The sequence below is a fragment of the Bos taurus genome, chromosome 9, assembly GCF_002263795.3.
Source record: "Bos taurus isolate L1 Dominette 01449 registration number 42190680 breed Hereford chromosome 9, ARS-UCD2.0, whole genome shotgun sequence".
Classification (NCBI taxonomy): Eukaryota; Metazoa; Chordata; class Mammalia; order Artiodactyla; family Bovidae; genus Bos; species Bos taurus.
In genome coordinates, this window is record NC_037336.1 from 54,721,172 (window position 1) to 54,793,260 (window position 72,089).

Here is a 72,089-nt window from a genome sequence, read left to right on the forward strand (position 1 = left end):
CTGATATTTAGCTGATCATTTAATTCACAATCATAGTTTTCAAAAACTAATCTTTAAGAGATTTTAAAATTTTATTTCAGGAGTGAATCAGTAGCATCATTACTTCATAAATGTATCATCAATAGTAAGATAATTTATGTTCTCACAATTAGGTGAGGTCTTATGGTCTCTGCTCAATAAAGTAGAGCATAGCAAACCACTGTTTCTCAACTTTTAAGAAATATTTCATTTGCTTTTCAGTCCACTAAAATATATAAGAGAGCTGAAAAGATGTTACTTTTCATTATAAACCAAGGTAACTTTAGGACAGTTTACAAACATCCCCATTCTTTCTTCCAGCACCTGGTAGGATGGTGCCATCTCCTTCCCTTTGAAGTTAGATATGGTTATATAACAGGCTTTGGCAGATAAATATTAATGAAGGAATGGATTTCACTTCTAGACAGAAGTCTTTGTCAGTGTGCAACCCACCATATACAGTTCTTTACCACAGTACCCAACAAAGTTCTAGATGCCTAATATATCATCAGACTGAAGAATTGAGATGAGTCCCTGGCAAGCCATGATGGACATGTGGGGGGAGGGGGTTGAGTTTTTCATTACCTCAACATGACCTAATGCATCCTAATACACAAATTGTTACATGCTGAGTAGTCTGGTGAGAGTTCTATCTTGCTTACCATCAGCAGTCCCTATTCTGAATAGTTCTCACTGCATAATTCCAGAGATCAGACATGGTGAAAAGTAGATAGTTTCGTAAAGATAGTAGGGTCACCCTTAAAATTTTTCCTTGTGGATCACAGAAAAGTGGAGCATAATTCTTATTAGTGAGGATCTTTTAGATCAGTTGCAAAGTGAAATCAGAGAAGTGATTATTTCTGCAATTAGTTAACACATGTTAGGTTAACCAAAAAGATTCAATCCAAACAGTAGTGAAACTTTTCTTATATCTCAGAATTTCTCTGGCATCAGAACAGACCTGAAGACAAGGCTGGACACATAATTGGCCATGTATTCTGCAGTGAAAATCCTCTGGTATGTTTCTCATTGTGAATTATGACATCTTCCTTATACATGCCAGACAGTGTCTTATTTCAAGATTATATATCCAAAGAAAGTCCAGAGTCACATGTCAGTCACTCTGTAAAAAACATGCTTTGAGGTTTTTTCTTTTTTTTTCTAGTTTGATGATATGTGTGCACTGACTAACCCATCTTGGACTAATTCATTTCTCTTAATCAGGTATAAAGTTGCAAGAAGAATAAGTTTTCCAAAAGGAAAAGTTATCTCACAGAAGAGACCTAAGTTCTTCACTGTTTTAAGAAGTAGTCTGTGGGTTCTTTTCTAGAAGGAAGGGAGTACAGCATTTGTTTCCTGCTTGTTTCCTGTTCATTATATCTGCTGTACTGTAATTTTAGTGCACTGACTTTTCTCAACTCTATTTTCTGTATGATTGCTTATTTCTCAGACTTTTCCCAATTTGAAATAAAAGATGTGTCCAGTAAGATGGAAAGTACTTGGTCCAATAACCCAAAGTTTTGGTTAGAAAAAAAAAATATATATATATATGTACCTGTGCATATATATACATATGTAAATGCATACTGTACATATATTGCATATATATTGTATATAAGGGATATTAAAAAGAATACATATGTTCATTTTTAATGAAATAATAAGGCTGGCAAATAACCACGTGCAATTTACCTCACAACTATCAATATCTATTAAGCAACGTAGGGAAGGAAATGGAAAATTTAGTATTATAAGTATAAATATTAGTTTGGACAGATTGATCATCTGTGTGTTTATTTTTTCTTTCTCTCTTGCCTGTCTTTTCTAACTAAGTTGTCTATCTAACTAATAAATCAGTTACCATGCAGCTCTTGGAACATCAGTTATTGCATTTGTGGAACTTTCCTTAATGCTTTACAAAAAAAATTCTGAGTGACAAAAATGGTATATTTGATAAACTTATAAGGTTTTCATTTTTTATATTTTTCTAAAGATTTCAGATAACAATAATTTTGTTCTAATTCAACTATATATTATTTCCCTAATGAATTCATGTGGATAAATTTTCTTTAAAAAAGGGAAACCTCAAATGTAGAATATTTATAGAAATGCCAGGACACTTTTCTGATGAGTGACTGAGCTTTGACAAAACAAGGTTTCCTGTACAATCCTAGAAGTGTGAACAGTTTGAGACTTGATATGTCTTTTAACAGATTCATAATATGATATATAAATATTTACCAAAATAATATTTTCAATGATAGCATCATTAGATATAAAAACCTCAAACTGTGAATTGAAGTCTAATTAATATATATACTGTGAAAAAGTGTGTATGCTCTAGAAATGATTATTAATTCTGTTCACACGGTGATTGATGGTTACCTGAACTCACAGTGAAAACATACTGTGTACATTGTTGTATTCTACTTCTGTGGAATTGATAGAGAATATTTGTTATTAATACTTGTTTATAATAATTTAACTCAGCAGAAGTTATTCAACAAGAAACTGATCAAAGTCTCCCTCCTCCTTGTTCTCTGAAGCACATATACTTGAAGTCTGAAAACAGGTGAGAGAATATTCATGGATACTCAGTTTCCACACCAGAGAAATAAAGTCCAACTATTTTTCAAGTACACACAAAGGACTGCATGTTAATAGACCTGGCAGAGAAACAAATCTTCAGATAAAGATGACTTTAATTTGCTGAACTTACTGAATTTGCTAATATTTCACAGTATAAAACCTTAATGAAGTTTAGCTAAAGATTTCTATTTTCACTGGAACTTCTCATAGTAAGAAAAGATCATTAAAATTGTTTCAGATTTTGTAAATCTTAACTGCTCTCTCAAATAGAGCTCCAATTAATTTGCTCATATTTAATTTTTTGTTATTTGACAAATTACAATGTATTTTTAAAATTTCTCTATCATTAATATTAGCAGACTTCATGAATCTTATAAACTTTATAGTATCTGTAAGATAAAGCTACAAAGGAATATCATGGCCTTTAAAAATCAATTTGCTTCTATGTTCTGCAGATAGTTACTTTATGTAATTAAATCACAGAAAATTTATTGTTAAAGGAAAGCCAATTTGTTGTTTGTTTGTAATCTGAGTCATACTTGTTGTCTTTTTATGTAATCAGATCAGTTCAGTTCACTCACTCAGTCATGTCTGACTCTTTGTGACCCCATGAGCTGCAGCATGCAAGGCCTTCCTGTCCATCACCAACTCCCGGAGCCTACCCAAACTCATGTCAATTGAGTGGTTGATGCCATCCAACCATCCCATCCTCTGTCATCCCCTTTTCCTCCTGCCCTTAATCATTCTTAGCATCAGGGTCTTATTAAATGAGTCAAATCTTCACATCAGGTGGCCAAAGTATTGGAATTTCAGCATCAACATCAGCCTTCCAATGAATATCCAGGACTGATCTCCTTTAGGATGGACTGGTTGGATCTCCTTGCAGTCCAAGGGACTCTCAAGAGTCTTCTCCAACACCACAGTTCAAAATCATCAATTCTTGGGTGCTCAGCTTTCTTTGTAGTCCAACTCTCACATCCATACATGAATACTGGAAAACCATAGCCTTGACTAGATGGACCTTTGTTGGCAAAGTAATGTCTCTGCTTTTTAATATGCTGTCTAGGTTGGTCATAACTTTCCTTCCAAGGAGTAAGCGTCTTTTAATTTCATGGCTGCAATCACCATTGTTAGTGATTTTGGAGCCCAAAAATATAAAGTTTCTCACTGTTTCCACTGGTTCCCCATCTATTTACCATGAAGTGATAGGACTGGACACCATGATCTTAGTTTTCTGAATGTTGAGCTTTAAGCCAGCTTTTTCACTCTCCTCTTTATTTTCATCAAGAGAATCTTTAGTTCTTCTTCACTTTCTGACATAAGGGTAGTGTCATCTGCATATCTGAAGTTATTGATATTTCTCCCAGCAATCTTGATTCCAGCTTGTGCTTCCTCCAGCCCAGCGTTTCTCATGATGTACTCTGCATATAAGTTAAATAAGCAGGGTGACAATATACAGCCTTGACATACTCCTTTTCCTACTTGGAACCAGTCTGTTGTTCCCTGTCCAGTTCTAACTGTTGCTTCCTGACCTGTATACAGGTTTCTCAAGAGGCAGGTCAGGTGGTCTGGTATTCCCATCTCTTTCAGAATTTCCCACAGTTTCTTGTGATCCACACAGCCAAAGGCTTTGGCATAGTCAATAAAGCAGAAATAGATGTTTTTCTGGAACTCCCTTGCTTTTTTATGATCCAGTGGATGTTAGCAATTTGAACTCTGGTTCCTCTGCCTATTCAAAAACCAGCTTGAACATGGGGAAGTTCACAGTTCACGTATTGCTAAAGCCTGGCTTGGAGAATTTTGAGCATTACTTTACTAGTATGTGAGATGAGTGCAATTGTGTGGTAGTTTGAGCATTCTTTGGCATTGCCTTTCTTTGGGATTGGAATGAAAACTGACCATTTCCAGTCCTGTGGCCACTGCTGAGTTTTCCAAATTTGCTGGCATATTGAGTGCAGCAGTTTCACAGCATCATCTTTCAGGATTTGAAATAGCTCAACTGGAATTCCATCGCCTCCACTAGCTTTTTTCCTAGTGATGTTTTCTAAGGCCCACTTGACTTCACATTCCAGGATGTCTGGCTCTAGGTGAGTGACCACACCATCATGATTAACTGGGTCGTGAAGAATTTTTTGTACAGTTCTTTTGTGTATTCTTGCCACCTCTTCTTAAATCTTCTACTTCCATTTCTATCCTTTATTGAGCTCATCTTTTAATGAAATGTTCCCTTGGTATCTCTAATTTTCTTGAAGATATCTCTAGTCTTTCACATTCTATTGTTTTCCTCTATTTCTTTGCATTGATCACTGAGAAAGGCTTTCTTATCTCTCCTTGCTATTCTTTGGAACTCTGCATTCAGATGCTTATATCTTTCCTTTTCTCCTTTGCTTTTCACTTCTTTTCTTTTCACAGCTATATGTAAGGCCTCCTCAGATAGCCATTTTGCTTTTTTGCATTTCTTTTTCCTGGGGATGGTCTTGACCCCTATAAGGATTACTCATTTATTTTTTTCTTTTCAATTTGAAACATCTTACTGTGAACAAGAATTTATCCAGGGGAACTTCCTGACCCAGGGATCCAACCACCTCTCTTTATGTCTCCTGAACTGGCAGGTGTGTTCTTTACCACTAGCACTGCCTGGGAAGCCCCCTTATTGTGTCTAACTTCCATGTATTTGGTATATCTGGATTTCTTCACACAAGAACACATTTTCACCAAAACTTAAAGGCTGATTTTTAAGGGTAAGTTTGGTTAATAAAAGGAAAAACTTATTTAGGAATTGAATATTGCTACTTATTGCTCTCACAATGGGATATGCCTTAAGAAAGATCAAACTTCAGAATACTTCATGTTTCTTAGAGAGGTTATGCTATTTCCTCTTTATAAAGAGGGAAGTTTATTATATAGTTACTTGTTGTTACTGTATATATTAATGTGGACAAATCATATTTCCTTAGTTATCATCATTCCTAAAGGATGAGAGAATGTTTTCTACTGTGATGGATAGGATTGTGGATGATGAATGGGCAGAAGGAATAAAACCGAAGGATTGGTTTGAAACCGACATCATGTAGTAGATCAACTAAACAAACCTATCAGGGTATCAACAAAAACAAATTCAGCATCAATTTATATCACTTAAGTAAGTTTAGTTCTTTGCCAGAGCATAATATAGGAAGAAAATCAAGTTTTTTAATAAATAATTGAGCATTAGTCAAAATAAGGTTGAACTTTCGGAAGTCTTAGTAACAGTAAGTTCTACAACAGCAGAAAAGATTGTAACAACTGATGCTCCAAGAGTGGGGTGACATGTAAAATACTAATGATGACGTTCACTACTTGAATTTCTTTTATGTGCCAAGCACCAGTGGGGACTTTACATGCTGTCTCTAACCTTCTTAACAACTTTGAAATGACAATTAACTCTATTTTACAGATGCTGCTGCTGCTGCTGCTAAGTTGCTTCAGTAGTGTCCGACTCTGTGTGACCCCATAGATGGCAGCCCACCAGGCTCCCCCGTCCCTGGGGTTCTCCAGGCAAGAACACTGGAGTAGGTTGCCATTGCCTTCTCCATTTACAGATGAGGGACATAAATTTAAAGATAAATAAGTGACTATGTGGCAGAGCTGTAATGATTATTAGCATTTAGGTCTATCTGACTCCAGATGAGAGCAAACTGGAGAATTACAGACACCTGCCTAGGCTGAAAACAGCAGCAGTTTGTGCACAGCAAGGAAATCAACCATTTCTTTTCTCCTACTGATGTGGATTAAATGATGCCCTCCTCCCACAAATTCCTATGTTGAAGGAACGTGATATTTGCAAATTAGGTATTTCCAAATATGATATTTGAAAAATGAGATCTTTGGGGTAGAATTAGCGTTAGATGAGGTCATGAGGGTAGGGGTCTCATGGTAAGATCATTGCTCTTATAAGAAGAGACACTAGATGACATGTTCTTTTTTTCCCTACCACATGAGAACATGGCAAGATAGTGGCCACCTACAAGCCAGGAAGTGAAACATTTTAGAAACTGATCATGCTGGAATTTTGAATTCCTTGGACATCTAGCCACCAGAACTGTAAGAAATTAACTTTGTTATGAAGCCACCTAGTCTATGATATTTTATTAAAGAAGCATAAGCAGACTAAGACAATTTTTTTGTACAAATTTTCACTGCGATATAACAACCAACCACAAATTTAGCAGTATAAAAACAATACAAATTTTCTATCTCATAGTTACAGTGGGTCAAATGTTTGCCTGTGTCCTGGTCTCAAGGTCCTACCAGGTTGAAACTAAGGTGTTGGTCAAGGTTACCAGCTCATCTGAGGCTCAGGATATTTTCCAAGTTTATACAGGTTGTAGGCAGAATTCACTACAAAAAAAGCTAGTGGAAGTGATGGAATTCCAGTTGAGCTATTTCAAATCCTGAAAGATGATGCTGTGAATGTATTGCACTCAATATACCAGCAAATTTGGAAAACTCAGCAGTGGCCACAGGACTGGAAAAGGTATGTTTTCATTCCAATGCTAAAGAAAGGCAAACCAAAGAAGATTCAAACGACTGCACAATTGTACTCATCTCACATGCTAGTAAAGTAATGCTCAAAATTCTCCAAGCCAGGCTTCAATAGTATGTGAACCGTGAACTTCCAGATGTTCAAGCTGGTTTTTGAAAAGGCAGAGAAACCAGAGATCAAATTGCCAACATCTGTTGGGTCATCAAAAAAGCTACCGAATTCCTGAAAAACATCTTCTTCTTCTTTATTGACTATGCCAAAGCCTTTGACTGTGTGGATCACAACAAACTGTGGAAAATTCTGAAAGAGATGGGAATACCAGACCACCTGACCTGCCTCTCGAGAAATCTGCATGCAGGTCAGGAAAAAACACTTAGAACTCAACATGGAACAACAGACTGGTTCCAAATTGGGAAAGGAGTACGTCAAGGCTATATATTGTCACCCTGCTTATTTAACTTATATGCAGAGTACATCATGAGAAACGCTGGGCTGGATGAAGCACAAGCTGGAATCAAGATTGCTGGGAGAAGTATCAATAACTTCAGATATGCAGATGACATCACCCTTATGGCAGAAAGTGAAGAAGAACTAAAGATTCTCTTGATGAAAGTGAAAAAGGAGAGTGAAAATGTTGGCTTAAAACTCAACATCCAAAAAATGAAGATCATGGAATCTTGTCCCATCATGTCATGGCAAATAGATGGGGAAGCAATGGAAACAGTGACAGACTGCATATTTTGGGCTCCAAAATCACTGCAGATGGTGACTGCAGCCATGAAATTAAAAGACACTTGTTTCTTGGAAGGAACGTTATGACGAACCTAGACAGCACATTAAAAAGCAGAGACGTTATTTTGCCAACCAAGGCCCATCTAGTCAAGGCTATGGTTTTTCCAGTATTCATGTATGGATGTGAGAGTTGGACTATGAAGAAAACTGAGTGCTGAAGAATTGATGCTTTTGAACTGTGGTGTTGGAGAAGACTCTTGAGAGTCCCTTGGACTGCAAGGAAATCCAACCAGTCCATCCTAAAGGAGATGTCCTGGGTGTTCATTGGAGAGACTGATGCTGAAGCTGAAATTCCAATACTTTGGCTAGGTGATGAGAAGAACTGACTCCTTGGAAAAGACCCTGATGCTGGGAAAGATTGAAGGAGGAGGAGGGGATGACAGAGGATGAGATCTGATGGATGGCATCACTAACTCAATGGACATGGGTTTGAGTAAACTCTAGGAGTTGGTGATGTCTGATGGATGGCATCACTAACTCAATGGACATGGGTTTGAGTAAACTCTAGGAGTTGGTGATGCACAGGGAGGCCTAGTGTGTTGCAGTCCATGGGGTTGCAAAGAGTCAGAGGTGACTGAGGGACTGAACTGAACTGAACTGAGGCAGAATTCAATTCTTCCTTTAGTAGTTCTGAGGTCCCTATTTTGTTCCTGAGCCTCAACTTGGAGTCACTTTGGCTACTAGCTGCTGCCATCAGGGTGCTAAAAGTCAGCAGGAAAATCTCCAGGCAGCTTCAACAACAGAATCACAGGAGTAACTATCGTATTTCCTTTTTGCCTTATAATGCAACCTAATTATTGAAGTGACAGTACAATCTTATTCACAAGCCCCGTTTACACTCAAGGAATGCATACATGTGCCTGCTCACTTGCTAACTTGTTTTAGCCTCTTTGTGACCCCATGGACTGTAGCCAGCCAGGCTCCTCTCCATGGGCTTGTCCAGGCAAGAATACTGGAGTGGGTTGCATTTCCTTTTCCAGGGGATCTTCCCAACCCAGGGATTGAACCTGTCTCCTGTGTTGGCAGGTGGATTTTTTACCACTGAGTTATCATGGAAATAGTCAAGGAGAGGGGATTATAAAGGGAATGTTTACACTGCAGCCAGAATGTTTGGGATGATTTTGGAATTCTGCTTGTCACCCTGATTAAGCTGGTCCTGGTAAAGAATATTCCCAAAGACTAACAGAACCATTTCCTTCCCATCCCATGTGCTCTTTCTTAATATGACTTCCCTTCTTAGAACTGAAGTCTATTCCTCCTGGTTTGGAATCCAGTGAGAACTGAGGGCCCCAACAGCAGCCCTGGCTGAGCTCCTTCCTAAAAGCCAGCACCAATGCCAACCACATGAACGAAGTCATTTTGGACCTTCCAGTTATCCCATTGCCCTAATCAACATGACGTGACACAAAAGAGTGGAGGGCCAACCCATAGAATCATTTAAGAAAAGAAATAGTTTCATTTTAAGCCAGTTGTTGATGTTATTTTCCTGTGTGGCTGGTGTAACCAAAACATAAGCCAAAGTATGGAGGAAGAGATTGGGTTTAAAGGTGAGATAGTGTCTAACAGAGCAAGAAAGTAGGAATAAATATATATGAATGACGAGGGTGCTCATATAATTTTACTGTGCAAAGTGGGACTCTTTTGAGAGAAGAAAAAAGCAGAATGAATATTCTATCAAGAAGAACAACAGTAAGATGGCTCATGTTAAATAAATGGAAAAGGGCAGGATCGGGGAGACTAGTTTCATTATCTTACGGTAAAAAGGAAGTTGATAAACAATTATATTACAGTAAGCTACAGTGTATACATACTGAAAAAGAAGTATAAGGAGCATAAGATTATTTCATAGGGATTTGAGGGTTATCTAAAAGCTGGTTAAAAAGTTTACTAGAATATTCCAATGCACTGCTGCTGCTAAGTCGCTTCAGTCGTGTCCGACTCTGTGCGACCCCATAGATGGCAGTCCATGAGGCTCCCATCCTGGGATTCTCCAGGCAAGAACACTGAAGTGGGTTGCCATTTCCTTCTCCAATGCATGAAAGTGAAAAGTGAAAGTGAAGTCGCTCAGTGGTGTCCGACTCTTAGCGACCCCATGGACTGCAGCCCACCAGGCTCCTCTGCCCATGGGATTTTCCAGGCAAGAGTACTGGAGTGGGTTGCCAGTGCCTTCTCCAATGCACTAACTGTCCTTAAAACACTGGCTGTTAGAGAATTTGGTAGCTCTGCTAAGGCTGCCTAAGAGGAGTTATAACTAGAAACATAGAAAAAACTATTCCTTTCTCCTGTACAATAGAGTAACTCAGAATGGACATCAGGGGACCACTTATAGCAAAGCTTCAGTGTGTTCCTTTTTCACTAATGGTTAGGCACAGAACAGAACTTACTTTATGACACTTTTTTTTTTTAATATACAGTTATTTTTAACTTGTGTAAAATAAGATTATACATGAGAGTTAAAAGTAATGCCCTTGGTTTGACCACAGTGAAAGTAAATTATATGTATGAATTGGTATGTGTACTAAAGATTTGAGAGTTAATAGGTAAAAATGGAAACTAAGTCTTTTCTAAAAATTTTAAATTATTTTGATAAGGTTTATTAGGAATGTTCTTAAATAATGCTGTATACTAGCCTCAATCTTTCTGCTCTCAACCAGGCTTCATAAACTTCATTATTTTTATAGTTTCAGACTATTTAATTATCAGAAAGATTATTGATCCAGTTGTCAGTTGTTCAGCTTGATTATATTAGTCTGGTTTCAAAGGATATAAGTGACAGGTTATAGAGTGTCGAAGTTTAAAGAATGAGGCTCCAGAATCAGATCTTTTACACTCAGTGTTAGCTTTAAAGGCACTTAGACTATAGACATGCAAAATCTATTGTGAGCAAGCTCAATGTCCAAATTCACCCAAAAAGCTAAAGTCTGGCAACAAAGTTCACTGACTTTCTTGATTCCTCTGAATTTTAAAATCAGTGTATTTCAATAATGCCTGCCAAGACTATTATGAACCTTGACACCGATGGGAAAATTCCACTTTGAAATCTTAAATTCCACTTCCAACATTTTATCACCTCTTGACCTTCCAGGATGGTCAATCCCATAACTCTTAACACTTGCACTTTGACCTCATTAAAACATCCAGTCCTCTAACTCTGGTTTTACTTGCTACATAACCTGGGCCTTATTTATTTTTTTCTACTGAACTGAGCTTTTTTGATACAGTTATCTTAGATTCATTTTTCTCCACATTTACTTCCTTTTTCCAAATCTTCAGTCAGTCCTCCACATTGCATCAACTCTACCATCTTCATTGGCAAACTTTACAACAGGCTTGATGGTAAAAATAGTAAAACATAGCCCCTCTGTCATGTAAACTCTGCTCTCAAAGCTCCCTCAAACTGAACCATAATGAGCAAGTCTTTCACATATTAAATCCTCTTTCCAATTTTTCAATGTCTACTTCAAAAATTTACTTTTATTCTTAAGCACCCCTGATTTATCATAGGAACTGGGTCAGGAGTAAGTATTTTTTCAGTTCTATATACACACACATTCTTTTAAGCATTTTTGAAGTTGAGGCAAAAATCATATGATGCCCACCTCCCCTTTGGAATGGCTCCTTCTGCTTCCAGGAGTAAAACCTAAATCTTTATAAGGATCAGCAGTAGACATCTGGCCTAAACTAGGTCAACCCAATTCTAACTTCCGGGAATTTTCAATTAGGATAGCAATTCAATTCATGTAGGTGTTTAAAAATGCAACAAGTACATCCAGAAACTATATTCTTTATGTAGACTAAAGAATATGAAGAGTCAACTCACTGGAAAAGACCCTGATGCTTGGAAAGATTGTGGGCAGGAGGAGAAGGGAGCAACACAGTATGAGATGATTGGATGGCATCATTGACTCAATGGATATGACTTTGAGCAAACCCTGGGAGACAGTGAAGGACAGAGAAGCCTGATGTACTCAGTCGATGGGGTCGCAGAGAATTGGACATGTCTTGACCACTGAACAACAACAACAAGAATAGAAAAAAGCTGATTTGCAATCTAGAATGTATAGAAAAGCAAGAAGATAATAAGTCAAAAAGGAACTTTGTGTTCAGTATTTTTCCATTTTTTGGTCCTGTGCTTGATGAAGCTAGCTTGATTTCTCTGGTAACTCAGACAGTAAAGAACCTGCCTGCAATGTAGAAGATCAGGGTTCGATCCCTGGGTTGGGAAGATCCCCTGGAGAAGGGAACGGCAACTGACTCCAGTATTCTTGCCTGGATAATTCCATGGATAGAGGAGCCTGGCAGGCTACAGTCCATGGGATTGCAAAATGTCGGACATAACTGAGCAACTAACCCTTTCACATTTTCACTTGATGAGCCTACATTGGACTTCTGTAAATGGACTCCTGGCTTGTTTTCTTAGAAATATTCCCCTTTATTTGTCTAAGTTAGCTAAAAATTATTTCAATAATTTATAAATGAAATACTGTTTTTTACTTGCTTCATGTATTTTTTATTTTTTCAGCTTTGTTGATATACAATTGACAAATGAAATTGTAAGATATTCAAAGTACATAACACAATGATTTGGTACATGTATGCATTATAAAAGGATTTTTGCCATTGAGTAAATAAATATTCTTAAACAGGACACATGTGCCTCTCTGAAAAACAAATTTGAATATGTGCCATTTAGAGGGCATTGGCAAGTTCTGTCATAAATGTTTAGGTCATTTTCACTTTTACTAATGATGTTTCTCCTATATCCAATATTTAAGTGGATGCATGGGTCACTTAATGGGAATATTTTAATTTTTATGAAATCACCCTCCAAAATTCAAGCGTTTGAGAGTATCTTTCTTCATAACATATCAACAATGAAAAAAGTTCATTTTTAATTATTTGCCAGTACCATGGGATAAAATAGTATCTCCTTGTCACTGAATTTATTATATGAGCAAAAAAAATTGAAAGTCACTCAGTCTGTCCAACTCTTTGCAACCCCACGGAATTCTCCGGGCCAGAATACTGGCATGGGTAGCCTTTTGCTTCTCCAGGGGATCTTCCCAACCCAGGGGTTGAACTCAGGTCTCCTGCATTTCAGGCAGATTCTTTATCAGCTGAGCCATAAGGGAAGCCCAAGAATACTGGAGTGGGTAGTCTATCCCTTCTCCTGTGATCTTTCCTACCCAGGAACTAAACTGGTTTATCCCTCATTGCAGGCAAATACTTTATCAACTGACCTATCAGTTCAGTCGCTCAGTCCTGTTCGTTTCTTTGCGACCCCATGGAATGCAGCATGACAGGCCTCCCTGTCCATCACCAACTCCTGGAGTTTACTGAAACTTATGTCCATTGAGTTGGTGATGTCATCCAACCATCTCATCTTCTGTCGTCCCCTTCTACTCCCGCCTTTAATCTTCCCCAGCATCAGGGTCTTTTCAAATGAATCAGCTTTTCATATCAGGTGGCCAAATTATGGGAGTTTCAGCTTCAACATCACTCCTTTCAATGAATATTCAGGACTGATTTCCTTTAGGATGGATTCGTTGGATCTCCTTGCAGTCCAAGGGACTCTCAAGAGTCTTCTCTAATACCACAATTCAAAAGCATCAATTCTTTGGCACTCAGCTTTCTTTATAGTCCAACTCTCACATCTGTACATGACCAGGGGAAAAGGTATAGCCTTGACTGGACTGACCTTTGTTGTCAAAGTAATGTCTCTGCTTTTTAATATGCTGTCTAGGTTGGTTATAACCTTTCTTCCAAGGAGCAAATGTCTTTTAATTTCATGTCTGCAGTCACAATCTGCAATGATTTTGGAGCCCCCAAAATTAAAGTCTGCCACTCTTTCCACTGTTTCCCCATCTATTTGCTATGAAGTGATGGGACCAGATGCGATGATCATCATTTTCTAAATGTTGAGCTTTAAACCAACTTTTTCACTCTCCACTTTCACTTTCATCAAGAGGCTCTTTAGTTCCTCTTCACTTTCTGCCATAAGGGTAGAGTCATCTGTGTATCTGAGGTTATTGCTATTTCTCCTGGCAATCTTGATTCCAGCTTGTGCTTCCTCCAGCCCAGCGTATCTCATGATGTGATTTGCATATAAGTTAAATAAGCAAGGTGACAATATACAGCCTTGACATACTCCTTTTCTTATTCGGAACCAGCCTGTTGTTTCATGTCCAGTTCTAACTGTTGCTTCCTGACCTGCATACAGATTTCTCAAGAGGCAGGTCAGGTGGTCTGGTATTCCCATCTCTTTCAGAATTTCCCATAGTTTCTTGTGATCCACACAGTCAAAGGCTTTGGCATAGTCAATAAAGCAAAAATAGATACTTTTCTGGAACTCTCTTGCTTTTTCCATGATCCAGCAGATGTTGGCAATTTGATTTCTGGTTCCTCTACCTTTTCAAAAACTAGCTTGAACATCTGGAAGTTCATGGTTCCTATATTGCTGAAGCCTGGCTTGGAGAATTTTGAGCATTATTTTGCTAGTGTGTGAGATGAGTGCAATTGTGCAGTAGTTTGAGCATTCTTTGGCATTGCCTTTCTTTGGGATTGGAATGAAAACTGACCTTTTCCAGTCCTGTGGCCACTGCTGAGTTTTCCAAATTTGCTGGCATATTGAGTGCAGCACTTTCACAGCATCATCTTTCAGAATTTGAAATAGTTCAACTGGAATTCCATCACCTCCACTAGCTTTGTTCATAGTAATGCTTTCTAAGGCCCACTTGACTTCAAATTTCAGGATGTCTGGCTCTCGGTGAGTGATCACATCATCATGATTATATGGGTCGTGAAGATCTGTTTTGTACAGTTCTGTGTATTCTTTGCCACCTCTTCTTAATATCTTCTGCTTCTGTTAGGTCCATACCATATTTGTGCTTTATTGAGCCCATCTTTGCATGAAATGTTCCCTTTGTACCTCTAATTTTCTTGAAGAGATCTCTAGTCTTTCCCATTCTATTGTTTTCCTCTATTTATTTGCACTGAAGACTGAGGAAGGCTTTCTTATCTCTCCTTGTTATTCTTTGGAACCCTGCACCAAATGGGTATATCTTTCCTTTCCTCCTTTGCTTTTTGCCTGTCTTCTTTTCACAGCTATTTGTAAGGTCTCCTCAGAAAGCCATTTTGCTTTTTTACATTTCTTTTTCTTGGGGATGGTCTTGATTCCTGTTTCCTCTACAATGTCACGAACCTCCATTCATAGTTCATCAGGCACTTTGTGTATTAGATTTAGTCCCTTAAATCTATTTCTCACTTCCACTGTATAATCATAAGGGATTTGATTCTGGTCATACCTGAATGGTCTAGTGGTTTTCCCTACTTTCTTCAATTTAAGTCTGAATTTGGCAATATGGAGTTCATGATCTAAGCCACAGTCAGCCCCTGGTCTTGTTTTTGCTGACTGTAAAGAGCTTCTCCATCTTTGGCTGCAAAGAATATAGTCAGTCTGATTTTGGTGTTGACCACCTGGTGCTGTCCATGTGTAGAGTCTTGTCTTTTGTTGTTGGAAATGGGTGTTTGCTATGACCAGGGTGTTCTCTTGGCAAAACTCTATTAGCCTTTGCCCTGCTTCATTCTGTACTCCAAGGCCAAATTTGCCTGTTACTCCAGGTGTTTCTTGACTTCCTACTTTTGCATTCCAGTCCCCTGTAATGAAAAGGACATCTTTTTTGGATGTTAGTTCTAAAAGATCTTGCAGGTCCTCATAGGACCATTCAACTTCAGCTTCCTCAGCATTACTGGTCAGGGCATAGATTTGGATTACCATGATATTGAATGGTTTGCCTTGAAAATGAACAGAGATCATTCTGTTGTTTTTAAGATTGCATCCAAATACTGCATTTTGGACTCTTTTGTTGACTGTGATGGCTACTCCATTTCTTCTAAGGGATTCTTGCCCATAGTAGTAGATATAATGGCCATGTGAGTTAAATTCACCCATTCTAGTCCATTTTATTCTGCCGATTCCTAAAATGTCAATGTTCACTCTTGCCATCTCCTGTTTGACCACTTCCAATTTGCCTTGATTCATGGATCTAACATTCCAGGTTCATATGTAATATTGCTGTTTACAGCATGGGACCTTGCTTCCATTACCAGTCATATCCTCAACTGAGTGTTGCTTTTGCTTTTGTTCCATCTTTTCATTCTTTCTGGAGTTATTTCTCCACTGATCTCCAGTCACATATCGGGCACCTACTGATCTGGGGAATTCATCTTTCAGTGTCCTATCTTTTTGTCTTTTCATACTGTTCATGTGGTTCTCAAGGCAAGAAAACTGAAGTGGTTTGCCCTTCCGTTCTCCAGTGGGCCACGTTCTGTCAGTAATCTCCACCACGTTGTGGAGACACCACACTGTCTGTTGTGGGTGGCCTTACACATCATGGCTCATAGTTTCATTTAGTTAGAAAAGGCTGTGGTCCATGTGATTAGATTGGTTAGTTTTCCGTGATTGCGGTTTTCAGTCTGCCCTCTGATGAAGAAGAATAAGAGGCTTATGGAGGCTTCCTGATGCGAGAGACTGACTAACGGGAAAACCAGGTCTTGTTCTGATGGGTGGAGCTGTGTTCCCTCCCTGCTATTTACCTGGGGCCAAACTATCAGGGAGGTAATGAAAATAATGGTGACCTCCTTCAAATGGTCCCATGCATGTACTGCTCTACTCAGTGCTCCCAACCCTGCGGCAGGCCACCACTGACCCACACCTCAGGGGATCCATTTATTATATAGCTATATGTTATTTATTGTTTGCAATGCAATTATATCTATTCATATATGTGAATATAATGACAAAGATGTCATTTTATCTATTATTTTTCTTTAACCAGTATTTCAGTTCAATTCAGTTGCTCAGACATGTCCAACTCTTTGTGACCCCATGAACCACAGCACACCAGGCCTCCCTGCCCATCACCAACTCCCATAGTCCACCCAAACCCATGTATATTGAGTCTGTGATGCCATCCAACCATCTCATCCTCTGTCGGCCCCTTCTCTTCCTGCCCTCATCTTTCCCAGCATCAGGGTCTTTCAAATGAGTCAGCTCTCTGCATCAGGTAGCCAACGTATTGGAGTTTCAGCTTCAACATCAGTCCTTCCAATGAACACCCAGGACTGATCTCCTTTAGGATGGGCTGGTTGGAACTCCTTGCAGTCCAAGGGACTCTCAAGAGTCTTCTCCAACACCATCATATAAAAGCATCAATTCTTCAGTGCTCAGCTTTCTTTATAGTCCAACTCTCACATCCATACATGATCACTGGAAAAATCATAGCCTTGACTAGACAGACCTTTGTTGACAAAGTAATGTCTCTGCTTTTTAATATGTTGTCTAGGTTGGTCATAATTCTTCTAAGGAATAAGTGTCTTTTAATTTCATGGCTGCAATCACCATTTGCAGTGATTTTGGAGCTCAGAAAAATAAAGTCAGCCGCTGTTTCCCCATCTGTTTGCCATGAAGCGATGGGACCAGATGCCATGGTCTTAATTTTCTGAATGTTGAGCTTTAAGCCAACTGTTTCACTTTCCTCTTTCACTTTCATCAAGAGGCTCTTTAGTTCTTCTTCACTTTCTGACATAAGGGTGGTATCATCTGCATGTCTGAGGTTATTGCTATTTTTCCTGGCAATCTTGATTCCAGCTTGTGCTTCCTCCAGCCAAGCATTTCTCATGATGTACTCTGCATATAATTTAAATAAGCAGGGTGACAATATACATCCTTGATGTACTCCTTTTCCTATTTGGAACCAGTCTGTTGTTCCATGTCCAGTTCTAACTGTTGCTTCCTGACCTGCATACAGGTTTCTCAAGAGGCAGGTCAGGTGGTCTGGTATTCCTATCTCTTTTAGAATTTTCCAGTTTATTGTGATCCACACAGTCAAAGGCTTTGGCATAGTCATTTAAGCAGAAAAAGATGTTTTTCTGGAACTCTCTTGCTTTTTCAATGATCCAGCAGAGGCTGGCAATTTGATCTCTTGTTTCTCTGCCTTTTCTAATACTGTACAAAAAAGATCTTCATGACCCAGATAATCAGGATCTAGGTGTGATCACTCACCTAGAGCCAGACATCCTGGAATGTGAAGTCAAGTGGGCCTTAGGAAGCATAACTATGAACAATGCTCGTGGAGGTGATGAAATTCCAGTTGAGCTATTTCAAATCCTGGAAGATAATGCTGTTAAAGTGCTATACTCAATATGCCAGCAAATTTGGAAAACTCAGCAGTGGCCACAGTACTGGAAAAGGTCAGTTTTCATTCCTATCCCAAAGAAAGGCAATGCCAAAGAATTCTCAAACTATGGAATAATTGCACTCATCTCACACGCTAGTAAAGTAATGCTCAAAATTCTCCAAGCCAGGCTTTAGTACTGTGTGAACCACAAACTTTCAGATGTTCAAGCTGGTTTTGGAAAAGGCAGAGGAACAAGAGAATAAATTGCCTATAAATTTAAGTGGTTAAGTTTACAGTATATCATTTTTTATTTTATAATGTCTTACAACTAAATATTGTTTATGATATGAGTAAAATGTTTTCTATTTTAATTTTTATATAAAAGTTTTTATGGCTTTGATATTTTGCTTTTATACTTGGTAGAATTTTTCCTTTTTAAGATAATAATAAAGCAATTTGATTTTTTCTTATAGTTATTAGATTATCTCCCATTTAGATATATGAATAACATATTTGTGGCATTTTAAATAAAATAGTGTGATTAAAAGATAAATTTTAACAATGTATTTTCTAATTATCTCAGAACCATTATTAAATTGGATTGACTTTTCCTCACTGATTTGAAATGCCATTGCTATCGTAGATTAAATAATTGTATATGCTGGAACTTGTTTTTGATCTCATTTTGTTCCCTTCTGGTCCTAACTAAATATCTCATTGTCTTAGTTATTATAGAATTGTGAGCCTCAATATCTCATAATACACACTCATTTATTTTTTGACTTTTTTCAAAATTCTCTTGATCTGTATTGAGCATCTTATCTTAAAAAAAAAAAAGCAACAAAACTCTTGGTAGTGTTTTAATTAGGACAGTATTATATTTGTTTATTTTTGAGATTTATGCTTTTTGGCATACACACATTCTCATCATCTCATTAAATTATTAGAGAGAAACCATTTTTATTCCTAATAACATATTCTCACTTAAAGTTTACTCTGTGGGATTTTATTATAGGTATACTATCTTTTTCTCTCTAACTCTTCTCAGGTGGCTCAGAGTTATATAAGCCATCTGCCAATGCAGGAGATGTAAGAGACAAGGGTTTGATCTCCAGGTTGGGAACATTCTTTGGAGTAGAAAACAGCATCCCACTCCAGTATCCTTGTGGCGAAAATTTCAACAGGCAGAGGATTTTGGTGGGCTACAGTAAATGGGGTCACAAAGAGTCAGATATGACCGAGCAACTGAGAATACCTATACCTTTTTTCTGACTTCGGGAATCTACAGATTTTGTTTGCTATCCATATAAAAATTGTCTCCTTTCTAATTGGCTTTTCTTCCCTCATTTTACATTCATTATTGATACATTTAATTTAGTGTCATCCATTGATATTTTGTATAGATGTGCTTCCAAAGTGTTTTTATGTTTGTTTTTTTTTGCCAAGAAATCAGGTATATTATTGGTCCTAATATATTAGGACAGATAACTTTTTCTTAAGGCATTTCCCTTAGCTTGCTACTGCTACTGCTAAGTCACTTCAGTTGTGTCCAACTCTGTACGACCCCAGAGACGGCAGCCCACCAGGCTCCCCCGTCCCTGGGATTCTCCAGGCAAGAACACCGGAGTGGGTTGCCATTTCCTTCCCCAATGCATGAAAGTGAAAAGTGAAAGGGAAGTCGCTCAGTCGTGTCCGACTCTTAGCGACCCCATGGACTGCAGCCTACCAGGCTCCTCTGTCCATGGGATTTTCCAGGCAAGAGTACTGGAGTGGGATGCCATTGCCTTCTCCGTCCCTTAGCTTAGGTATTATCAAATCTAAACTCTGATGTTCAGGAGATAAAATGAATTCTCAAGGAAATCGTTCCCCATGCCCCAGTCTCCTGGAAATTACACAGAGACACAAGAATACTTAGGTTCCTAAAGATAGGCAGTATCTTTCTACTGAAACTGTGAACTTTTCAGGGTGTAGCTTTGTGTCAGAAGTCTTAATTCAATTCCCATACCACTGTATACAAAGGCTGTACTCTTTGCTTCCCTATGGGAACTATGTCTTTTCAATCCCCAAATTGCTGAGACAAGCACCCTCTCACACCCCAAGCAGCTATTAATTATTATTGTCTTTTGACACATGAAGATTTCTCTTTCTTTTTTGTGAATTCAGCTATGCTTTATGTTGTGCTAGCAAGAGGGATTTAGAGTATCATGAACTGTCATTTCTAGAATTCAAAGCTTTTTTTGTTTTTGCATTTTAAAACTTTTTAAAGTCAAAACATATATAATACATGACATAAATTATCTCCTGAGTGAATCAACTATCTAAATTTTTTTTCCATCTGAAATCTAGATATCTCATTGCTTCTATTCAATTATAAACTTTCTGATTTTGTGGTACAATGTTATTTATAAGATGATAAAAACCTAGATTTTCTAGTGAAGAAATATTTGATGTGACTTTATTTCTTTGAGTTTTAATTAAAGCAATCTTTTAGTCACCACAAAAGAGTTTAGAGATAGAAAATGCTGCATCATAGATATTTTATGCAATTGATGGATAAACCATGCTTTATGGACTAGACATTTGCTAAAATACTTTTAAAAAATCTAGTGATACTCACTATTAAAATATCCCCAAAGATTTGCTTTCTTCCACAATACTTCTAGTCAGTTAGCAGGAATTTTTCACTCTTTACATTACCAAATTCAAAAGCAAAATGATAGAAACTTTAATCCACTTCTTAATCTATCAAAACTTCCCCAGGAGGGGGACAAAAAAAGCCTTTTGAAGCAAGCTATAATCATTTTCACTCAATCCTACAATAGGAATGGAGGAATAGAACGCAAATTAGACATAAAAATCCCTTTTAACTTTTGAGCACAATTTTAAAGTGGAAGTTTTCATCTGAATTTGAAATTTGCCAAGGTCTGTGGCTGAGTTTCAGATACCCACTTCCCTTCTTGGCAGCAGATAAGTTGGAAATCAGGAGTCTGCACATTCGAGATATTTCTAGGCTCAGAGTGTCAAAAAGACAAGATGGCATATGGTGAAGTAAAAGGGATTTCTCACACTCAGGAACACATTTCAACTTCCAAAACATAAAAATAAATAAGTGCTTTTTCAAATTCATAAAAGAAATAATGAGAATTTTGCCCAAATATTATAGACATATCAAAGTTAAGCAGCAAGATGTTTGAGTCTGTCACTTCCTGCAAGCTTTCCACTAAATGGATAAGTTCAAATTTCAGGATTGTTATATTAACTTTGGCATAAAAATGCTTCCTTCTTTGGCAAAGATGATAGTATTCCCCCTCAAGGAAAAATTACAGTCTAATTAAAGTATACAATTTGATGTTTTTATACCAACGTTTTCCTGGGGAGTTTCTTCAATACTCCACTGCTAATTTTATGTTCAGTGGATCAGAGTGTGAGGGGATTGACTTGGTGGAGACAATCAAAATTATTTATTCTGTTTATTTGCCTTGTTTGTTCAGTTTTTTATCCTGACAGATTGTTATAAAGCCAGAAGTTGAGTCTTACTACTCTAGTTCTTTTATTTATTGCTTTTGTGATCATATTGATAAATGTTATCACTTCAAGTGTTGCAGAATAAATACCAGTTACAAATTAAGTCAGTCAACACTGTTACCCCTTTCTGATCAACTATTTATTAGTAGAAGCAGTAAAAAATATTTACTAAAGAGCAGAAAATTGAGCACACTTATCAATTTCCACTATTTACGTTATTATTATGTATTATCAATTATTTCAATAGTGTACTTAACCAGTACTTTCATCTTAATTGGAGAATAACTTCTTTGACAACAGTGCTGGGCTGATCTGGGGAGATTAGGCAGAGAAATCCTGCAACTAACAAGAAAGTTTTACGAAGTTGCCCACATGAGTTGTTCATTATTTAGATTTATACATGGGATATCTTTGTGTGACAGCTTCTTTAGAACACGAGTGCAAGTCTAAACATATTTGGAAAATGACATAAAGTAATCAAAGAAAGTAGCATATTGTAAAAACTCATTTTACAAAGCAGTTTTCCAAACTGTCAGATTATAGAAAGCATTTGTACGTGGGTAGAATAGGATTTTTTTCCCAGATTTATTTTAAGGTAATAAGAAATAAACTGTAAACTTTTAAATGTCTCACTTTTCTAAGCTATAAAATACGGCATTTGAGTCCCAAGGTGGCACCTACCATTAAGACACTAATATTCTAGATTCTGAAATGTACATGGGTTTTATTAAAGACAAAATCTATTCTTCACCATCTTCGAATTTGTGTATAAGGGGGGGAAAAAGGGTAAAATAAATGTGCAGGTCTGGATAATGAAGCTCTATTAACTTAATATATGGGGGCTTCACCTTTTTACCCAGAAGAATTATTTATCATTGATATCATGAGCTAAACTTTATACCTGAATTCTGAAAGTGTAGTATTAAGGTAACATGGTTGCTGACACAAGTTATAAAATTTTAAGATTAATATGATATATACATTAGATAATTTTTTTGTAGGATCCATTCGAAGTCATTATTTCCCTCGGTTTCAGACAGATAAAATATGTCTAACTATATGTGAGATCATAAGCTAGAAACAGAGAAAATCAAATCTTCATTAGTATATGTATCATTCAGTTCTGTTCAGTCACTCAGTCGTGTCTGACTCTTTGCGACCCCATGAATCGCAGCACGCCAGGCCTCCCTGTCCGTCACCAGCTCCCAGAGTTCACCCAAACTCACGTGCATCAAGTCGGTGATGCCATCCAGCCATCTCATCCTCTGTCGTCCCCTTCTCCTCCTGCCCCCAATCCCTCCCAGCATCAGAGTCATTTCCAATGAGTCAACTATTCACATAAGGTGGCCAAAATATTGGAGTTTCAGCCTCAGCTCAGTCCTTCCAATGAACACCCAGGACTGGTCTCCTTTAGGATGGACTGACATGTATTGTTAAGAATTATCAAATATCTAGCACTATTCTCCAAGCTTGCTGTGCCCCTTTTATATTGATTTTTATGCCTAACTTTAAAGTTTTCACAGGTAACAGACCAGAAAAATAAGATGTTTTACTTTTATATTCAGGTTACATGTTATTAACAGATTCTTCCTTGTAAAAGCCCACTCTTTCCTTGTTAATAGCTAGCAAAATAGACTGAAGTGTTTGAAAAGTCATCCACTTCTGAGTACTTAACTAATCTCAGTTTTGAAATAACTTACCATTGTTTAAAATGTACTTAACACAGTGTCAGGTGTTGAGGGTAGGGGTTTTATCACTTGTATTTTCACTGGCTTCACTATACTGATGACATTTCCTGGCATATCATTGTTGTTGCTTAGTCTCTCAGTCATGTCCCACTCTTTCGCGACCCCATGGACTGTAGCCCTCCAGGCTTTCTGTCCACGGGATTTCCCAGGCAAAAATACTAGAGTGGGTTGCCATTTCCTTCTCCAGGGGATTGAACTTGTGTCTCCTGCATGGCAGGCAGATTTTTTACCACTGAGTCACCAGGGAAGCCGTGACATATCATTGGTACTTCAAATATTAATTGAATTGTTGTTGTGCAGTTGCTAAGGCATGTCGGACTCTTTGCAACCCCATGAACTGCAGCATGCCAGGCTTCCCTGTCCTTCACCATTTCCCTAAGTCTGCTCAAAGTCATGTCCACTGAGTCAGTGATGCCATCCAACCATCTCTTCCTCTCTTGCTCCCTTCTCCTTTGCCTTTAATCTTTCCCAGCATCATGGTCTTTTCCAATAAGTCGGTTCTCCACACATTAATTGAATTAATATAGTTTTTACGGAGAAGGCAATGGCACCCCACTCCAGTACTTTTGCCTGGAAAATACCATGGATGGAGGAGCCTCGTAGGCTGCAGTCCATGGGGTTGCTAGAGTCAGACACGACTGAGCAAATTCACTTTCATTTTTCACTTTCATGCATTGGAGAAGGAAATTGCAACCCACTCCAGTGTTCTTGCCTGGAGAATACCAGGGACAGGAAGCCTGGTGGGCTGCCGTCTATGGGGTCGCACAGAGTTGGACACAACTGAAGTGACACTGCAGCAGCAGCAGCAGCAAATAACTACTCAAAGTTTGATTCAGTTAATTCTCTCAGTGTCTGAAGGAACACTTTCAATTTTGTGTTAACCAACATTTGGTAACATACCTCTCTACCCCAAAACACGCATACAATTCATATCTATCTACAAGTCTATCATTATTTCTACAAGGCTAATGACTGTGTGGATCACAATAAACTGGAAAATTCTGAAAGAGATGGGAATACCAGACCACCTGATCTGCCTCTTGAGAAATTTTTATGCAGGTCAGGAAGCAACAGTTAAAACTGGACATGGAACAACAGGCTGGTTCCAAATAGGAAAAGGAGTATGTCAAGGCTGTATATTGTCACCCTGCTTATTTAACTTATATGCAAAGTACATCATGAGAAACACTGGGCTGGAAGAAGCACAAACTGGAATCAAAATTGCTGGGAGAAATATCAATAACCTCAGATATGCAGATGACACCACCCTTATGGCAGAAAGTGAAGAGGAACTAAAAAGCTTCTTGATGAAGGTGAAAGAGGAGAGTGAAAAAGTTGGCTTAAAGCTCAACATTCAGAAAATGAAGATCATGGCATCTGGTCCCATCACTTCATGGGAAATAGATGGGGAAACAGTGGAAACAGTGTCAGACTTTTTTGGCGGGGGGGCCTCCAAAATCACTGCAGATGGTGACTGCAGCCAGGAAATTAAAAGACGCTTATTCCTTGGAAGAAAAGTTATGACCAACCTAGATAGCATATTCAATAGCAGAGACGTTACTTTGCCAACAAAGTTCCGTCTAGCCAAAGCTATGGTTTTTCCAGTGGTCATGTATGGATGTGAGAGTTGGACTATGAAGAAGGCTGAGCACCGAAGAATTGATGCTTTTGAACTGTGGTGTTGGAGAAGACTCTTGAGAGTCCCTTGGACTACAAGGAGATTCAACCAGTCCATTCTGAAGGAGATCAGTCTGGTGATTTCTTTGGAAGGAATGATGCTAAAGCTGAAACTCCAGTACTTTGGCCACCTCATGCAAAGAGTTGACTCATTGGAAAAGACTCTGATGCTGGGAGGGATTGGGGGCAGGAGGAGAAGGGGACAACAGAGGATGAGATGGCTGGATGGCATCACTGACTCGATGGACGTGAGTCTTAGTGAACTCCGGAAGTTGGTGATGGACAGGGAGGCCTGGCGTGCTGCGACTCATGGGGTCGCAAAGAGTCGGACATGACTGAGTGACTGAACTGAACTGAAGAGAACTAAAGTGAAGGAATGATGTAAGATTAGGGCATTTTCATTTCAAGTCTAATACTTTGTGTAAGTGGGGACTTAGGTAGCCAAAGAATTGCTGAAATCTGCAAGAGAAGAAAAACAGAAATGTTACAAAGACAAACACAGATAAGAAAGATAGTGGATAATAGTAAACAATAATACAAAATAGATTTGAAGAAGCTATTGTAGCCATAACTGACACAGACATTGGATTTTCACCTTTGTCCCAAACCATTGATGACCTTTTACACATTTTCTGACAATGTGCTCTGTGAACTAGCACAACAAAAGGAAACTGTGTTTTCATATGTGTCTGGGAGTAGAGAACGCAGAAGCATACAAATAATACACCATAATTAAGTCTGGGTGGTGAGATAATGGATTATGGTTTTAAATGAATTATCTCATTCAATTCTCACAAGAACTCTTTGAATTGGCTTCTATTATTAGGATGTAAGTATCTTGCCCTAGGTCCCAAAGCTAGTCTGAACGTCTAAGTTATTTTAAATTTATGAAACATTCATTCCTTTTATTTTCAGATTAAAATATTCTCTCACTTCTCCTCCCTCCTCTATGTCTCTCTTTGTCTATATTGATTTATCCATTCATTCATCCATATATACATCTTTTTTTTCTTTAATATTTTATTGATATTTGCTTTACACTATTGTGTTGGTTTCTGCCATTCATCAACATGAATCAGCCACAGGTATACATATGTCCCCTCCCTCTTGAACCTCCCTTATCTTAAGTGAGTAATTATTGTGCCTGCTAAGTCGCTTCAGTCAAGTCCAGCTCCCTGTGAGCCTATGGACAGTAGCCCACCAGTCTCCTCTGTCTATGGGATTCTCCAGGCAAGAATAATGGAGTGGTTTGCCATGCCCTCCTCCAGGGGATCTTCCTGCCCCAGGGATGTGCAAAAGATGTGCAAAAATCAAGTTATAGTTACTCTAAATCTAAGCACTAGAGGTTCATTTATCTAAAATGTTATTTGTTTATAGTGGATTCTTTGATTGATATCCACTATTCATTTGCCCTTAGATGATTAGCCTAAGGCAATCATGGTAGCCTAAATCCATCATCTTTACTAGCCATTGATTCCCAGTTGGATAGAATTTAAACTATTTAGGCCAAAGAGAGACCAAGGGGAAAAACATTCTCCAAGATTTTGGTTAAAAATGAACAAGTATTTCTTACTCCTACTGCAGAAAAACAAAGAAAGATCCTTCCCTCATATTGCTAAAAACTAACATTGGATGAAGTCAGCACTTATCTGGCAAAGGAAATATACAAGCGATTGAGATATAAATATAGATTGAATGATAGAGATGAGACAAAGAAGTAACTTAATAGAGATGTGAGAGACAGACAGAGAAATAGATTAGAACTTAATTTAAAAGCCACTCAGTAAAGGTTTTAACATAATAAATGATGATTAGGGTAATCCATTGGGTTAGGACACAGAATGTGTAGTGAGAGGGCATGGGTCCCTGTGGAAGAAATATTTAACTGAGAAGAAATCCATTACAAATTTTAGACTTTAAGACAGAGTTTTAAACTAAAAGTGTTTGAATGACTATTTGGTTAAACTGGTATATTATTAATGACAAGTCCCTCACTACTCAGTGCTTTTGAGACTCAGTAAAGCAATGTTAGTACTGGTTGCTTCAATAAAATAAAATGAATAAATATCCCATATTATACATAACTGAGTTGTGACTATTCACATCTTACATTCCAAATGTAAACCATTATTCATGTTTCTAATGATATGTATCTCATTTATTTATCAGTTGATTTCCATACATACAAAATTACTATTGGTTGCAGAATAAATTTATATTAAAGGATCACCAACAGTGAAATCTTAGGGCAATGATTATTTAGTAATGCATTTACAATGCGTAAACTACTGCTAAATTTAATGGTCGAATACTTTTTAATCAAAGGAAGAAGTAGTATAAGTCATTTACCTCATACCACAATCTTAGAAAAAAAAAAAAAGATCTAGATGGGCTTTTGATTAATTTAATCACGGTTTCATTCTTCAACAGAATATCAAGCAAAAAAACGAAGTTTAGCATGCCATAAAAAGATCAATGGATCCTGCCTATTGCCTGATCTGACATATTTCCTTTATAAATTCTTTGGTTTTTTACATAGCAAAGTTTCAGAATTCTTTTCCTTTGGGTTAATTTTTCTTTTTTTTTCTTATTTTCTTATCACATCCTCTTATAAATTTTTTCCTTCTTCCTAGGCTGATTAGATGCCATTCATCTATGCCTCTGAAGCGTCCAGCGCATTCTGTTATAACGGCTGGCATCACACTGCACAGTACTACTGTGGTTTTCCAACTTTCCCACTGACATGGAAGCTGTTCGATGACAGAATCCTGTTAAACTCTTCGTCCCTAACACTCCCCAAAGGGCCAAGCATGAAGCATATGGGACAAACTCAATAAATATTTGTTGAGTGACTGTAAATAAAGTGAGAGAGACACCAGTAAATGCCCTGTGTATGAAAATCAAGTAAGAGAACTAAAGCCATAATTTTAATTTTATCTCCACATATTTTGCTATCCTTAAAAAAGCTTCAAATATATCACATAAATCAACTTCTTAAATAGAATAAATACCATACTTAAACAGTTATAGAGCATCAAATAAATTCCTAAAGTTCATATTCAAATGATACTTCAAAATTTTGTCAATGTATGAAAATGTTAAAGCAGATCCGATTCTCTCATTCCATATTTTATAAAATGTAAAAGAGACATCACTGTCTAATTAAAGAACTATTGTATATTGCATATATTGAGAAATCAATAAATATTCACTTAGACAAACAAAAAACACTTTGTAGCTCCCGGACAGAAGGAAGAGTTAAAGAATCAAACTATGGACAGTAACCTAAAAGTTGAAATGCATACATCATTTCTTAGACATTGCCATTCAACTCAAATTACCTCTGAGCCTGTACTCAAAATAAATATTTTTGGGAAAGGAAATTTGACTAGTAGTTCTGCAGTTAGGAGAAATGTGGTACTGTGATTGGCAAATCAAAATCAATTGGCTTGTTGTGTACATTTGGTGGAGAGGAGGGATAATTTCCCTAAAGTTCACAGATCAGAGCCAAAACAAAGTAAAATCCAAAACCAGAGTACACCTACTATAGTCATTTAAATTCTCAAAGTTTATATATTTTGTCTTATTTTTTTAAATCTCACAGTAAAAGAAGAAAGCAATTGGTATAAATAGAGTTAACTGTTGGATTGACATTTCAAAGGTAGATTATAGACTGAAGACTTTCACTTATTTTTCAACTAAAATTAGCTAATCTCCAGGAAAGTTAAGTTTCTCTTGTAAGTCTATTGGAAGAATCAAAAAATGGAAGCATTATCGTCTATTTCAACAAACAGAATCTGCTATTATAGAAGATTGGTTACAAAGATGTTTGGAAGGTTGCAAACAAAAAATAATTATTGAGATACCAAAGTATTAATCACTACAGGAAGGGAACAATACTCATTTAGTTGGAGAAACAAAGGGGACATTAGAATCCAGATTCTTGGAGGGGGATGGTCTCCCAGACACAAATTGGAGGCAGGTTCTACCTGGCTGTAGAGCTGACTGACGCTGGTTCTGGGAGTATCTGATAAAGCAGGGGACTGGAAGGAATGGCTGCAGGGGTAAAGGGACATTACTGTGCTAGGAGGGCCAATAAACAAAGACACAAGGGAAGATCTGTTGTGTTTTCCTACTATATGTCCCCTCTTATTTGTCTCTCTTGATAAAACAAAATTGAAGTCCCAGCTTATTTAAAAAAAAAAAAAAAGAGGGGAAGAGTGAAAGACGAGTGTTTCATAGCCAGTACATGTGACATAACATGTTATGAAACTGATTTTTTTTTTCTTACTTAATAAGTAAAGGACATACTTTATTGGCATATTAATTTGATATTGTCAACTACACATTAATTTGTATAATATGGTTACTGTACATAGAATGCCAGTAATGTTTACATACATTTAATTTTTATTTTGGCTAAAAAGTTATCTAGAGTAGTCTCAATTTTTGATTTGGTAACAGTTTCATAATAAATTTGTGTTTTATTAAATTCTAGTAAATAAAGCATTATAGACTTGTGGCCTTTTTAAAAATCTTCCATTAAGTCAGGGGATAATATCTGTAGGCCTGCCATGCCAGATATGGCCCATTAGTCAAAGGAAAAAAATAGACAAAAGACCATGGAGTGGATCAGCCCAAATTCATTGTGACCACAAAGAAACAACAAACAGCAAATATCCTATTAGTGACTTGCCTAGAGCTTAATCACTGAGAGTGAAGGATGGCATCTTAATGAATATGTATAAAGGTTGTTCTTAAATTCACGTATTTCAAATTAATGGCAATCAGTCAATTACACACATGATATTGACTTGTTTCACATATTGCCTTTGAGAAAGCTGCTGCTGCTGCTGCTGCTAAGTTGCTCAGTCGTGTCCGACTCTGTGCAACCCCAGAGATGGCAGACCACCTGGCTCCACCATCCCTGGGATTCTCCGGGCAAGAACACTTGAGTGGGTTGCCATTTTGAGAAAGCTAGAATCATACAAATGAAAATGAAGCATATTTATGAAAGATTTGGAGTAGAATACTAATGTAAATCATAGCAAATAATTTATCTTTCTGATAAATGGATCCACGAGCTTTAATCAAAAAACCAACTCTAAAATAGGCACAAATAATGACTAAGCAGATATGGAGGTGTACAAACAGCAAAAGCAAAAATCCTGAGCTCAATAAAATGGAAAGGCATTGGACACAAAATCTTGTCTTTTGACCCCCGTATAAAATAGATTTTATAAAATAAGGTGACACATTCTGAAATCAGTTGTAAAAAATGACTCCCCAAAATACAAGGAACAATGGTAATATTGCTAGAAAAACAAAGATATACAAAGTTATACAACCTAAATGCAAAACTAACAAATAACCAAATTTTTTAAAAAATGAGCAAAGTCCCTAAACAACTATTTATTTTTCCGAAGAAGACATACCAATACCCAACAGGTCAGGTGCTCCACAGCACCAACCGTCAGACAGATGCAAATCAAAACCACAGAGAGGTATCAATTCGTATTTGTTAGGAAGTCTATTCTAAAAAAGAAAAGAGATAAACACGATGGTAAAAATGTTTAGAAAAGTGAAACTTTGCACACTATTGGTGGAAACATAAGTATAAACATTATGGAAAACTCATAGGGAACTCTGGAGAAGGAAATGGCAACCCACTCCAGTATTCTTGCCTGGAGAATCCCAGGGACAGGGGAGCCTGATGGGCTGCCTTCTATGGGGTCACACAGAGTTGGACGTGACTGAAGTGACTTAGCAGCAGCAGCAGCAGCAGCAGCATAGGGAACTCACCTGAGTTCTAATGAAACTCAGATGAAAACTCATCTGATATGAAAACTCAGATGAAACTCATCTGATAAAAACATTATGGAAAACAGTATGGAAACTCCTAGGGAAGCTAAAAATAAAACTTCCATATGATCTAAAGGTCCCACTTCTGGGTAAATCTAAGGGAAATAAAATCACTATCTCAAAGAGACATCTGTATTCCCATAATTATTGCAGCACTATTCTGAATAACAAAGCTATACAAACAAACTAAGTATCCATTGACAGACCAACTGGGAAAGAAAACGTGATGTATACACACACACAGTCTCTCTCTCTCTCACTCTCACACACATAAACACACATTCACACAGACAATGGAAAACTACTCAGCTTTAAAAAATAAATAAATAAACGTTGCCATTTCAGACAACATGAATGAAACAATCTCAAAATACATTTTATTTGGTTAAAACTATAGTGTTTTAAATATAGTCATGTGGTGATTGTAAAATCTTTTAAAAATCTTTAAAGTCTTCAATAAAAGGTAAAATTAACATTCTAGAGATCACCATAGTTACCTCATGTCTGCTTTGAGGTATTATCAATTAATGATGTCTTTGTTACTATAAAGCAAAATTTAGCAGTTAAGGTTTAGCAGGGATATACTTTATGAATTCTAATTTTTTAACTCAATTCAGCGAAGTAGATATTTAAATTTGTCCACCACTCAAGGAAAATCTTTGGGGTGTTTTGATTATGAGACACAAAGTAAGTGGTTAATATTTAAAAGATGACATATACTATTGTTTCCTCAAGTGGTATATAATTTTTCATTGTGGGAATTTTTTACAGTTGTTTTAATGTGTTGTCTTTCAGAGGGAGAGACGGAGGTTTCTTTGGTCTTGGATTGTTTGCTTTTAATGGGCCATAGAGATATCTTTTAAATAATATTATTTAGTATTTTAACTAAATTAATATTATCTTTTTGGTTGGGTTTCCACATAAAATTGGCTTAAAACTCAACATTAAAAAACTAAGATCATGGCATTCAGTCCCATCACTTCATGGCAAATAGAAGAAGAAAAAATGGTGGTTGCAGCCATGAAAATAAAAAAAAAAAGATGCTTTCCCCTTGTAAGTATATCAGTGACAAAGCTAGACACTGTACTAAAAAAGCAGAGACATTACTTTGCCAACAAATGGCCACGTAGTCAAAGTTATGGTTTTGGCAATAGTCATGTATAGATGTGAGAGTTGGACCATAAAGAAGGCTGAGTGCCCAAGAACTGATGCGTTCAAATTGTGGTGCTGGAGAAGACTCCTGAGAGTCCCTTTGACTGCAAGGAGATCAAACCAGTCAATTCTAAAGGAAATTAACCCTGAATATTCATTGGAAGGATTTGATGCTGAAGCTGAAGTTCCAAAACCTGATCATCTGATGCAAAAAACTGATTCATTAGAAGAGACCCTGATTCTCAGAAAAATTGAGGGCAGGAGGAGAAGGGGGCAGCAGAGTATGAGATGACAGCATCACTGACTCAATGGACATGAATTTGAGGAAACTCCAGGAGATAATGAAGGACAGAGGAGCCTGGCATGCTGCAGTCCATTGGGCTACAAAAAGTCGGAAATGACTTAGTAACTCAACAATAGCAACTACTACATTTTGTGACAATTATGAATTTGGAAACGATTTCAGCTCATGATATAGTACAATGTTTTCTAATCCTCACCTCACTCTCCCCTGCAAGTATTGACTCTAAGTAGACAGCAGCCCACACAATGGTTCTGGAGACAGAAAGCTGGAAATCGTCTAATCATATTTCCATTTATTGGCAGTATTTTAAGGAGCTGTATTTTATTCAGAAGCTCATTTACAGTATGCCAACTCGAATCTGGTCCATGACTCTGCCTTTTGTCCCTAGGTACCTAATGACCACATTCCATCCACTAGATTTGCCTTTGACACCCTTCATTCATGGTTCCCGACTGATGATCTCTGTTCTACCTTGATGTCCCCTGTTTCCTTACTTGAAAATCTCATTTTTTCTTAAACTTTTGTTAAGTACTTATACTTTTATTATTTTATCTGACATTTATATTTGGTATTTTGAATGGTAGGAATTGGTGACATGCATTCCTATCAGCTTGGTCCACGATATGAAAAAAGATACTGTATATTGAAGGCATATATGAAATACTAGTAGCTGTTGTTAATAAAATGGAAATTTTCAAAGATAAAAAGAATGTCCTATTTATTTCAAAGGCCCAGAACAAGCAGCACTTTGACTGCTAATATTTTAGGGTACTAAAAGATAGTTTGTTGTTCTGGAGAACAGAAAAATGAAATTAACTGGTCTATACTAATTTGCTATTTAGAAAACAGTTCTATAATTCCTTTTAAAACCAATGAACAATGTACAATGTTCAATGTACACATTTTTTGCATGCCAGAATTTATCAGGAGTTGTCTAAGAGTTTTGGGTATGTAAAAATACAGATATGTGGATCTCATGAAGTTTAAATCATATCAAGGAAACAGACTCAAGCACACTAGCTATACTACCAGCTATAAGATGACAGAAACTGAAGTACAAAGCTGAAATTATCAATCAGATTGGGTAGTGGTCAAAAATTCTTTGGGAATAAACAAGATTTGCCAATTGAAATTTCTAAGCCTTTTTGTGACCCTAGGATTTTTGTTCTCTTGGATTTTTGTGTCTCTTTAGCCTTCCTTTTCAGAGCTTCCCAGGTGGCACTAGTGGTAAAGAATCTGCCTGCCAATGCAGGAGATACAGAAGATGCAGGTTTGATTCCTAGATTGGGAAGATCCCCTGGAAAAGGAAATGACAACCTATTCCACTATTCTTTCCTGGAAACTCTCACGTACAGAAGTACCTGGTGGGCTACAGTCCATGGGGTCACAAAGAGTGTAACACAACTGAGCACATACACATAGCCTTCCCTTTCATAGTAATCACAAAAAATAAGGAAAATGTAAGCATATGGTATAATTCCTTAGAAATTAATGGGTATGGAAAGTTGACTGGTAGGAATACAAACACTTAATCAGAATAGCTAATGTTTTATTGAGTGTTTACTATATGACAGGCAGTTCTCTAGAAATCATATTTTTGAACTACTAGTGCATTTTAAATAAACAATCTATTTTCTGTATTATGCAATAGAATAAATGCAATTGCATCTGTCCTTTTTATCAATATAGATATATCTTTCCATCTATTTTCTTATAGTATTTAACTAAAGAAATTTTCATTGAATTTTAATAGATAAAAAGACCCTCAAAATACAGTGGAGATACATGTTAACTTTCTCTTAACTTACGGGGATGCTAAAAGCAATTAAGAATTTAAAACATGAAATAGAAAGACTGTCTATTTTATATTGATGGAAATAAAGATATGGAAATTTTGAATCCAAATAAAATCTCAACCTCATTTGAACTCAACCTTTGAAACAAAAAGTAGGCTATGTGTATATTAAGTTTCACAGATTTTGGCTAACAACCATGAAATAGTCTTGTGGTACCCTAACACAGTGAACACAACTGGCATGTATTTAGAGCTCTGATACAATAAATTAAACATTCTGCTTGGGTTCAAGAAAAGTACATGCTTGTTAAACTTACTGCCATGAAAGATTTTTATTTTTTTGTTTTGTTTTATTTTGATTTTTAACTGAACTTAAATATTTTCATTAAGTGAGCTGGTTATTTGTAATTATACTTGGAAAATGAATCACTGTGAAGATTAAATATTTCTCTTCATTTGTTAAGAAAAGCAACCACAATGATCATCTAGAAAGAAATTCACCTGAGATTCAGGAAAAACTGAATATCAGAGCTAAAATGAAACTTACATTCATTGACCAATGATCTTTTCATTCATCTATAATATTGTGAGTTCAACTATATAAACTGCAAAATATTATCTTTAAAGATTGATTCTTATTACTTCCATAGTGCGCTAATGGGAAAATACTAGCATTTAGGAAGAACAGAGGCAATAGATTCACCCTGACTATGATGGTTTTGTTTGCTTAGTCCCCTATTAGCTAGAAATGCATGTTTAAGACAGTCAATTGGAGAAAAGGATCCAGTGAAACATGAAAATATTGAAATAAAAGGGGTATTATGTAGCCTTATCTTTACTGAAAATCCTACTATAAACAATTGAATTTCACTTACAAATTGTTAGTTTTATTCTTCTTCCTTAGAAGGTCTGTATCCTTTAATATTTCCAGAATAAACAGCAAAATTAATACAAGTTTTATATCTAGTTGTCAGTAGATGCAAAGAAATGACTGAATGATATATATGACAAATACTTAAGTTCAAATAATAGCCTTTGACACAATTTGGGTCATATGAACATGTGATGGTCCTTTCTCTTTTTTCACTATCAATATCTACCCATCCTTTCAAGCCATCCCTCCTTAATTTATTATGACCAGAATGAGAAAATCATGGTTTTTCTCAAGTCAAGGAAATTTGAAAAATCATGAAGCCCAGCATTCTAATTTTATGGCAGAGTAGAGAGTGTACTGGTGGTTTACTAGTGAAGAATCCGCCTGCCAATTCAGGAGGTACCAATTTGATTCCTGTATAGGGAAGATTCCCTGGAGAAGAAAATGGCAACCCACTCCATATTCTTGCCTGGGAAATTCCATGGAGAGAGGAGTCTGGTGAGCTACAGCTAAGGGATCAGACATGACTTAGTAACTAAATAACAACAAGAATGGATTAATATCTATCTTCCTACCTCATGGGGCAGTTTTTATTTTTTTCCCAATCAAAGGATATAAAGTCATTTTCATTAGCTCACTTTTATGTTTTTTTCTCCTCAAAATTCTACAGCAATATCTTGCTGCTGAGGACAAGAGTTCTGGAAGGGTGGAGTCACTTAGAAAATCTAAATGTACAAAAGGTGCAGTCTATCTTTCTTTTGTCTCATAATGGCATGAGCTACTATTTCTGGTGGGATTTGTTATGCTTGTGACTGACATCTAGTGACCCTTGTCAATTGGAAAGAAGCTGGAACTGCTTATAACCTTGATTTTGATAACTTTAGGACCCTTGCAAATGGGCCATAGATTTATTTCAAACACAATTCCTTATTTAGTTCCTACAAGACAATGATACAATGCTGCTACTACTAAGTCGCTTCAGTTGTGTCCGACTCTGTGCGACCCCACAGACGGCAGTCCACCAGGCTCCACCGTCCCTGGGGTTCTCCAGGCAAGAACACTGGAGTGGGTTGCCATTTCCTTCTCCAATGCACGAAAGTGAAAAGTGAAAGTGAAGTCACCCAGTGGTGTCCGACTCCTCGAGACCGCACGGACTGCAGCCTACCAGGCTCCTCCATCCACGGGACTCTCCAGGCCACTGACTTATTTCCTGAAAGATGGAAGCTGTTTGCTAGTAAAGACTGCGTATAAGATTAGTTATAAAAAATCGAAATTAGTACACCTTTAAGACTTTCAGAAGTTTCTAATTCTGTGGAGATTCTACTTGCCAAGTAGCATCACACAATACTGTGAGCTATACTTTGAAAACCCAAGTTTTCAAGGAAAAAAAAAAACTTTTAAAGTGCATAATTAGTATAGTTTTGAATAAGGTACGATTTTTAGTTGCTACTCATTTCACTATGAATCTCTGTATTGGCAGCCTGAGCTCATTATTAATTTAAAAAAAAACATTTTGTCAAATAGGGAAACACAGTTATGATAGTAAAAATACAGTGATTAAAGTTAAAATGATACCATTTTGTATATGGATTGTGCACAAGAATATCACTGTAAAATTCTAAATGAGAAATGAACATAACATGCAACTGCATACTGGAAGGCTACATCATTACCAAAAGGGTGTTGCAACATTAAGAAATGGTATGACATAATTAATAATATGAGATGGCCAAATGTCCCCAGTACTCTTTATGAACCTGAGATGTGTTGTGTCAGATGGAAGTGCAGCAGTAAAGGCTTGTGAAAATTTCAATCCAGCAAGAGTTCCCAAGTGATAGTAAGCCCTATAAACTGGGTCAAGCAAACCTACACCTGGAAGCAAACTTACTTTCAGGTAAAAGAAGAAGATTGAACTGGTCAGAATACCCCATCTGGAGCATATGCTGACAGGCGAACCTCATTATCTCTGCCCAGTAACGAAAACAAACACATTACTTTCAAGGAGCATATATATACTAGCACGATAAGCAGAAAATAAATATCAAAAATAAGTAAAATGTGTTCCTTGCTGGAAGGTACTTAGATAAACATTAAAAAAAAAAAAATAAGAAGCTGAGAGAAAGAGCATGGGGTGCCAAGGGTAGGGATGGCTAAAGAATACAGTATTATATTGGGAGGTCGTGCTAGGCTTCACGGAAAAAATGACAAAGAGCTTAAATGACATGAGTGAGGGAACAGTGTAGAAGGTATTTAGGAGATAAATGTTCCAGATAAGGAAACAGAGCATGATGGAAACATTCTTCTAACATTCATTCTAAAAGAAATTTACAAATTCTGTGTGACTGATGTAGGGTGAGTAAGATTGAGAGATATAAGCAACATGGTCAGAGAAAAGAGTCAATTAAATTGGACTGTAAAGACTTATTCTGAGGAAAATGTTGCACTATCACAGGGTGTTAAGCAGAGGAGTGACATCTAGTTTCCATTTCAAATGGCTTTTCTGGCCACTGTGCTGAGTATAGATTGTGGTAAGCAGGGCATGGGCGTAAAGAGAAAAATCCACCATGAGATAGTTACAATATTCCAGGTGAAATGCGATGGTGACTGAAACTAGAGTGGGGTTAATAGATGTGGTGGGAAATGGTTGGATTGAATGTATATTTTGAAGATAGAGCTGGCAGGATTGCTTCACAGACTAAATGTATGGTATAAGAGAAAAAAACATTAAAATGTTAATTAAAAATTATTATTGTCATTTGTTATTAACTGAGATGTAAAAATTAGTAAGTGCCACAGCATTTCAGGGAAAATCAGGAGTTCTGTTTGAGGTATTTTAAATTTTTGAAGGTCTATTAGACATCCAAGTAGAGCTGTTAAATAGCCTGTGGAGTGTATAAATAGACCAGAGTTTGGATAGAACTCTGGGCTGTAGATATACAATTTGAGGTTTTCAGCTTATTGATGGTATTTTAAAGATGCGGGACCTAGTGAGATCACTAAGAGCACAAGACTGAGCCCTGAAGTACTCTAGCATTAAGAGAGATCTATACTAGGCGAGTTAGGGACCTGCTTCTTGACTTAGGCAATATGGCATCAAAGAAAAAAAAGGTAGAAGTTGATTTCTAAAACTTGGTACATGTTTTGCTAAACTAGCAGCAGTTCATTAATATTAAGGATATACCTAACTACTGTCTTCTAGCCCCCTTTAATGATGTCATTGATTGCAGTTTCCATTCCTCTTTCTGTGTCTTCAGCAGTGAATAAGGAAGAGTAGCAGAAGCAGTTTTATAGAGAAACATAACACTTTTATTCTTCAGTGTTAGTAAAAGTTTGATGGAATCCAAGGAATGTGTTGGAAAGGGTAAGGACAGAGATTCTAGAAGAGTGGTAAGACATAAAATGTTTAAAAACAACTGGTTTAGGTCTATCAGCAAGAATAAACATCCATTAATTTGCCCATTAAAATAATTTTAGGCATGAATCAAATAATAGCAAAGTGTTCACTTGTTGGTTTTGATAGAAAATAATTGCATTTTTTATACCTTTTTCGTTGACATGAAAAGTAAACACAATTTCCCCTAATTTAGCACAAACAGTCTTCATGAGGCTTTCATGGAGTCCTTGAAACATTTAAAAACTGTTTAATAAAAATCTAATTCATCTTGCCTAATGCCATTCAATAAAACTGTCATTTGGTAAGGCCATCATTAATTACTCAATTGGCAGAAATAATTATTTTTAGATTTTCTGTTTCTGGCAGCTCAGCAAAAAGAAAGCAAAAATTGCCTCTGCAGAAGAAGCAACTGGAGGTTTCTTTGTAGTCAGCATTTAAAGGTGACTTCTGATCTGTTGGTAAGACACACTCCTCTGGAAAATGAGCATATGGCACTTTCTCCTCACCCTTTGCTTACTTTACAATTCATTCATAGAAAAATTAGAGGCTTCACTACAGCCTAATTTCATCCTGGATGTGTGTTCTTATTTACTTATTTATTTTGTTAAAGAACTACATCAAAAATGACACTAGTGCAATGGGATTTTTACTTTTCCCTTACAGAGCAAAGATGTTGCTGATTATACAGATCTGAAAATGAAAACTCTGAGATAACAAATTTAAAGGATCCAGGACTTTAGAAGGGAAGTACACAAGTTGTAAATTGAAATGCCTTAGAATATGCTTCAGGATGTGCACGTCTTAAACTTTTGCGTGGGACTGAGTTTCAATTTATAGCTAATTTTCTCTTCTTTTTACCATCAATACTTGACTTGGATAGCATATACTTGCAAATAAAAGCTATAAAGTCACTGGAACACTGTGGTGTGTCCCCAGTCCAGATGAACTGTCTCCTGATCAACCCACCTTGGTACTTTCACTTACAGAGCTCTAGATACAAAGACTTAAACAAAAATGCTGGCACCCACATTTTCTGTAGTATGTGAGCAGTCTATACAATTAATTTGTGAAACATTGTGTTTCTTTCAATGACATTTAAAAACAATTCCCTTAATTCATGTCATAGACCACATTATATCAAATAATGCGAAGTGAGTTTAATATTCACAGCTGCTATGACATCAAACTTGTAAAATAATGAACAAATAATGCAAATGTTCACATCAAAGAGAGGTAATAGTTTAAATAGGGAAAAAAAAAAAAAAGAAGTGGGAGAATTGAGCCATTTCCTGGACCTATACAGTATCAGATTACCAAAAAACAACCTCTGATGAAGCAGTGAGCATAATATTCATATTTTGAATAGCAATATCATTTCAGAATAAAATATTATCTAAAGTGTTAAATTAATTTTTCAGGGTTTGTAGATTTAAAAAAACACAGATTTTTAAGATAAAAATTATTAATGTAATAATTTTATACTATTAAGGAAACATAACAAATATAATTTGATAAAATATGGCACAGTGAAACTGCATTACTGAAGTCCTGAAATTAACATCTGGTAACATGGATACACACATAGAGAACTAGGAAACACATGCAAAATCCACCAATAGCAGCCAAGCAAGGAAAGGGCTTCAAATCCATGCCCCAAACTCCAGAAACATAAACATCACAGAAAATTTCACACTATTCTGGAAGGCCTTGTTATTGTTTAGTCGCAAAGTCATGTCTAATCCTTACAGCTGGCCAGACTTCTCTGTCCAGGGGATTTACCAGGCAAGGATACTGGAGTGGGTTACTATTTCCTTCTCCAGGGAATCTTAATGACTGAGGGATTGAACTCATGTCTCCTCCATTACAGACAGATTATTTACCACTGAGCCAGCTGGGAAGCCCTCTGGAGTACCAAACTCTGTCATCCAAATCCAAAATAGTAGAGGAGAACAGGATGAATCAAAATAAACAAAAAAGAATTGCATAAATTATCATCGATGAATCATGGTTTAGGGAGAGTGAATATGTAGATAGACTGCAGAGGGATTGAAAGAGGAGGTACAAAGAGAAAGGGAATGAAAAAAAAGGGAGAGGGAAGAGGGGGAAAGAAGAGGGAAGGAAGAAGGGAGAGGGAGAGAGAGATAGGGAGAGAATATAAATACAGAAGTCCTTTAACATATGATAGAATCTGAAAATCCTAGTAGAGGTAGAAAAAAACCACCATGACTTCAAAATTTCAATGGATCTGTGGCAAAAATCAGAGATGATACAGAACTTGAATATTGCTCTGCTGCTGCTGCTGCTAAGTCGCTTCAGTCGTGTCCAACTCTGTGTGACCCCAGAGAGTGCAGCCCACCAGGCTCCCCCGTACCTGGGATTCTCCAGGCAAGAACACTGGAGTGGGTTGCCATTTCCTTCCTTCTCCAATGCATGAAAGTGAAAAGTGAAAGTGAAGTCGCTTAGTCGTGTCTGACTCCTAGCGACCCCATGGACTGCAGTCTACCAGGCTCCCCTGTAGAGCCATTGTCTTCTCCGAAGATTGCTCTACCCCTTGGAAATAGGACACGGTCATCTACTAACCAAGTGTAATCTTAATAGAGGTAGTTTTTTTTTTTTTTTTAAATCCACCTACCCAGAACCAGTAAATATTTTAAGTTTTCTAACACACATTGTTCCCAGCCCTAGTTATATCCATAAGTGCATGAAAACTATGAAAATATATTATGAAAGAAATGAAGCAGAGAAGGAAGGGAGGAAGAAGGGAAGGAGAGAGGGTGGAAGGAAATCCAGTAAAAGACAAAGACTCATGTTTGATTATAAACTTCCTGAGAGTACCTTCTACCTTAGAATAATTTAACAAAGACCTTGTTCAGTAGAATAAGTATTCAAAGGCACTTAAAGAAAACAGAGAATGAGATTCTTGAGCTATGGAAACAAACAGAGGAACAAATCGAAACCATCAGTTAGACAAATAAAAGAATTGGAAAAAAAAACATGGTAAGAAAAGTTGAGGATGAAACACAAATAACTGGCACAGAAGAAAGCCATGAGATTAGTATATTGAATGCAGAGGGAAATAAAAAAGGCAAAGACAGTAAAGCAGTTAGGAAGATAGAAAACACAGGAAGAATATTTCGCATTGTAAGTATAAGTGCTGTTGCTACTCTTGAGTATTCAACAAATAGAACAGTAAAAATATATTCACAGAGACAGTAGTAAAAATCTTTCTATGAGATGAAAAACTAATTTTGATATTATCAAATCACGCATGTTCTACGAAAAACTGACACAAAGTAGCACACGTGTTCTAGTTTAACTATTGAGTTTCAAGAATAATTGCAGAAATTTTCATGCACACAGCAAAATAATAAGAGAATAAAAGAGGGGGAAATCAAGTTTGCCTTAGACTTTCAAAAGTGAGATTTAATATCAGAAAGCTAAGCCATATCTATAAAATCCCAAGGAGAAAATATCCAAAAATATAGTCAATTTGTAATCCAAGTTCATAGGTAATTTATATTTATAAAGGCAGTAGACAATTATTATGTGGCACAAATGAGCATAGGGGAATCCCTTATAGTCCTCTTGAAAAACTACTTGCTGCCCCTACATGCAGCAAACCAGATGATGAGCCAAAGTTTAGAAATCAGGAATGTAGACATGGAAAAACAGATTGAGATATAGCAATGATCCCTCACTCAGCTCAAACAACTGAAGGGTTTAATCCTACAGAAACGAATGCAAGTCTTATAAACATGATTAAAAACAAAAACAAAAACAGAGCATCTTAAAGCAGACAGTGATGGAAGGAAAGAGAAAAACAGCGTGCAAGTGCTGATTTCCGATCCTTTGTAGTGGGGATTCATTTTGGTAACATAAAATTGAAACTTGGAGTGAAAAACAAACAGCTCCAGCTCTAAATTGTCTATCACAATCGCTTCTTTTTAAACTTAAAGGAATATTTTAGGCAGTGTAGTCCTTTTTTGTTTTTTAAAGAACGGAACATTTATCTCAAACTTCAGTTTCTTTCCAATTCCTTTTTATCCTAGCAATTCAGAAAATATTAAATGTAACATTTTTAATAAAATACACAGATATGACCTCATTATAAGAAAGCAAAATTTGTTGATTTATTAAATTATTTAATATGTCAGTACGCATGCTTAAAAAAATGGATGATGCTCTGTTTCATTTACTTTCTTGATGATATGACAGATTTAAAAATTGTTTATATAGATTGTATTGATTAACTAAAAATGAGCACTGTGATTTTATATAAGTACTATAAAATCATTACTCAAAATGAAAAGAGATCTAAATAATATTTATGTCTGTGTAACATGCCTCTGGGGCTTCATTGGTGGCTCAGTGGTAATGAATCTGCCTGCCAATGAAGGAGATGGAAGAGAAGATTCTCTGGAGAAGGAAATGGGTACCTACTCCAGTATTCTTGTCTGGGAAATTCCATGGACAGAGGAGCCATGCTGGCTACAGTCCATGAGGCCGCAAAGAGCTGGACAGGACTTGGCAATTAAACAACAGCAACATGCCTCCAGGTGGTAAAACTTGTAGACATTGGTCTGGATAAAAGAGATAGAGGACTTTTTTTTTTTCCACAGAAATTTTGGGTTCATATATCATGGGGATGTGTTCTTTTACCTTAGTCTTACCTGGTGAAAATGCCTAGTGTTTTTTCCAGGTAGGGCAAAAGTAGTCCATTTCTGTTTTTGGAAGCCATAACCAGGACCCTTTTGACCCTGTCAAGATTTCCAGAATCTTTGTATCTTACTTCCTGAAAGTCTTCTATATATATTATTTATTATACATATTTAATATCTACAGGGTAGATCAGTAGGAAGGGTCACTCTGATTTATCACTTGGCTTTCTCTAACTAGTACCAGTACTGAAGGGAGTCACTAATAATCTGATAGAAATCAAGAGGACAGGGAATGAAAGCAATATTCATCTTTAAGATATACATATATGGTAAAATACTGATTTTGTGACGGAAAACCTGCAAAGCAGGGGAAATATTCAAATCTCTCTCCTCCTAATGGAAAAATTCACTGCCTGACAGTGAGCTGTTGTATCTTGTCAGCTACAGCAGTGACCTTTAGACTTGATGCTGACATCAATACACCACAACAAGCTCTCTGCTAGAAAGCAAACACAGACCCATCTGCACTTCAAGAATCTTCAGTGAATATTGCATGAAGTCATTTACCCCATGATCCTTATCTTTTGAATGTCTAGAAATTGTACTTCTAAAAACTTTACAGTAACTACTCTCTAAATATATTTACTTAAACTTTGCTTTTTGTTTTGGTCAGAAGAGTGATTTTTGAAGAGGGCTTTTAAGAGAATTGCCTTCCTAGAGCTCTGTAACAACCTAGAGGGGTGGGACAGGGTGGGTAGTGGGATGGAGGTTCAAGAGGGCAGGAACATTTGTATACCTATGGCTGATAGATGTTGATGTTTCGCAGAAACCAACACAATGCTTTAAAGCAATTATCCTTCAATTATAAATAAATAAAATTTAAAAAAGAGAACTGCCTTCCTGGACTCTTATTGGATATTTTCTAAATGCCTGAATTATTGTCTAGAGAGACTCTTTAAAGTAACATTCTCCAAAATAAGTGAACAAAAAGGGTAGCAGAATTGCTGCTTGTGTGTCATTGGCATCTTTGAAATTCTATTCCCATCTTTCATTCCTTAAACAAAATTATCATTTTGGGGAGCAAGTTAGTGTGTGTGCTGGCTGGGCTGGGGGTATGAGGAAAGCCAACTAGAATAACAATTCAATTGTAGAACATCTAAGCCTCCCTGCCTTAATTCTTCCTTCCTTCCTTCCCTCCTTCCTCTATCCTTCCCTTCTCTTTAGTATTTTTTTTTCTAATTTGCTTTATAAACATTATTGATCACTGTGCCCAGATGTGCTAAAAGCTGGGAATAAAAAGAGAATCAGCATTGTCCATGCTCTTGTTTATCTTTTCCTATTCTGGCTAAGTTTTGCTGAAAGTCAAAGACTATAAGGCTTGGAGTCTGTGATTCTATTTTTGAGGTAAAGGAACATCTTTCACAAAGGACTGAAAGATACAGATGAAATATATATATTTCTGATATTAGCCTTCAGCATCTTTGACTAATATTAGCTATTTCCATCCTTTGAGCACCTACAATATGTTTTGAACATATTGCACTTATTCTCTCCTCTAAACTTTCAACCATGCTCTTCTCCTCCTCTGGAATGTACTTTTATATCTTTCTGGATAGAAAAGTTCTTAATTTTTCAATGTGCATCTCAATCAGGAAAACATCTTTCAACTCAGTAGGTCACATTAAATTTTTCCTCAATAGACAGAACATTTATAGATAGTTGACACAATTTAGACGCAAACCTATACTGCATTCTCTGTATGTTCATTTTAATTCCCCTGGTTATACTGCAATCACTAGGAGAGAAGACCTTCGTGTTGTTATAATACTGAAGAGAAGGTAATTCATAGTAGAATTTTGAGAATCACTTATTCATTGAAATATTTGCTAAATATTTAATATTCTAAACACATATATAAAGAGGTGTTGGAAGTAAAGTTTTTACATTTAGAAAGAAAAACAGGACATTCCGTTAAATTCGAATTTCAGATAAAGAATGTATTTTTTTTTGCGCATATAAGCATGTCCCAAATATTTCATGAAGCACACTTACACTACAGGAAATTATTTGCTGTTTATCTGAAATTCAAATTTAGCCGTGCAACCTGCATTTTATCTGGAAAACTTTGTTGGAAGGAAACATTTTTAAAACTTGTGTTAGATGTTTCTGTCAGTAGATTAGAAGCATAGTACATAGATCCAGTCATAGTATTTAAAAGACAAACACACAGTCGTGTTTATTTTTTGGAGGGAGGGACTTTTTTTCTTTGGTAACGTGTGTGCATGCCCTCCTGTGTATGTATATGGGTGCACAAACCTGCAAAATGAGCACTAGGGGCACACGTGCCTGTGAGCAGAGGGAGAGGAAGGGCACTATTTTCAGGCTGTGTGGCACATAGATGGCAACGGGAAGCAATGACTCACTCACAGAGGCACATGAAGGCAACCCAGATATAATCAGATGCTAAAACAGTATTCCTTGAAAACGTTACGATCCATTGTTGTAGAAAAGACACATAAGCCTTCCATAAGCTACACTGCATTTTTTTTAAATCTCTTTCAGATTTACTTCAGTGTATTTTCTTTCCTTTAATTATTATTTGACTATTCTGCCAAATCATGGCTAAAAATGCGGGCAATTTTTTTTTTTTTTTTATTGCATTTGGACTTTGTCAAAAGTGTTGGGTTCAGGGAAATATTTTCTGCCAAGTTCCTCTATGTTCATGCCAAGTAATTTTCAATTGGTTTATAAACCCATGTGTATTTTAAATGAAATGAATACATACATTTTAGATTCCTTTACCCTTAACTCACCCAGATGGTTCAGAAGACATCCAATAAACCTTTGATTCCTGTTATAAGAAATAGATTGCTTAAAGGTTTTGGAAGTCAAGAAGCAAGTCACCTCTTTTCCAAAGAGTAAGTGGACCCAAATGTTCTAACTTCATGTGCATGATGATAGTGAGAGCCGCACTCTCTAGAGGCTGGAATGAAGTTTTGGACTGAAATTCACTGAGGTAGATTCAGTGCTTAGCTAAATGTTCAAACCTAATAATGCTACACATTTAGTAGCTACATGTCTTAGATCATACTAACTTCATTAACCTAAGTGGTATGTACATCCTACTATGAGCCTCAAGTGCTTATTGTCAACATATGAAGATATTGAAAATGGTATTACATTCTCGTTTAACACTGGTTTATTTTAGCATGTGAATCACTTTTATAATGTATTAGAAGTCAGTGATGCAGATGTAACAGGAAAACAGAAGGAACTACTTAACCCTACTGTGCACACCTGAGCCATTTTTGCAGAGCATTCCATATATAGAGTAAGATGAAAGATATGCAATAATAAAACACTTTATTTTTATTAATCATATTCTAGATGTGAAGCATTTTAGGAAAACTCAATTGTACACAGCATATAACAATTTTCTGTACTTGAATGTACATCAAATTTTAACTGCTGTTAATTACTCAGTGGAAACTCATTCTCAAAGTAATCCACCCTTTTCTCCCAGAGCTGGGTCAACTATCTGGGGGTGAGGCAACTTATAGTGCCAAGGGCTTTGTGGGAAATGCTATTTTTTCTTTTGCATCTAGCATCTGGGAAGAAGGCCAATATCTGCTGTTTGGTCTTCCATCCACAGTTCTCTACTAAGATATTGCTTATTCAGGTCTCCACATTCATTCTGTTCTTGTGAGTTCTATGTTATGTCTACCACCCTGAAGGACATGGAAATCCTGATCCTTCCATGACACTCTAGGGCATAGAAATTTTTCATTCCTGCCCTGCATCCTGAGTTCTTTCTCAATTAATCAGGACATTTGTGTGCTAATATTTCTCTTAAATTTCTTCTTGTTTCTCCCTAGATTGAGAAATATGTGTGTGTGTGTGTGTGCGTGTGCGTGTGTGTGTATGTGTTTTTGTGTGTGTGTGTGTGATGATCTCTGCCAGGAAAATAAATCTAGCTCTCTCTTGATGTTTTATGAGATGCTTTGTCTAAGTCAGCAGATCTCTGCATCTCTGAAGACTAAGATTTTTGTAAATCAAAGCCAGGAAAAGCACAAACCACCAACTCAACTCAATATCTGAATTAGTCTGAGGGTTGCACAGTAGAGAGAAACAAAGTGTTATTCTGAGAAGCAAAAAATCTCAATAGTGTTAACCTTCTCTTTCAGAAAGAATTCATCCCCACTATTTAGTAATATTTAAAAACTATATAGAGAATATTTTATCAGTAAAATGGTACAGCAACTATGGACTTAAAAATCTATAAACCCAAGATCATAGAAAAAAGGTGTGAATGAATCTTATTCTAAAACATAAAAAATAAATAAATAAAAATATTACCATAAAATAGAGTCACTTTCAAATTAGCCAAAGACCTAATGCATCCTAGGAAGGGGAGGCTGCTCTGGGAATGGGTGTGGTGGGAAGGGTTCAGTTTGTCATGCTCAAACTTATACTCCCTAGAATGACTTTTGATTTTTCAAGAAGGAAAGTAGATTATCCTAATACCTACTACTAGGTGACGCTAGTGGTAAAAACACCCTCCGCAGGGGATGAGCTAGTTAGACAGCATCAGCTAATCAATAGACATGAATGTGAGTAAACTCTGGGAGATAGTGAAGGACAGGGAAGCCTGGTGTGCTGTAATTCATTGGATTGCAAAGAGTTGGATAGGACTAGCAACTGGACAACAAGTGATGGAGAATCCTCCTGCCAATGCAGGAGAAACAAGAGATGTGTGTTCAATCCCTGGGTCAGGAAGATCCCTTGGAGAAGGAAATGGCTACCCACTTCAGTATTCTTGCCTGGAAAATTCCATGGACAGAGGAACCTAGCGGGCTACAGTCCATGGTGTCGCAAAGAGTCGGATAAAAATGAGTGCGCACACAATGCCTGCTACATAGATTGCTAATAAACTGGAGAATTAAAGAGAATACATTGGAATACATTCAAGATTCAGAAAATTAAGAAAGTATCTGTTCGAAATATGTGAATTTAATGGGCTTTATAATTTGGGGCTCTTTCATTTAGTAGAGATTTAGGACAGTTCATTTTTACAATCCAAATTGCATCCGTAGGTACAAACTGAAATATCTTCAGGATCTAGGCAAGTAACTTAAATATGAAGAGGACCAAATTTTAATCCTATAGGAGTTCATGGGAGCTGGAAATGTACTTCCTGTTCTGTGAAAAGACTAATCATTTATGGCAAACAAAACAAATCTGCAGACAACATTAGTGAGTTTCAGGTCACTGCCAAAGCAACCCTGCACCTTACAAAAGACCTGAAAGAATTTGCAAGTGAATTATGAAATAATTAGATTTCTTTGTAAATTATAATATCTAGATATGAAATTTCAAGAAGGTAAATTCCAAACCTCTTAATTTCATTATTATTGAAATAAAATTTGTGCTCTATCTCCCAATTTTGAGAATCTGCAGCTCTTTCCTTACAGTTCTCCATCCGTCGTTTCAAAAGTCAATAGCACTAGATAGTTATAAAGAAGCAAATTATAATCTTTTTAAAATGTGATTCTCATTGTATGAAACTGGTGATGATATTAAGTTTGGAAAACCAATTGGAACAAAGTGGGGAAAGTGTTTAAAATTACTTTAAAAGATGGTAGGATACTGAGACACTGACCATAGCTGCCTTCCCATGGTTTTCTGACAAATTTGGAATTATAGGTTTCACAGTCACCTTCCTGCCACAGGTTTGTCATTGCTATTCCTATTGTGTATCATTAGAAATGAGTTTTAAAATTACCAATCTTATTTCTATGAATTGTTACATTTTCCACCTTGTACTTTAGTATGTTTTTTCATCTGAGCTACTCAACTATATCTGCCCTTATTTGCACTTTACATATGAGGAAACTGAGGTTCTAAAAAGTTAACTGATTTCCTTAATTTAGGCATCTGATCAAGAGGAAAAAGAAAACACAAATCTGAGTTTTTTATACTTTGGACTCTGAGTCTTTTCAAACATGCCCTGTGACACTAATGGGAATGTACTTGTATTATGCTGTCTTTCTTCCAAATATTTTTCACCTATTTTATTTTATTGGTGTTTCCCAGATGTCTGCAAAGGAGATATGCTTTGTCTCATCTTACGTGTATCGGAAAGAGAAATTTGGGAGATTTAAGTTACTAGAAATCAAGCAGTGAATTAGGCCAGACTCGACAGAAATGGTTTCCTGGCTCCTGTCTGGAAGTTTCCTTATCTGTCCTAGCCTGAGCTTGCAAGAAAGCAGGAGCTCTTCATTTAGCTTGATATAATTATTCTGAGTTCTTTCACCCATGGACTAAATGGCTCTGTAGTTTACATGCTCTTTTACTTACAGTTGATGGTTTTAATTATAGCTTTCATCACTTTCTTTGACTTTTAACCACCTGTCATTCCTTTGTAAGATTCTTTCTTTCCTATTGGCCATTGGTGGCAATGTTGCAGACACTTTAACTCAGGCCTGTGCTTTTGTTCTGTTTATGCTAATGATAAATCCTACACTTCTAACATTATAGTTAGGATGGAATTCAGTGGAGTTAATCATATTCCCTGCATAATGCAATTCTGAACTCCCTGAGATGAAAATAGCATTAGAATTTTCTATAATTTTATGTTTGCTCTCTCATTACTTCTGAGGTTTAAACAGATTTAGTTTAGATGACCTGAAGTTCAAGGTTTTCCTAAGTGAACTGAATGAATTATCTCTGCTTTCCACTTAGCAATGATGTTTATAAACTGACAATGAAATGGGATGACAGTCTCCTAAGGGTAGGAAGCGAGGCAAGATGCTTGTCAGCACCATTACACATTCCTTGATTTGTTTTGTATTTTTTTCCTTGGTTCTTTGTTCATGAAAGTCAAATCACAAAATAATCCTATAGGATCTTGAGGTCAACCAGGATTGTATTAGCTGTTCCCACATTTCAAGACTTTGATAGAAAACATAAAAAGAAGGAAATACAATTATTTTTAAAGCAAAAATAGTCTTTTTCTTATGTACTACCTATGTGTTCATGTGGAATTGGAAATGTTGATTTTTGTGGGCCCATGGTGTTATAGAACAAAGACACCAGAATCAGCCATAGATTTGTCTAGTGGACCTTGACGAGGACCTTGTCTCTTACCTTGACAAACTACCTAATCTCTCAGGTTCATTGGAGAGACTGGGATGTTAATACCTATCTTACAAGTGCTATGAAGATCAAATGTGATCATGTACATTGCAGTCCCTCAAAAAAATTAGTGATTAGTCCTAGTAAGATATGCATTTACACATTGGCAGTGGTTAAACTAATTTCACCAAAATTTATGAAGCTCCAAAATATTCAAGAAGGGAAGTATTCTTGTGGGCTTTCCTGATGCCTCAGATGATAAAGAATTTGTCTGCAATGCAGGAGACCTGGGTTTAATCCCTGGGTCAAGAAGATCCCCTGGAGAAGGGAATGGCTATCCACTCATTTTCTTGCCAACATTTACAAAGACCCAGAATATTCAGAAAGGAAAGTACTCATAAAGTGTCTAAATTATCTCACATCTTTCTCACTCCTGGCCACATCAGCCTGACAATAGAGCAAAGCTGTAGTAATAAAAGACCCCACTATCGGAGTATCTGAAACCTGAACTATTTATATATTTCCATTCTGGTTCCCTTAGGTCAGCAGAGTTTTGCATAGCCTTCCCAAAGGTCACAATTTACATTTTCTTCTATCACAGCCATGTCTTATCTGCCACTTCTGGGTGACATTTCATCACCACCACTATAGCCTCTGTCAGGCCTGAGGTTGATTTCCAGACTCTCAAACAATCAGGCCATCCAAGTGATTTTCTCTTATGTTTCTAATATTGTACGGATTTTATGTAGATAGACACTGAACTCAAATAGTAGGATATATTCTCCCATATCCCACACCAACCCCCAAAATTATGTTATAGTCCAGAAAATACAACTGAATATTTTTCTTATTTTCTTAAACTGACATAAAGTGACAAAGTTCTTTCATTTTGCCTACTTTTATTACAGTTCTTTTTCTCTGTAGGATCCCAGAGATAAATCCAAAAAACAGCCTGATGTGCATCATTACTACAATAAACATTCTTCTTTGTGCTAGCCCTCATCTACTGTTCATACTTGTAAACCCTAACTCTACTTGTCCTCTGGCTAACTTCTTTATTTGTTAATAATGTCTTCAAAATTGGCCAGTCCTCAGTCTCTATCAAAACACAATGATCTCATAAACAGAAAAATGCCAAGTGACCTCCTTCACAATCTGTGTCCTTCTCTCCTAGCACATTTTTAGATTTGGATAAATTATCTGAGATGGGAAGTATGGTGTTCTCTACATTATTAAGGCCATTAAGATATGTGAGGATGCCAGTCTTTTGTCATATGAATGTGGCCAAAGCTTGTCAGAAGTACGCAGGTTAATGTAGACTTACATTATTGACTAAAGTGATAAGCACCCACTATGGCAGAACTATTATTACTAGTTCCAGTCATGTTTTTGCAATTCTATTCTTAATGTTAGTTTTATGTTTTACTCATCTGGTCTTGAATTACAAATGAATCACATTTCCCAGACTACTAAATTCTTATTCAAAATATTTATTATCTGTCATCATAAGAGATGGCAGATTAAGCTAATTTTAAATGTGCCCTTCTTTTACGTAGGCTGAAAGTATTTTCTAACTTCTGAGTCTCAACTGAGTAGGTTATTATATTTGGCTGTTCATGCTACTCACTTTAACTATAGCTGCGGAGTTTTAAGAGTTGAGTCAGATCTACGTGCAGTGTAAGGGATTTTGCAGGGAACCATCACTTATTAGAGAAGATGAAAGGGTTTCTGAGGAGGCAAAAGCATTTTCTTCCTATGTAGAATTGAATTGCTGGTCTAGTCAGGAGAATCTTTTTGCATTAAAGTAGCTTTGTTACTTTCTAATCACCCATGAATTACTGAACATCTACGAAAGATTTAAAATGTGGGTTCTTTACTATCTTCTGGTGTGCTAATGTTGAAATTAAAGATAGACTTAGATAAGAGATCTTATTTTCTTTTTAAATAAATGTGCCTTTTCCATTAGATTATTGTCTCTATGGTTGTCTCACTGAGCTGTAAATTATTCCCATTACTTTATCATGTGCTTTGTTTCTGTCGTCCTGGTAACAAAGTATAATTGCCTTTTTAATATTTATGTATTTTATTCAAATGATTCTTTTTAACTAAAGGGAAAATGAACTCTAACAGTTGAAGGGCATGCCAATTCTAATCTCTGTAAAGCTTCCTTTTCTTTCCTTTGTTTTTTGACCTTTTTCTTGTATTAGTTCTATAATATGAACTTCAGTACAGACACTAACATAATTTTTGAAATATCTATACAAAATTGTACATTCAACAGTAAAACTACATGCATTTATATACTAAATGCAAACATGATAAATCAGATGTTCCAAATTATATTAATTATCATTGCTAGTAAGTTAGTCATTCTCATTAAGACATACAAATTATTTGAAGAAAGTTCATTCTGACCCCTTATTATTATCTAATACCCTGCTGCAATACTCAAATACTGATCACATTGTTTATAATAGATAGCTCATTTCAGACTGGTTGCTTTAAAGCGGTTTGTCAGTCATTTAAGCTGGGTTAAAAAAATATATATCAGCTTGCACATATTTAAAACTAATTACATTAAGACATCACATTTTCTTTAATAACTTTTAATTTCAATATTTAAATATAATTTGGGGAATTACATGTAAATATGCTGAGAATAGTATAGTTAAGTGGTGATATGGCACATTTTCATCTCATTCTACTGCTGTCATAATTTGAAAAAAGAAAAAAAAATTCAGGAAATATAATGCTTAATTTGGAGATAAACAGATTGTGGAAACAGACTTTAGTTTTCAAGAAGAAGGAAACTATTACATGAGCTAGAGAAATAAAAAACTTTCTAAAATTTTATAAAACAGTATAATCCTTATCTTTGACTGCAAAGTTCAGTGCATATCAATCAATTTATAAACGTTTTGGAGTCAAAGTATATTTTTAAAACTACAAATTAATGTGACATACAGAGAAAAGACAAAATTAAAAGTATATCCCGTTAAAGAGAAAACTAAATGATAATAGCATTAGATTGTTACAAGTTTGAAAATGGCCAATTCTTATGGTTTACACATCAATTTTAGGGAGAATATTGCAAGAGTTACTACTGTCTTTAATTGTAATCTACTGCCTTTGTATAGAAAGCTTGCAAACGTTGTTCAACACATCACAAAATTTATGCAATGAAATTGTTTGGCAGTTATTATGAAGGTGGTTTCAAGAGATTAAATTACAATTTCTTCAAATTATATCTTCTCACTTTTAATCTTCAGGTTATTTGTAAGTGAATGGGATCTTTGATAGCTTTGAACTAATGTGAATTACAAAATCTGCTTCAGTTCACATGTAACGCAGTGCTACTTTAATGATAAGGCTGATTTTTTTCCAGTAAATTATTTTTTAGTTTTAAGTTCACAGAAAAGTCGAGAAGATACGGAGATTTCTTATATAGCCCATGCCCACATATTTGCATAGCCCCCCTCATTGTCAACATCACCCACCTGAGTAGTCCATTTGCTACAATTGATGAATCTACACTGACACATTAACATCACCCACAGTCTATGGTTTACATTAGGGTTCACTCTTGGTGTTATACATTCTTTGGGCTTGGACATAGTATAATGACATGTAATCACCATTATAGAATCATACAGAGTGTTCTCACTGCTTAAAATTCCCTGGGCTTTGCCTACTCATCCGTTTCCCCTAGTCTCTGGCAACCACTGATCTTTCTACTATCTTCACAGTTTTGTCTTTTCCAGAATGTCATATAATTGGAATGGTATAGCATGTAGCCTTTTCAGATTGACTTCGCTCATTTAGTTATATGCATGTACGTTTCATCCATGTCTTTTCATGAATTGATTAATTCATTTTTTTTCATTGTTGGAGAATATTCTATTGACTGGATATAACACAGTTAATTATTAATTTACTACTGAATGGCATCTTGCATACTTTAATGCTTTGTCAATCATGAATAAAACTGCTACAAGCTATTCATGATAGCTTAAATATGGATTCAACCCAAGTTTCCATTAGTAAATGAATGAATCAACATATGTGGTATACACATACAATGGAATATTATTTAGCCTTAAAAGGAATGAAATTCTGACACATGCTAAAATATGGATGAACCTTAAGGACGTCATACCAAATAAAATAAACCAGTCAGAAAAGACATACTTTGTATGAATCCATTTACATGAAGTATCTAAAAAATGTGCAGTGTGAAAGTCGCTCAGTCATGTCTGACTCTTTGTGACCCCATGGACTGTGCAAGTCCATGGAATTCTCCAGGCCAGAATACTGGAGTGGGTAGCCATTCCCTTCTCCAGGAGATTTTCCCAACCCAGGGATTGAACCCAGGTCTCCCATATTGCAGGCAGATTCTTTACCAGCTGAGCCACCAGGGGAGAATCTAGAGTAATCAAACTCAGACCTATATATGTAGAAGCAGAAGGGTGATTTCCATGAAAAAGAGGGAGGAGGAATGGGGAGTTATTAAATGGGTACAAATTTTCAGTTTGGAAGAAAAAATTCTAGTGATTGATGGTAGTGCTCATTACACTGGTGTGAATGTATTCATGCCAATGAACTCTTGAATGTGAAAATAATTAACATGGTAAATATTATGTCATGCATGTTTTACCATAATACAATATTTTAAACCTGTTAAATAACAAACCTGCTACAGATATCTATGTACATGTTTTTATATTGATATACATTTTTAGTTCCTCTATGTAAACACCAAGGAGTGAAATTGCTGGACTCTATTCTAAGAGTATATTCAGTTTTATAAGACACAATCATTTCCATTCATACCACAACATGTAAGAATTCATGTTGCTCCTACATCCTTGTTAGTATTTCATGTTGTCAATATTATGGATTTTGGGTGCACAATTGTACTCATCTCACATGCTAGTAAAGTAATGCTCAAAATTCTCCAAGCCAGGCTTCAGCAATACATGAACTGTGAACTTCCAGATGTTCAAGCTGGTTTTAAAAAAGGCAGAGAAACCAGAGAACAAATTGCCAATATCCGCTGGATCATCAAAAAAGCAAGAGAGTTCCAGAAAAACATCTATTTCTGCTTTATTGACTATGCCAAAGCCTTTGGATCACAATAAACTGTGGAAAATTCTGAAAGAGATGGGAATACCAGACCACCTGACCTGCCTCTTGAGAAACCTGTATACAGGTAAGGAAGCAACAGTTAGAACTGGACATGGAACAACAGACTGGTTCCAAATAGGAAAAGGGTATGTCAAGGCTGTATATTGTCACCCTGCTTATTTAACTTATATGCAGAGTACATCATGAGAAACGCTGGGCTGGAGGAAGCACAAGCTGGAATCAAGATTGCCAGGAGAAATATCACTAACCTCAGATATGCAGATGACACTACCCTTATGGCAGAAAGAGAAGAAGAACTAAAGAGCCTCTTGATGAAAGTGAAAGACGAGAGTGAAAAAGTTGGCTTAAAGTTCAACATTCAGAAAACTAAGATCACGGCATCCTGTCCCATCACTTCATGGCAAATAGATGGGGAAACAGTGGAAACGGTGGCAGACTTTAGTTTTCTGAGCTCGAAAATCACTGCAGATAGTGATTGCAGCCATGAAATTGAAAGACACTTACTCCTTGGAAGGAAAGTTATAACCAAACCTAGACAGCATGTTAAAAAGCAGAGACATTACTTTGCCAACAAAGGTCCGTCTAGTCAAGGCTATGGTTTTCCCTGTGGTCATGTATGGATGTGAGAGTTGGACTATAAAGAAAGCTGAGCACTGAAGAATTGATGCTTTTGAACTGTGGTGTTGGAGAAGACTCTTGAGAGTCCCTTGGACTGAAAGGAGATCCAACCAGTCCATCCTAAAGGAAATCAGTCCTGGGTGTTCATTGGCAGAACTGATGATGTTGAAGTTGAAACTCCAATACTTTGGCCACCTGATGTGAAGAGCTGACTCATTTGAAAAGACCCTGATGCTGGGAAAGACTGAGGGCAGGACGAGGAGGGGACGACAGAGGATGAAATGGTTGGATGGCATCACTGACCCAATGGACATGGGTTTGAGTAGACTCCGGGAGTTGGTGATGGACAGGGAGGCCTGGCGTGCTACGGTTCATGGGGTCACAAAGAGTCAGACACAACTGAGCAACTGGTGAACTGAACTGAATAAGCGTATAGTGGTATTTTGCTGCTTTAATATGCATTTTCTTAATGACATATAACGTGACAATTTTTATATAGACTTATTTTCAATGTCTTCTATATCTTCTTTGGTGAAGAGTATTTAAAGTCTTTGGTCTTTTATTTATTTTTTAAAATGGGTCATTTGTGATCCTGTCGAGTTTTCATAGTTCTTTGTATATTTTGGATAACTCCTGTTTATCAAAGATACCTTTGGCACTATTTTCTCCAAGTCTGTGGCTTATCATTTTCATTCTCTTGATATTGTCTTATGCAGAACAGAAAGTTCTTTTTTTAATGAATTCCTGCTTATTAATTCTTTTTTTTTTTTTTTGTGGATTGTGTTTTTGGCCTTCCATGTAAAAGGTAATCACCAAATCCAAGATCATCTAGATTTGCTCCTGTGTTATCTTTAAGAAGTTATATAATTTTATATTTTGGGTTTTATTATCCATCTTGAATTACTTTTTTGTGAAGGATGTAAGGTTTATGCCTAGATTTATTTATTCATATTTTGCATGTGGAAGCCCAATTATTCCTGCACCATTTGTTGATCCTCTTCTCCATTGCATTGCTTGTGCTCTTTTGTAGACTGTAACTTATTAGAATAATTTTCTGACATATTCAGGTGGCAGAGATAATGCAATGAGTCTATCAAATTTGAGCACTTAGGGAAGACCATATAATCAACTTTTAATCAAAGTAATGTGAGCACAAGTCTGTTTGTGATTCTGTGATGTCTTCTGTTTGTCATCTCTCACAATTTTGCATTTCTTCTCTATCTCAATTCATGTATCTATCTAGCAAAAAAATGATTAAATAGATAATCTGGGTCCCTGGTTAACATTTAGAGGAGGACTGCCTAGGACCACTTTCTGACCTGTCCTCAGATGTGGTAAAAAAAAAAAAAAAAAAAGATAATTAAACTTCTATTGTGTTAAACCACAGAAATTATCAAACATGGTAGCTGGTATTACTAATCCTGAAAAGTACAGTGCAATGTCATAAAACAAAAATTTCTCTAAAGCTCCAGGAAAAAATAAAGTAATTGTTTTAGAAATCACTCCATTGGACTAAAAATGGTTTAAAAATTATGGTATTTAACAATAACAATTTATTTTTCTCGTACGAAATTCAATAATAATGATGTTTTAATGGCATTAAGAATATGCATATATAATCTAAGTATCTAAGAACATCTAGCACTGATTAGAGTTTCTGGCCATTTTCTTGTTTTTGATACATAATCTTCAACATTATCATTATGACAGCTTCTTCAGACTCTAACTACCTTTAAAAAATATTGTTTTGGTAATCAAAGCAAGAATAAAATAGCATAGGTTTTTTGCCCAGTTAGAATATATTTCACTTCAATCACTTAAACTTCTTTGTAATGTTCATGTAGATGGACAAATCATTGTGGAAATACATACATGTAGGAGTGATTAAACACAGACAACATAGTTTTCATGTTAAGTATATCTTCATAGGGAACTGGAATGCAAAAGTAGGAAGTCAAGAGACACCTGGATTAACAGGCAAATTTGGCCTTGGAGAACAAAATGAAGCAGGTAAAGACTAACAGTTTTGCAAAGAAAATACGATGGTCATACCAAATGTTCTCTTCCAACAACATAAGAGACAGCTCTACACATGGACATCATCAGATGGTCAATACCAAAATCAGATTGATTCTATGCTTTGCAACCAAATATGGAAAAACTCTACAGTCAGAAAAAAAAAAACCCAAAAAACACAAGACCAGGAGCTGACTGTGGCTCAAATCATGAGCCCCTTATTGTGAAATTCAGACTTAAATTGAAGAAAGTAGGGAAAACCACCAGACAATTCAGGTATGACCTAAATCAAATCCCTTATGAATATACAATGCAAGTGACAAATAGATTCAAGGGATTAGATCTGGTAGACAGAGTGTCTGAAGAGCTATGGACAGAAGTTGGTTACATTGTACAGGAGGTGGTGATGAAAAACCATCCCCAAGAAAAAAAAATGCAAACAGACAAAATGGTTGCCTGAGGAGGCCTTACAAATAGTTCAGAAAAGAAGAAAAGTGAAAGGTGAAGGAGAAAAGGAAAATATATCCATCTGGCTGCAGAGTTCTAAAGAATGGCAAGGAGACATAAGAAAGCCTTCTTAGGTGAACAATGCAAAGAAATAGAGGAAACATTAGAATGGGAAGGACTAGAGATTTCTTCAAGAAAATTAGAGATGCCAAGGGAACATTTCATGCAAAGATGTGCACAATAAAGGACATAAATGGTAAGGATCTAGCAGAAGATATTAAGAGGTGGCAAGAATACATATAAAAAATATACAAAAGAGGTCTTAATGATCTGGACAACCAAGATGGTGTGGTCACACACCAAGAACCAGACATAAAAAGGTGAAGTCAACTGGGCCTTAGGAAGAATGACTAAGAACAAAGCTAATGGAGGTTATGGAAATACAGCTAGGCTAGTTCAAATCCTAAAAGATGATATTGTTAAAGTGTTGCACTTAATACACAATGCAAATTTGGAATACTCAGCAGTGGCCACAGAGCTAGAAAAGGTCAGTTTTCATTCCAATCCCAAAGAAAGGCAATGCCACAAAATATTTAAACTAACACACAACTGCACTCATTTCACATACTAGCAAGGCAATGCTCACAATTCTTCAAGCTAGACTTCAACAATTAAACTGAGAACTTCCAGATGTACAAAATGGATTTAGAAAAGGCAGAGGAACAATAGACCAAATTACCAATATTTGTTAGATATTAGAAAAAGCAAGAGAATTCCAGATATACATCTACTTCTGCTTCATTGACTATTATAAAGCCTTTGACTATGTGGATCACAACATACTGTGGAAAATTCTTAGAGAAATGGAAATACCAGACCACCCTACTTGCCTCCTGAGAAACTTGTATGCAGGTCAATAAGTAATAGAACGAGACATAGAACAATGAACTGGTTCAAAATTGGGAAAGGAGTACATCAGGGCTGTATATGGTCACCCTGCTTACTTAACTTAAATGCAGAATACATTATGTGAACTTCTGGGCTGGATGAATCACAAGCTGGAATCAAGATTGCTGGGAGAAATTTCAATAACCTCAGATATGCAGATGAGAAATAAAGAGCCTTTTGATGAAAGTGAAAGAGGAGAGTGAAAAATTTGGCTTAAAACTCAACATTTATAAAAAGATCATGGCATCTGATCCTATCACTTCATGGCAAATGGATGGATAAATAATGAAAACAGTGACAGACTTTCTTACCTTAGGCTCCAAAATCACTGCAGATGGTGGCTGCAGCCATGAAATTAAAAGACACCCGCTCCTTGTAAGAAAAGCTATGACCAACCTGCTGCTGCTGCTAAGTCACTTCAGTCGTGTCCGACTCTGTGCGACTCCATAGACAGCAACCCACAAGGCTCCCCTGTCCCTGGGATTCTCCAGGCAAGAACACTGGAGTGGGTTGCCATTTCCTTCTCCAAATGACCAACCTAGACAGCTATTAAAAAGCAGAGACATCACTTTGCCGATAAGATTCCATATAGTCAAATGGTTTTTCCATTAGTCATGTATAGATGTGAGAGTTGGACCATTAAAGAAGGCTGAATGCTGAAGAATTGATGCTTTTGAACTTTAATGCTGGAGAAACCTCTCAAGAGTCCTTGGATAGCAGAGATCAAACCAGTCCATCATACAAGAAATCAACCCTGAATATTCATTGGAAGGACTGATGCTGAAGCTCCAATACTTTGGCCACCTGATGCAAATCACTGACTCATTAGAAAAGACTCTGATGCTGGGAAAGATTGGGAGCAGGGGAAGCAGGTGACAGAGGTTGAGATGGTTGGATAGCATCATTAACTCAATGAACATGAGTTTGAACAAACTCCAGGAGACAGTGAAGGACAGGGAAACCCGGAGTGCTGCAGTCCATGGGTTTGCAAAGAGACAGACAGGACTGAGTGACTGAACAACAGCATATCTTCACTGATGTTCTTCCTCATTGAACTATCAATAATCATAAGAGTAATGTTGAAATGTATAACTGTAACAGTGGATATGCACCTTTCTTTTTGTAGTTTTGTGTTTGCCACACCTAACATGTTTCATACATGTTTAGATTTTAGATCTTCTTGGACAATTGATTTTTTGTAGTTCTATAATGTTCCTCTTTATGTCTGAATTATTTTTCTTCTGAAGTCTGCATTGTCTGAAATTAATATAACTTCTCCAGCTTTTTTAAGTGTTTGCATATATATTTTTATATTCCCTTACTTTTAATCTGCATCTTTATATTTAAAATGGCATTTTTGTATACAATACAGACTTTTTTTTGTAAGCCATTCTGACAATGTCTGTATTTGAATTAATGTATTTAGATCTTTCATACTTTAAGTGATTATACACTTGGATTAATATCTATTATGCTTGTAACAATTTTCTGTCTGTTATATTTTTTCCCTCTGTCTCTTCTAGTTTTGAGATTTTCATATTCAGATTGTCTCCTCTCCTAGTATATCAGTTATAATTTTCAAAATTTTTAGTGGTTGTACAACAGTTTCCAACATGTATTTTAATTAATCCAATCAATGTTAATGTTCAAATAACACTTTACCATTGTACATGTAGCCTGAAATTATAATAAAGCATCCCCAATTCCTACTTCCTCTCTTTTGAGATATTATTGTTCATTTCACATAGATATTATGGTTACTGAATACATGAATACATTGTTATTATTACTTGTTACATTTATATCATTATACAATAAGTAAACTATTTTAATTTACTTATTCATCTCTCATGTTGTTTATCAAATCCTAGTTTCTGACCTATATTATTTTTGTTCTCCTTGAATATTATATTTTAATAGTTCTTTTGAGCAGTTCTCAGTCATTTACTTCCTCAGATTTTGTTCATCTGAGAGTCTTGACTTCTACTTCACTTTTAAGGATAGTTTCCTAGAATAAAGAAGTTCAGGGTGTGGTTTTCTTTTAGCTTCTTAAATATTTCACTTCACTCTCTCCTTACTTATATTCTGTTGCTATGTCTAACTTAATTTTTCTTTGTTCCTCTACAGGTACAGTGTTTTTCCCCTGTCTGGTTTCTTTCAAGATTTTCTCTTTGTCTTTGGCTTTCTGAAGTTTGAATATGACACATTTAGCCTATTTAGTTTTATCTGAGGCCCCTGCATAGATTTCTGTCATTAATTTGAAGATTTATGAGACATTTTAACTTCAAACCTTCCTTCTGCTTCATTCTTTCCTCTCTTATTGGTACAATTATATGTATGACGCACCATTTAAAATTGCTTCACAGTCCTTAGGTGTTTTTCTCAGTTTCCTTCATAATTTTCTTTCTCTTTACATTTCAGTTTAGGAAGTTTTTATTGGCATATTTACAAGTTCAGTAATTCTTTCCTCAAGCATAGCCAGTCTACTGATGAGTCCATCAAAGGAATTCTTTATTTTCATTACAGTGTTTTTGGTTTAGCATTTCCTTTTGATTCTTTCTTAGAGCTTACATCTCTTTGCTTACATTAACCATCTGTTCTTGCATGTTGTCTATTTTTTTTGCATGAAATCCCTTAACATGTTTGTCATAGTTATTTTAATTTCCCTATCTGTTAATTCCAATATAAGTACCATACATGAGTCTGGATTTGATGTTTTCTTTCTCTTCAGACTGTTCCTCTTGTCTTTTGGCATGCTTTGTAAATTTCATTGAAAGATAGACAGATCACATTGGGTACTAAGTTTTATGTTAATCTTTTTGGGAATTGGGCTATGTCTATTTTCTGTAATTGTAGGTTACAAAGCCTTCACATTCTTCTAGTGATCTTGGTTTGTCTTCTGCTTAAATAGAGTATAAGTCTTGTCACTCTTTCTGTTGTATCAATTTTTATTACACTAGAGTTATGTTATATTACTAAGATTTGGGGGACTGTTGTTGGCAAAGTAATGTCTCTGCTTTTGAATATACTGTCTAGATTGGTCATAACTTTCCTTCCAAGGAGTAAGCGTCTTTTAATTTCATGGCTGCAATCACCATCTACAGTGATTTTGGAGCCCCCCAAAATAAAGTCTGACACTGTTTCCACTGTTTCCCCATCTATTTCCCATGAAGTGATGGGACGGGATGCCATGATCTTCGTTTTCTGAATGTTGAGCTTTAAGCCAACTTTTTGACTCTCCACTTTCACTTTCATCAAGAGGCTTTTGTGTTCCTCTTCACTTTGTGCCATAAGGGTGGTGTCATCTGCATATCTGAGGTTATTGATATTTCTCCCGGCAATCTTGATTCCAGCTTGTGCTTCTTCCAGCCCAGCGTTTCTCATGATGTACTCTGCATATAAGTTCAACACGCAGAGTGACAATATACAGTCTTGACGTACTCCTTTTCCTATTTGGAACCAGTCTGTTGTTCCATGTCCAGTTCTAACTGTTGCTTCCTGACCAGTATACAGGTTTCTCAAGAGGCAGGTCAGGTGGTCTGGTATTCTCATCTCTTTCAGAATTTTCCACAGTTTATTGTGATCTACACAGTCAAAGGCTTTGGCATAGTCAATAAAGCAGAAATAGATGTTTTTCTGAAACTCTCTTGCTTTATTGATGATCCAGCAGATGTTGGCAATTTGATCTAAGTATCCAGTAATTCACCAAAATTATTATTTAAGTTTTCCTCTAAGTTTATGGCACTTGCTGCTTCAATCTAGGAGGGCAGATCTTACTTGTGACTCTATGTATTCACCTGTCAAGATTTTCAGGTGATAGTTTTCCCAAAGACCTCAGCTGCCTCCAGAAGTTTATTTTCAGTTTATTCAGCCTTCTGCTGTTATTGCTGTAATAACAGGTATGAGGGTTTCCAGATTCTTTATATGTTGAGACTAACTGAAATTTGTGAGATATATTTTTTAAGTAATTTATCAACTTTTCAAGGGCAAGACATTTTCCTTCTAAGTGAACACACTTGCCTTCCCTTTTTTTTTAAACTCCTTTATTTCTTGCTTCCTTTCTTCCAACCCTTCCCCACCACCCTAAACTTCACAGTTTGCAAAGTTGTAAGACTGAGGATATACAATTTTTGTAGCAGCACTATATGAGACAGTTTTGATTTCTTTGACCCAACACTTGTTTTTAAATTACATGACAACATTTTAAAAGATGAGATTTTACATAAAGGAAATATTTGCTTATTTCCTTAAATATTCAAAGAACTAGCAATGTTGAGTTCACATTGCTCATGGAAACTATGTTAGGCTCAGTTGCAGATACCTCCTTTAAATATCCAGGTATGTGCTACTGTATTTGTGCTTAGCCACTCAGTTGTGTCTGACTCTGTGCGACCCCATGGGCTGTAACCTGCCAGGCTCCTTTGTGCATGGGGATTCCCCAGGCAAGAATACTGGAGTGAGTTGCCATGCCCTCCTCCAGGGGATCTTCCCAACCCAGGGATCAAACCCCAGTCTCCCACATTGCAGACAGGATTCTTTACAGTCTGAGCCATCTGATATTGTATTTACCATGTCAAAAAAAGTACATCCTTAATTTATGTAAAGTATCTCTCAGACACGCATTTTGGTGTGCCACTGAAATGTAATTCTGACCTTGACTACCTGGAAATAGGTGGCATTTCACAGTTAATGGTCCAGTTTCCAAAGAGACTGCCCTTACTTCAGACACCAGCCACAAACTCTGGATTCCTAGGTCACCTATGCTCTTACCAACAGGTTACAAATTTAGGATTTCTCACTAGTTTCCCAGGTTCAACAATTTGTTAGAATGACTCACAGAACTCTGAAAAATACTATAGTTGTGATGGTCATTTGCTTTTAAAGAATGCAAACAACAGCCATTCAAAGGATGAAACCCAAAAAGAAAGCTCTGGGAGGGTCCCAAAGGAGATGCTTCCATGTCTTCAGACATGTCACTTTCACATCTACCAGGAAGCTCACCTGACCTTTGGTGACCAGAGGTTTGATTGGGATTTTATTATGCAGTCATATTTTATTGAATCTTTGGCCATGTGGTTGAATTCAATCTCCAGGACCCCTCCTTCCCCAGAGGATGAAGCCCCAATCACATTGATCTAATTGCATCGGTCTTTCAGGGTTAGTGTATTCTCATTATAAGTCATCTTATTAACAAAGAAGATTTAGGAGTCAATCGTAAGTCACTTTATTAGCAAAAACTCACGTCTAGCTGTAGAGTTCCACATAACAAAGACACTCCTATCACTCAGGAAGTTTCAGGGGTATAGAAGTTGTCTCCCAGGAATCAGGGACAAAGACCAGCCACTTTCTTCATTATACTACAGCTATCCTTATTCAGAGGCAAAGTTCTAGAAACATGTAAAACTGTAAACAAAAAATTCAGTAACTGAGAAAAGATAGAGTTTAACCTGTTGATCAAGAGGACTAGAGGCTACTGTATGAATACTGATAATTAGCAGGAGCTAACCATTTCAGTTGGAGTTGCAAATTTTAGAAGCTTCATTAAATTTTATATTCAAGCTAATAACTTCACTCATATTACTAAAAATTATAGGAGCTAACATTTACAGATATTTTTTAGAGTCCACACCTTTTCATTATGAGTCTTTGCCCAGAAAGAAGAACCTTTCATATTCTTGTTGGGCTCTGCTACTTTGCAGGGTATAAGTGCTCCTCTTTCTGGTCTCCCAACTCAATTTACCTGAGATTTCTGTTTATCATTTTTTTATACAATACACAGTTATATTTCAAAACATATCCATAACAATAAGTCATAAATAATGTAGTCTGCAAAAATTTGAAATATTTTATTTAATAATTATTAATGTATATGCCTTACTACACAAAGATGATCCCCTCCATTGGCCAGCTCTTATCAATTTATTATTATGAAAGGAATCGTAATTATTAAGTAGGTACTGCAAAAGAAGTACACAAAGAATAGTATAGAAATACAAAGGATAAATTGTTTCACTGCCTCAAGAATCAAGTAATATTTGAGTTTTTAAATACAAACATGAAAATGAATCTGAAACAATAACTTAAGGAAATTTTTTTAAAAATGAGGAGACATAAGAAAAGAAGTTTTGTTTGGCCAGAACATGGTTAAAGATGAGACTAGATATAGGCAGACGCTTGACCATAAACTATCTTTCATTTCATGCTCCGATGGTGGAAGTTTCAAGGGTATAGAAGTTGCCTCCCAGGAACCAGGGACGAAGACCAGACACTTGATTATACTACAGCTATGGACTTTCTGAACTCCATAGAGAACTTTGAAGGATTTTATGTAGGCTTGTGTCATGATTAGATATATTTTAAAAGTTATTCTTTTGATAGTGTGAGGGAGAATTTTATCACTTGTAAAGTGATGTTATTAAATATTTTATGAAGGATAAATGATACATAGAAGTGTGCACAATAGAACTAACATATGAGCCAGCAATCCCACTCTTGGGAATATATACAGAAATAACTTGAAAAGATATAGGCAATCCAGTGTTCACTGTGGCACTATTTACAATAGCCAAGTCATGGAAGCCTTGAGAAACCTATATGCAGGTCAGGAAGCAACAGTTTGAACTGGACATGGAACAACAGACTGGTTCCAAATAGGAAAAGGAGTATGTCAAGGCTGTATATTGTCACCCTGCTTATTTAATTTCTATGCAGAGTACATCATGAGAAACGCTAGGCTGGAAGAAGCAGAAGCTGGAATCAAGACTGCCGGGAGAAATATCAATAACCTCAGATATGCAGATGACACCATCCTAATGGCACAAAGTGAAGAGGAACTAAAAAGCCTAAAGCTCAACATTCAGAAAACGAAGATCATGGCATCTGGTCCCATCACTTCATGGGAAATAGATGGGGAAACAGTGGAAACAGTGTCAGACTTTATTTTTTGGGCGGCTCCAAAATCACTGCAGATGGTGATTGCAGCCATGAAATTAAAAGACGCTTACTCCTTGGAAGGAAAGTTATGACCAACCTAGATAGCATATTGCAAAGCAGAGACATTACTTTGCCAACAAAGGTCCGTCTAGTCAAGGGTATGGTTTTTCCTGTGGTCATGTATGGATGTGAGAGTTGGACTGTGAAGAAAGCTGAGCGCCAAAGAATTGATGCTTTAGAACTGTGGTGTTGGAGAAGATTCTTGAGAGTCCCTTGGACTGCAAGGAGATCCAACCAGTCCATTCTGAAGGAGATCAGTCCTGGGATTTCTTTGGAAGGAATGATGCTAAAGCTGAAACTCCAGTACTTTGGCCACCTCATGCGAAGAGTTGACTCATTGGAAAAGACTCTGATGCTGGGAGGGATTGGGGGCAGGAGGAGAAGGGGATGACAGAGGATGAGATGGCTGGATAACATCACCTACTCGATGGACGTGAGTTTGAGTAAACTCCAGGAGTTGGTGATGGACAGGGAGGCCTGGTGTGCTGCAATTCATGGGGTTGCAGAGTCAGACATGACTGAGCTACTGAACTGAACTGAACTGACTGAAGGCATGGAAGCAAGCTAAACATCCATCAAAAGATGAAGGGATAAGGAAGATGTGGTATATATATACACAATGAAATGATACTCAGCTATAAAAAAGAATCAAATAATGCCATTTGCAGCAACATGGGTGTGCTTAGACATTATCATCCTAAATGAAGTAAATCAAGAGAGATAGACAAATATATAATATCTTTTAAATATGGAATCTAAAAAAAAGAGATATAAGTGAGCCTATATACAAAGCTGAAACAGATCCATAAATATAAAAAGCAAACTCATGGTTACCAACGGGAAAATGAGTGAGGGAAGAGTTCAGGATTAATGTATACACAGTATTATATATAAAATAAATAAGGACATACTGTATATCACAAGGAATTGTACTCAATATTTTGTAACAATAATGGAAAAGAATCTGAAAAAATTGATATATATGTATGTATAACTTTATCACTTTACAACTGAAACATCACTTCAATTAAAAAGAAGGACACACTTTGTAATTGTGCAGCTTTATCAATTTTCACCAAGAAGTCATACATATAACCAGAATACAGATCAATACAGAGAACACTGAACATTGTCAGTCCCACAGAAAGACACTTGTAACTTCTCCCAGCTACTTACACTCCTCCTCCAAGAGAAACAGTATCAGACTTCTGACACTTTATTTGTTCACAATGCTGTACAATATTGCACTCTTTAAAAATCTTATAATGTAGTTTACTTAATAAACCTATGGCTCTTATAAATAATGATACTATAAACAGTCCTGTACATGTCTTATGGTGTTCATTTGCATATATTTCTGTGGATTATACAGACTGGGTTGTAGAATTCTGGGCAAGAGCATGTATGTTTGTTTAGGTTTAGTGTATACTACCAAACAAATTTCTAAAACACATTGAATTTGAGACTCTGTTAGTATTTAGGTGATAGGTTTAATAGCAAGTATAAATACAGCTTAGACTCCTAAGAGAGCAATGTAGGAGGAGTATACATGTATTAGTTATCAGCATCAAGGTGGTAGATAAAGCCATAAAGAGGGAATGTGATTACTGGGCAGATAAAATAAAGGCTAAGAAGAGAAAGAAAAAAGGAGAAAACCTAGGAAAAGCTTAATTTACTAAGTGGATGAAGAGAGAGAAGCACAAACTCTAGAAATGGAAAGTCACAGTTAAAAGAAAATGATCAAAACCCTGATAATAGGCTAATTCAGAAATAATAGTTAAATACACATTTATGAAAAAAAAGAAAAGAAAAAAAAAGGATTGAAATGTTTTTATTTGAATTGAATCCCTATGAGGTCATTGGTAAACTCATAAAGACTTTGCCAGTGGAGGTAGGGATCATAGAACAGATGATTACATCAAACTAGAGAGGATTCCAGGTGAAGAAGCAGAAGATTACATTTAGATTGCATTTCCTTAGTGGAAGAGTGGGTACATGAAAGAGAGACCTCTAAGGGAGATTGTGAAAATTGCTTGGAAAAATACATTTGCTGTCTCTGAGACAAGTTTAGCTATGATTTCTGTTAGTTTATTTTTTCTATTTGTTGAATAACAGTCTACCTTATTTTTTATACTATCTCTGGCCATTGAACTTATAGAATGAATTGTACTGTAGCAAAATTAGTTTATTATAGAAAGGCAAACTAAACAAAAGGGAAAAGGAGGGGGAGGTGCTTAATTAACAACATCCACAAGTTTCTATAAGATTATCCCCAAGTCATGCCAGGACTGCTGCTAATGTTGCACACTGGTCCTGCCATAGCAGCACTGTTCAATAGAGCTTGAAATTAGCGAGAAACACAGGGACTCTTTGACAGCCAGTGTGATCATGGCCGCCAATTCTGTGCAAATAGTGGCAGCTATTTTGCTCACAGGAGAAATAAGGTTAGGGGAAATATTAAAGAAATGTGAATACCACTGCTTTGTAGTAATTGGCTCTTGGCAATTCATGCTGGCCTGTTTCTGAAAACTACAAATTGAAAGCTTTAATGCCACTTTTCAGAAAACATCTCATCTCTTAAATAATGAAAAGAAACCAAATGTCTATTAAAAGTAACCAACGGGCTTTTAGTTTCAGTTATTGTGTGGTTGTATATAAGGTGTTTAGTACAAGTTTTTCTTCTAAAATAAGACTAAAGTCATTGCCAGTCCAGGTTCGATGCACGATACTGGATGCTTGGGGCTAGTGCACTGGGACGACACAGAGGGATGGTATGGGGAGGGAGGAGGGAGGAGGGTTCAGGATGGGGAACACATGTATACCTGTGGCGGATTCATTTTGATATTTGGCAAAACTAATACAATTATGTAAAGTTTAAAAATAAAATAAAATTAAATGTTAAAAAAAAGACTAAAGTCATTGCTTTCTATACATTTTTAGTTTAATGGTTAATTTACATGTATGCAAATATATGTGTATGTGATTTTAAAGATTTTCGTATTGTAACTATGAGTATTTTTCTTCATTTGTATATGTGCCTTAAATACAGCCTTTACCTTCCATGTTTATTTATTTATTTATTCTGTGATAATAGCACTTAAGTTATTGGGTAAACTTGTTTCCTTGAATTTATTTTTGTATTGTAAGAGTATATATTTGTCTGCAAACAAATTATACACAAGTCCTATGACTGAACAAAGTGTATATATACAGGATTAGCTCTGTGAATCAAAGCAGAGATCTTTTGCTCATAGCCAAAGAATTAGCATCTGTGCAATTAAGGAGAACCTGAACATTAAGAATATAGGTGGTAAATTGAAAATTAAAGCAGTAAGTACAATCATAACTAATCTCATTATCATATTAAAATAGTTATAACAAAGGCTCTGAATTTAACATGCAATTGATATATTTTAGTGCCACTGCTGCTACTGCTAAGTCGCTTCAGTCATGTCTGACTCTGTGCGACCCCATGGACTGAAGCCTACCAGGCTTCTCCGTCCATGGGATTCTCCAGGCAAGAACACTGGAGTGGGTTGACCTTTCCTTCTTCAATGCATGAAAGTGGAAAGTGAAAGTGAAGTCGCTCAGTCGTGTCTGACTCTTAGCGACCCCATGGACTGCAGCCTACCAGGCTCCTCCATCCATGGGATTTTCCGGGCAACAGTACTGGAGTGGGGTGCCATTGCCTTCTCCCATTTTAGTGCTACTCATAATGATATAATCCATTGAGAAAACAATATTGTTTGGCAAAATATTTTTAAAAGTTGTGAATACTCTAAACACTTTGACTTCATCTATTCCTGAGAATTTATCATACAAAGTAACTAAAAGGTCTTAATGTATCCTTATGCTGGCACAGTCAATGTAGCATTATCTATTGTATCAAAATGCTTAATAACACTTAAAAGAATCCTAAAACATAGTGGTTTAGTCTCCTCCAGCTGCCATAACAAAATGTCACAGACTGTGAGGCTTAAACAACAGAAAAGTAATTTCCCACAGCTTTGGAGGTTGAGACATCCAAGATCAAGGTGTCAGCCAATTTGGGTCCTGATGAGAACTGTCTTCAGTGTTTGTGATTGGCTGCATTGGTTGTGTTTTTCTGTGTTTGGCTGTGTTTCTCTCTCTGTGCCCCGACTAGTAATACTGAAGAAGCTGAAGTTGAACGGTTCTGTGAAGACCTACAAGACCTTCTAGAACTAACACCCAAAAAGATGTCCTGTTCATTATAGGGGACTGGAATGCAAAAATAGGAAGTCACAGGCAAAATTGGAGTAACGGGCAAATTTAGCCTTGGAGTACAGAATGAAGCAGGGCAAAAGCTAATAAAGTTTTGACTTGAGAACGCACTGCTCAGAGCAAACACCCTCTTGCAACAACACAAGAGACGACTCTACACATGGACATCACCGGATGGCCAAAACTGAAGTCAGATAGATCACATTCTTTGCAGCTGATGTTGGAAAAGCTCTATACAGTTAGCAAAAACAAGACGTGGAGCTGACTATGGCTCAGATCATGAACTCCTTATTGTCAAATTCAGATTAAAATTGAAGAAAGCAGGCAAAACCACTAGACCATTCAAGTATGATCTAAATCAAATTCCTTATGATTATACAGTGGAAGTAAGAAGTAGATTAAAGGGACTAGATCTGATAGACAGAGTGCCTGATGAACTATGGACAGAGGTTTGTGACATTGTACAGGAGACATGTACAAGACGATCCACAAGAAAAGGAAATGCTAAAAAGCAAAAATGGCTGTCTGAGGAGGCCTTACAAATAGCTGTGAAAATAAGAGAAGCAAAAAGCAAAGGACAAAAGGAAAGATATACCCATTTGAATGCAGAGTTCCAAGAATAGCAAGGAGAGATAAGAAAGCCTTTCTCAGTGATCAATGCAAAGAAATAGAGGAAAACAACAGAATGGGAAAGACTAGAGATCTCTTCAAGAAAATTAGAGATACCAAGGGAAAATTTCAGGCAAAGATGGGCTCAATAAAGGACAGAAATGGTATGGACCTAACAGAAGCAGAAGATATTAAGAGGTGGCAAGAATACACAGAAGAACAGTACAAAAAAGATCTTCACGACCCAGATAATCATGATGGTGTGATCTCTCACCTAGAGCCAGACATCCTGGAATGTGAAGTCAAGTGGGCCTGAGGAAGTATCAGTACGAACAGAGATAGTGGAAGTGATGGAATTCCAGTTGAGCTCTTTCAAATCCTGAAAGATGATGCTGTGAAAGTGCCGTGGTCAATATGCCAGCAAATTTGGAAATCTCACCAGTGGCCACAGGACTGGAAAAGGTCAGTTTTCATTCCAATGCCAAAGAAAGGCAATGCCAAAGAATGCTCAAACTACTGCAAAATTGTACTCATCTCACACACTAGCAAAGTGATGCTCAAAATTCTCCAAGTCAGGCTTCAGTGATACATGAACCATGAATTCCAGATGTTCAAGCTGGGTTTAGAAAAGGTAGAGGAACCAGAGATCAAATTGCCAACATCTGCTGGATCATGGAAAAAGCAAGAGAGTTCCAGAAAAACATCTATTTCTGCTTTATTGACTATGCCAAAGCTGTTGGCTGTGTGGATCACAATAAACTGTGGAAAATGCTGAAAGAGATGGGAATACCAGACCACCTGACCTGCATCTTGAGAAACCTGTATGCAGGTCAGGAAGCAACAGTT